A 60,948-nucleotide genomic window follows, 5' to 3' on the forward strand; every position below is an offset into this window, starting at 1 on the left:
GCCCTGACGTTCTTATCGGCAGGCCGAAAGTGAATTTCAAAATTAAATCGGGCAAAGAACAGAGACCACCTGGCCTGGCGAGGATTCAGCCGTTGGGCAGACTGGAGATAGGAGAGATTTTTGTGATCGGTGTAAATAATAACTGGAAATCTTGATCCCTCCAGCAGATGCCTCCATTCCTCAAGTGCTAATTTAATGGCTAGTAGCTCTCGATCCCCGATGGAGTAGTTCCTCTCCGCCGGAGAGAAGGTCCTAGAAAAAAAACCACAAGTAACAGCATGCCCGGAAGAATTTTTTTGTAGAAGGACCGCTCCCGCTCCTACTGAGGAGGCATCTACCTACAATAGGAAGGGTTTAGATGGGTCAGGTCTGGAGAGCACGGGAGCAGAAGAAAAGGCAGACTTGAGCTGTTTAAAGGCGTCTTCCGCTTGAGGAGGCCATGACTTAGGATTGGCATTCTTTTTGGTTAAAGCCACGATAGGAGCCACAATGGTGGAAAAATGTGGAATAAATTGTCTGTAATAATTGGCGAACCCCAAAAAACGTTGGATAGCACGGAGTCCGGAGGGGCGTGGCCAATCTAAGACGGCAGAGAATTTGTCTGGATGCATTTGTAGTCCCTGGCCAGAGACCAAGTATCCTAGGAAAGGAAGAGATTGACATTCAAACAGACATTTCTCCATCTTGGCATAAAGTTGATTGTCACGAAGTCTCTGAAGAACCATGCGGACATGCTGGCGGTGTTCTTCTAGGTTGGCAGAAAAAATCAGGATATCGTCCAGATACACAACAACACAGGAATATAGGAGATCACGAAAAATTTCATTAACAAAGTCTTGGAAGACGGCAGGGGCGTTGCACAGGCCAAAGGGCATGACCAGATACTCAAAGTGTCCATCTCTAGTGTTAAATGCCGTTTTCCATTCATCCCCCTCTCTGATGCGGATGAGATTATAAGCACCTCTTAAGTCCAGTTTGGTAAAGATGTGGGCACCTTGGAGGCGATCAAAGAGTTCAGAGATAAGAGGTAGAGGGTAGCGGTTCTTTACCGTGATTTTGTTAAGACCGCGGTAGTCAATGCAAGGGCGTAGGGAGCCATCTTTTTTGGACACAAAGAAAAATCCGGCTCCGGCAGGAGAGGAGGATTTGCGGATAAACCCTTTTTTTAAATTTTCCTGGATGTACTCAGACATAGCAAGAGTCTCTGGGGCGGACAGAGGATAAATTCTGCCCCGGGGTGGAGTAGTGCCCGGGAGGAGGTCAATAGGACAGTCATAAGGCCTGTGAGGAGGAAGAGTCTCAGCTTGTTTTTTGCAAAACACATCAGCAAAGTCCATATAGGCCTTAGGGAGACCGGTTACAGGGGGAACCACAGGGTCACGGCAGGGAGTACTGGTAACCGGTTTAAGGCAGTCCTTGAAACAAGAGGTACCCCAACTCTTGATCTCCCCTGTGGACCAATCCAGGGTTGGGGAATGGTGTTGAAGCCAGGGTAGTCCAAGGAGAATTTCGGAAGTGCAATTGGAGAGGACCAAAAACTCAATTTTTTCGTGATGAGGTCCGATGCACATTAGGAGGGGTTCCGTGCGGTAACGCACGGCACAGTCCAATCTTTCATTGTTAACGCAATTGATGTAGAGAGGTCTGGCGAGACTGGTCACTGGGATGTTGAACCTGTTGATGAGAGAGGCCAAAATAAAGTTTCCTGCAGATCCGGAATCCAAGAAGGCCTTAGTGGAGAAGGAGAAGGTAGAGGCAGATATCCGCACAGGCACAGTAAGACGTGGAGAAGCAGAGTTGACATCAAGGACTGTTTCACCTTTGTGCGGAGTCAGCGTACGTCTTTCCAGGCGGGGAGGACGGATAGGACAATCCTTCAGGAAGTGTTCGGTACCGGCACAGTACAGGCAGAGATTCTCCATGCGGCGTCGTGTCCTCTCTTGAGGTGTCAAGCGAGACCGGTCAACTTGCATAGCCTCCACGGCGGGAGGCACAGGAACGGATTGCAGAGGACCAGAGGAGAGAGGAGCCGGGGAGAAAAAACGCCTCGTGCGAACAAAGTCCATATCCTGGCGGAGCTCCTGACACCTTTCGGAAAAACGCATGTCAATGCGAGTGGCTAGATGAATGAGTTCATGTAGGTTAGCAGGAATTTCTCGTGCGGCCAGAACATCTTTAATGTTGCTGGATAGGCCTTTTTTAAAGGTCGCGCAGAGGGCCTCATTATTCCAGGAAAGTTCTGAAGCAAGAGTACGGAATTGCAAGGCGTACTCGCCAACGGAAGAATTACCCTGGACCAGGTTCAGTAGGGCAGTCTCAGCAGAAGAGGCTCGGGCAGGTTCCTCAAAGACACTTCGAATTTCCGAGAAGAAGGAGTGTACAGAGGCAGTGACGGGGTCATTGCGGTCCCAGAGCGGTGTGGCCCATGACAGAGCTTTTCCAGACAGAAGGCTGACTACGAAAGCCACCTTAGACCTTTCATTAGGAAACTGGTCCGACATCATCTCCAAGTGCAGGGAACATTGTGAAAGAAAGCCACGGCAAAACTTAGAGTCCCCATCAAATTTATCCGGCAAGGATAGTCGTAGGCCTGAGGCGGCCACTCGCTGCGGAGGTGCAGGAGCTGGCGGAGGAGATGATTGCTGAAGCTGAGGTAGTAGCTGCTGTAGCATCACGGTCAGTTGAGACAGCTGGTGGCCTTGTTGCGCTATCTGTTGTGACTGCTGGGCGACCACCGTGGTGAGGTCGGCGACAACTGGCAGAGGAACTTCAGCGGGATCCATGGCCGGATCTACTGTCACGATGCCGGCTGGCAGGAGGTGGATCCTCTGTGCCAGAGAGGGATTGGCGTGGACCGTGCTAGTGGACCGGTTCTAAGTCACTACTGGTGTTCACCAGAGCCCGCCGCAAAGCGGGATGGACTTGCTGCGGCGGTAGTGACCAGGTCGTATCCACTAGCAACGGCTCAATCTCTCTGACTGCTGAAGATAGGCGCGGTACAAGGGAGTAGACAGAAGCAAGGTCGGACGTAGCAGAAGGTCGGGGCAGGCAGCAAGGATCGTAGTCAGGGGCAACGGCAGGAGGTGTGGAACACAGGCTAGGAACACACAAGGGAACGCTTTCACTGGCACAATGGCAACAAGATCCGGCGAGGGAGTGCAGGGGAAGTGAGGTATACATAGGGAGTGCACAGGTGAACACACTGATTAGAACCACTGCGCCAATCAACGTCGCAGTGGCCCTTTAAATCACAGAGACCCGGCGCGCGCGCGCCCTAGGGAGCGGGGCCGCGCGCGCCGGGACAGGACCGACGGAGAGCGAGTCAGGTACGGGAGCCGGGGTGCGCATCGCGAGCGGGCGCCACCCGCATCGCGAATCGCATCCCGGCTGGAGGCAGTATCGCAGCGCACCCGGTCAGTGGATCTGACCGGGGCGCTGCGGGAGCGAGAGTGTAGCGAGCGCTCCGGGGAGGAGCGGGGACCCGGAGCGCTCGGCGTAACACCAACTAACCCGGCATTGAATTGTGAAAAGCCAAAAAAGGGGTGGGGTCTGTTGCAAAGGGGGTGTGGTTGGCCCAACAAGGGGCGTGGTTTCACAACCCGACCTATTTACTATTGAATTCACAGAAAATCCTGTGAATAAATGGCTGGAAATTTCCACCTAGAAAAAGTTGGTCAGAAAAATTGCCCGACTTGTAAATCTTTGATCCCCATAGTAAAACCAGAGGAATCCTGCAAGTCTAAAATAACATTTCCAACTAGTAAAAACCCTACACTCTTAGTAAATAAGGGCCATTATGTTTGACTATATTGCCCATATTTTTCTGTTCCTCCTGCATGATATCAAGTGTGAAATAGTTACTATGCTCATTGACTGCCAAGATGCATCAGATGCCCCATGAAGCACTACAGTAGTAATTGTGTCAATGCAGCACTATGCACACAGTACCTGGCAAGGAGTCCTATGGTACTCGTAAGTCTAGCATGCCCTGGCATACCTCATAGTGCTGAGAACTGGCACTGTGCGCATCAATTTTTTTAAATCTATATATTTTTTTATTTATTCTTATTGCTAATACCTTCCAATTTGTATGTAAAAATTGCAATAGATTTGTAGGGAGGGGACATAGTGTTGTCTTACATAAAATTGCCATCCCGAATACTGGATGATAAATCTCCCAGATAAACATACAAGCAGCTCCTGTAAATATATGGTATCAGGCTTAGTCAATCAGACTGCAGGAATGCATTATTGAATTACCAAACAAATCTGGGCTTCGTGGCTCAGACCTAATGGAAATACATTTAATGTAGAATTCTTTCTTTTTTTTCCTCCATTTCATTTTCATTTGTTTTTACTGGCAAAGTAACCTAATAAAAGATTTACAGTTTAACACAAGGAAGTTTGCTAGTTGTCTTTGGACAGAAAGAAGCTTTTCATTTATTACTGTTATTTCAAGAACATTGCAGCGTTAGTCCCCGGAGCTCGGTTATAAGTGGAAAAAAGTAGAGCCGAGCTATAAGTGCATCCTCATCATCCCTAAATTTATGTGCACCAACCATGATAGCAAGCTATTATTACTTGGTTCACTTGGACAGGAAAGTACGTCAGTGTAAATGCTTTTTATCTTAACACCAATATAAGGCTAAGCTTCCACTTGGTATTTTTTTTGTGCCTTCCCCCCCCCCCCTCCCCCCCAAAAAAGGCCAAAACGGTCCCCATGGGGCCAGATGTTAGCTGTAAATCAATGAGAAATCGCAATATTCTTTTCCCACTTTGGGTTTTTCAGTTTTGTTTTGTTTTTTATCCTTTTGGCGTTTTTTCGCTCTTTTTTGGCGTTTTTCAGCTCCTTGGCGGTTTTGCAAAGTCGCAGCATGTTAGGCCTATGGTGGTTTTTTTTTCTGAAATCGTGGCATTTTTCTCCCATAGAAGTCTATGGAAGTAATAAAAACGCCAAGAAAAACGACATGTGGGTTTTAACATTGGCGTTTTTGCATGCATTTTATTTATTCTTTTTTGGACTTTAGGGATCCACAAAAGTGATGGAGATACCTTTTTTTTAATAAAATTTCATAGGGTACCATTAAATAAAAAATTATAAAAAAAAGATACAGTAGCAAGGGAAAAAATTGTATTTAACGAAAATTTTCTTTTTTATAACAACATTTTTATACATTTTTAAAACAGAAATCAATTTATGTGGGCGGCAGGGCACAAAAAATTTAGCCGACAATAATAAAAATGTAGTGTGTATGTTTTTCACTTTTTTTTATTTTATTTTTTTTAGGTCCATGATGGGAGTAGTAGTGCCTGTACTAACTGACAGATCGCCCCGCGTGTCCTGTATAATCCTCCTGTATAATTTATAGATACAGCCGGCCACTCTTCTATGGTCCCCTGCACTGCCGTATATATACACATTCATATTTCCCGCAGAGAGCTGTGATTGGCCAGATGGTTCCAGCCAATCACAACTCTATGTGGGAAATATGAATAGGTGTATATATAAACGTCAGTGCAGTGGACCATAGAAAAGCGGCTGGCCGCATCTATACATTACACAGGAGGATCACACCGTGTGTCAGGAGTGACATCCACTGTGATCTGTCCTTAACTGCAGGTACTATTGCTCCCAACATGGCACCCACTGTGATCTTCCTTAATCCGTGAGATGCAGAGCAGCTTTCTCCTGCGCTCACATCTCTGCTCTGTACTCCGGCCGGCCACTCACTCAGTCAGATTTCCTGCTGGGAGCGGGGATTGGCTGCCGCCATCTGGCCAATCCCCACTCTAGTCGGAAAATATAAGGAAGATTCTAAAGAATTAATAGTTGGCCGTGGCGATCGCCGAATGTTGGCTACTAGTGATGGCCCTCAGCTACAAGAATTAGCAGGGGGCTGTCGGGTATGGTCAATAATGGACATCGGAGCAATCTCCAATGTCCGTCATTACATGCAGATGTCAACTGCTGATAGCAGCAGGCATCTCCCGTTTATGAAGCGGACCCGACCTGCGGGCCCGCGTCATGTCCTCACCCGACGCATGATGTACATGTACATGTACGTCATGAGTTGGGAAGGGGTTAAGCCATGCCCCCAGATTTTAGTGGAGGATAATTCACTTAGCGGAAAATGCCGAAAAGGGCATTTTTGGGCGATCATTTTCGGCGGATGAAATTTTGGTGCATCCCTAGTATATATTGGTAAGACAATTTCCCATGACAGACTTATGTGCCTCTAAATAAATCTTATAGGAGGACATTTATCAATGTTTGCTTATGCATTCCTTTTTTTAGTCATTTTTTTCTTACAATTTTTTTGCTAATGTATATTCTGCTTATATTTATCAACTGGTTTCAGCCTGTTCATAAATTTCTTTCACATAAGCAAATATTTTTTTTTTGCTTTGGTAGTGGCTTTTTCTGCTCCATGTCTGAGCTGGAGTAAATTTAGTAAGTTTTTTCATGCCATGCGACTTTTTTGCGACTTTCGCACTTGATAAATCTCTGACCACTGCAAGTCAAAAATCACTTTTTGCTTTGGTAAGCAAGATTTTTATTTTTTGCTTAGGACACTGCACAATCAAAAAGTCGCAGAAAAAAAGAGAGTAGTCGACTTTTTTTTTGACAATTTTAAGCAAAAAAATCTACTAAATGCTTTGATAAATCTCCCCCATAGTGACCACTATACAAGGAGGAATATTATCACCATACATATTACCATCATACTACTACTAAGTCCTGTATAATGAGACCAAAATTACCAATAATATTAGTATACAAGAAGGAAATATTATAACCATACATATTACCATCATACTGTTACTGACTAAGTCCTGTATAATGAGACCAAAATTACCAATAATACCAGTATACAAGAAGGAAATATTATAACCATACATATTACCATCATTGTGTTACTGACCATATCCTGTATACTGAGATTAATATCACCAATAATACCAGAATACATGGAGCAATATTATCACTATACAGTGACCATATCATATAGTGGTAGTTATCAGCTCTACAAACTATATAAGTGATTACAGTGCAGTTATATTGGGTGACTCACAGGTGACATTTTAGTCTCTGCACTTTTGCAGCACCTATTATGCCCCAAAAAGTAATTTAAAAAAAACCTTAGCATCCCACACAGTAGAGTGGGTAGATAAGTGGATTAGGAAAGAGTATATAGGTCCACCACATTAAGTAGAGATGTCACTCCAGTAGGTAGACAGGTCCCTGTACATGGTTTCCCCTATTAAAGAGAATCTGACACCTAGATCACCAGCACTAAACCCATTGGTGGGCTGGTTGAGCTTCCCAGTCTGGCTGGTTGAGCTTCCCAGTCTCCTCCATATTCCCCTGTCGGCCCGCCCCCTTCATTATTATGCTAGTGAATGCAAAAGGTGGGTGTTCTGTTCTCTGCATGCTCACCCCTGGCCTTAATTAGCATAAAAAATGAAGCTCAGTCAGCCAACTCCCCATTTCCAATGTGCGTTGGGGCGCATTAGGAATAAAAATATTTACAAGCATAACTCTGCGTCTAACCAACAGATTTCAGAGAGTAACCCCTCATTTTACAGCTTTTCACCCGCACTATAACCCAGTCTACTAGCTGTCAGATTCTCTTTAGGAAGTGGGTCCTGAGTAAGTCGGTGCCACCTGTAGGTAGTTTTACCTCTAGGTAGCTGCCCCCTGTAGATAATTACCCACTGTGGTTAGTTGCAGTATCAAGTCAATGTTTGGGCCCAAACTGAACAATTAAAGGGAACTACAGACTGGGAGGGTGGACTAGTCAGTATGGACACCAGTGCTGTAAGCATTACTGGTTAGCGCTTCAATGATTTCAGTGCAGTTCTATGAAGGTGACCACCAAGAAGGAGTTGCATGTGTTTAGCCATAGACATGACTGAACCTTACTCGCCTGAATCATGGGTATGGCTGCACAAGTCGATGTTCCTCATATCCAGTCAAATACAAACTTGCTCTTTCACACTGGCAATAATGCTAATAATTACATAATGCATAACATTGTAAGCCACAGTGCCGTTCCAACTGTGTTGCTATACCAATGTCAGCCTTATTCCTCCCTAAATTAATGCCCCTTATAGCAGTAGAAGCCACAGCACCTCTTTTAAAGTACCAGGCAAATGCTCCATCTTTTATCTGAAGTGCGATAACTGGGAAGTGTTTTTATGACATTGGTGGTAATGGGACTAGAACTTATCCTTTCCACCTAGAGACCAGCATGGGAGAATGCATATACATACATTGTCCATGTACAAGTAAGGCTGAGTTCACACTACATTTTTGCCATACTGTTTTCAATCCGTTTTTCTAAAGAAAACCGTATGGCAAAAAAACGGATGGAACAGTATGGAAAAAAGTAAACCGTATGCGTTTTTAAACAGTGTACTGTTATTAAAAGTGCATACAGTTCCGTCCGTTTTTATAGAAAAAAAAACGATAAGTTTTTGAAAATTTTGTCCATTTTTAATGGGAGGGGTCTTGGGATGGGACTTTAGGATTCAAATGCGCATGTGCAAAGTAAAAACGCATACGTTTTTCCCGTATGGAACCGTATACATGTGCGTTTCCCATTGACGTCCATGTTAAAAAAAATGTATGCGGTTGCAGTAAGGTTTTTAAACCGGAGTCAAAACCGTGGTTGACCACAATTTTGTCTCCGGTTTAAAAACCGTACTGCAACCGCATACGTTTTTTAACATGGACGTCAATGGGAAACGCACATGTATACGGTTCCATACGGGAAAAACGTATACGTTTTTACTTTGCACATGCGCATTTGCATCCTAAAGTCCCCACCCAAGACCCCTCCCATTAAAAATGGACAAAATTTTCAAAAACGTATGGGTTTTTTTTCTACAAAAACTGACGGAACTGTATGCACTTTTAAAAACAGTACACTGTTTAAAAACGCATACGGTTTACTTTTTTCTCATACTGTTTCATCCGTTTTTTTGCCATACGGTTTTCTTTAGAAAAACGGATTGAAAACAGTATGGCAAAAATGTAGTGTGAACCCAGCCTAAGAATATATCACCATGCAACAGTGGGTACAAATGCCAGTCCCTGCTGCCATCACTAAACCACCAATGCCACCATGACAACTTTTACCTTATCAAGTGACTTCCTGAAAATTCTGGGATTGCAGGAATCCTGCTTTAACTCACTGGAGCTTTGTTTAGCTTGTAGTGTCTTAATCTATATTATTTTATCTCTACCCTGCATACTAAAGAGTTAATATAGGGTAAGGAATGTAGGGCTTTATTGCCTATATCTACATTTGTTAGCACTAGTGTTGAGCGGCATAGGCCATATTCGAATTCGCGAATATTCGCGAATATATGGACGAATATTCGTCATATATTCGCGAATATTCGCATATTCATTATATTCTCGTTTTATTTTCGCGTATGCGAAAATACACGCATACGAAAATTAGCATATGTGGAAATTCGCATATGCGAAAATTAGCATATGCTAATTTTCGCATATGCGAATTTTCGCACGCCAGTCTCACACAGTAGTATTACAGCCTTCTTTACACCACACAAGCTGGAAGCAGAGAGGGGTGATCACTGTGATGTGTACTGTGAAGAAAAAAAAACAAAAAAAAAAACGAATATTCGTAATTACGAATATATAGCGCTATATTCGCGAAATTCGCGAATTCGCGAATATGCGATATTCGCGAATAATATTCGAATTGCGAATATTCGCGAGCAACACTAGTTAGCACATCATAACTATAGTGTGACCAGAACCAGGATAGGGTGTGGTGTTAAATAAAAGTAATAGAGGCAGGTTTTATAGACGTAAACAGGGCCATATTTTTTAAATTAGCATTGGCCTAATAGCAGGATTATTGTAGTTGGAATTAATCCAGAATAAAATATGGCTCCAGATTTATCGTGTACTGAGAAAATACTCTTAGAGGATATAGATAAATATGAAATGTTTTCATATAGAAGTGTTTATTCAGAAATGCAGGTTTTTCTTTCTCAGGTTTAAGGCACTTTTTCTACATTGCTTTTCTGTCACTGGAAAATGTTCTGACCATTTGATAGCTGGCGGTTTATGTACTGCTAAAAATCACTGTTTTTTCCACCTCAGTAAATTTTCATGAGTTAAAAAAATCTGCAGATTTTTAACCTGATAAGAAAATAGTAAAACTTTCCCTAGTGAACTTCTCATACAGGTGTGCTCAGTTCAGATGATCATGCACGTGTTCTCTAGGGGGAGAGGGGAGTACATTGCTACTAGGCAACTCTGGAGATGGTTGAGAACAAAGTATTGAGTAGTTTGAAGTTAAATATGACTGATCCTGCCCCTACATATGCTTAAAGGGGTATTCCAGGCCAAAACTTTTTTATATATATCAACTGGCTCCGGAAAGTTAAACAGATTTGTAAACTACTTCTATTAAAAAATCTTAATCCTTCCAATAGTTATTAGCTTCTGAAGTTCAGTTGCTGTTTTCTGTCTAACTGCTTTCTGATGACTCATGTCCCGGGAGTTGTGCATGATGGGAAAATATCCCCATAGGAGCTGCACAGCTCCCGGGACGTGACATCATCACTGAGCAGTTAGACAGAAAACTTCAGAAGCTAATAACTATTGGAAGGATTAAGATTTTTTAATAGAAGTAATTTACAAATCTGTTTAACTTTCCAGAGCCAGTTGATATATATAAAGAAAGTTTTTTTAAAGAAAGTTAGCCAAACAAGTTAGGCCGATGGATGGTTTAAAGGGGTACTCCCCCCCTAGACATATCGGATTGCAGGGCTCCCGCCGCTGGGATCCCCCCCCGCCGTGATCTCTGAGCAGCACCCAAGCGTTCTAAGCAGTATGAATAGAACACAGGGTTCCCGCAGCAGGGGTCGTTCATGTTATCATTCATGTTATCACGGCAATCATGCCCCCTCCCATAGACATGAATAGAGGGGGCATGGTGTGATATCATGTCCCCCGCAGCGTTTAGAACGCTGGGTGCTGCATGGAGATGTGAACAGACATTAAACCCCCTATAATTTCAATAGGGGATAAGATGACTAGGGGCAGAGTACCCCTTTAATAAAAAATTGGGAGTTCAGTTAACCTAAGTCTACTCGGTCTGGTATTTAAAAGAATTATTCCCAACTGCCTATCATGTGACAGGCTCAGTGCAGTTTTCTGGTTTTGGCCCTGAGATGTGTTGGCAGACTCACATAGTTCAGGCCAGTGGCATGAACACAGTCCCATACACACAAACCCACACAATAACAAAAATACACAGACTGCTATACATAAACACTCACATATACTGACAGACTGATACACTTTACACTTCATTTCACACTTTATTTAAATCACTTACTAGTTCTTATCTTGTTTACCCACACTTACTTTGACTTTTGATGACTTTTTGGTCACATGATCAAAGGTCCTATTCCTACTCTCACAGAGAATAAGACTGAAGTATACAAAGTATACAGGGCTGAGACAGCTGTCACTAGTATTGTAAACACACAGATGAGGCTAGGTTCAAATTGCCGTTTGCATCCAACCTATTCAGGGTCCGATTTTGTTTATTTTTTTTATGAGCCTAACGGAACCTGAAACCGGACGGGTGCAAACTGCCACTGACGGCTCGACAGCCCCCATTCACTTGCATGGGGTCTGTCGGCAATACAGTAATTTTACAGAAGTTTAGTGGAGAAAAAAAAATTGTGCAAGTGTGGTAACCCAGTACAGAAATCATGTGCTCTTCTGTACTCCTGCCCATCCTGTGGGGCCAATGCTGCTGTATGTCTGTCATGGGTCCCCCTCCTTAGAATCCTCTATATTGCACTAAATGATGTATTGTTTCATAAGGGTTAATGTATTGTATTTCTATGCACTGTTGCCTTTGTTGTTAAGGGAGTATGCGGTGAACAGGTGACTTATCTGGCCAATGGGACCTCTCTAAATTCCTCCCATATATAGTGAGGGCAGGGTTTAGCTCTCTCTCTTGACCTCTGACTCTTAGTGCTCTTGTAGGAACAGTGAAAAGAAGTCTGAGCAGTTTGTCTGGTGTACCTGAAGGAGGCTTGGGGCCTAGTCCAGCCATCACGCAACTGTTGCAAGTTAACCCCTGCACCGTGGGTGAAAGCTAAAGCGTGACGGTAGGAACTAAACCTATTCGGGATTCTATTTACAAGAGAGAATTGGGGCTCAGGGTAAAGGATGTATGGACACAACTGGCTTGTTATATTAAATGTTGATATTTATTAAATTATCAAAATCTATTTATTTCAATTATAAAACGTGGTAAGTACCATGACCCACAGGGCCCTTGTAGAGCCACGGCACTCCCTACAAATAATTAAGTAGTGGATAAAATAGATATACAATAATGATATATATATATATATATATATATATATATATATATATATATATATATATATATAATGTTAATAAAGCATGATAATCCTACTGAGACCAGTCATAATGTATAAAATAACTAAAAAAGTTCAATTAAAACAGATCATCCTCTTTAAAATTGAGACCCCTTTGTATGATGGTAACTAATAGCAACCAGTGGAGTTAATATGTATAGCAAATTGTCCAAAAATTGAATAAGTCTTTTAGTGAATAGCTTCATTGGTCAGTATCCGGTTCATAAAGTACATCAATGTCCTGCAGCGCTGTTGTGGATATATGTCACTTAGTGGAAAAGTTGCAAAATAGTTGCCGGCAATTATAACAATTGTAACAGTTAGTAGCAACAGTGTGAGTGGTTTGGCAGATAATGATTACACTTGTGAGCGGTAAAGTTAAACAATTATGCTCATCGCCCCGGGATTGATGTTTGTCAGGATGCTGTTGCTCTTTGGGGATGCTGCGATCCCTCCTGCAATCCCTCCTGCGGCTTTTGGGGATACTGAGATCCCTCCTGCAGTCTCCTGGATACTTGGCTGCAAAAAACACAGTTGAGTCTCTCACTGCGGGAGAGGACACTACTGGAAGACTCCGCCGTCTCCTCTGGTAGTATTGCCGTGGCTGGCGGTGGGCTCCAGGTATTGTAGCTCCAGGTATTTCTTCAGCAGCTATATAAATTTTAATAGCTTATATAGCTGCTGAAGAAAAGTCTGAGTATAGACTTGAAACGCGTCCAGCCCCCCAAAGACTATCATTGAGACCATCCTCACTAATCCTCTGTGAGCCCCACAAACATTGGTGTCCTACCTGGTCAGTTGCCAGTCACGTACGCGCTCCTTGAAGCCACGAGGACGCGGCCGCTATTCAGAACAGAAGCACTGGAGCTACAATAACTGGAGCCCACCGCCAGCCACGGCACTACTATCATAGGAGACGGCGGAGTCTTCCAGTAGTGTCCTCTCCCGCAGTGAGAGACTCAACAGTGTTTTTTGCAGCCAAGTATCCAGGAGAGACTGCAGGAGGGATCACAGTATCCCCAAAAGTCGCAGGAGGGATCGCAGCATCCCCAAAGAGCAACAGCATCCTGACAAACATCAATCCCGGGGCGATGAGCATAATTGTATCACTTTACCGCTCACAAGTGTAATCATTATCTGCCAAACCACTCACACTGTTGCTACTAACTATTACAATTGTTATAATTGCCGGCAACTATTTTGCAACTTTTCCACTAAGTGACATATATCCACAACAGCGCTGCAGCACATTGATGTACTTTATGAACTGGATACTGACCCATGAAGCTATTCACTAAAAGACTTATTCAATTTTGGACAATTTGCTATACATATTAACTCTACTGGTTGCTATTAGTTACCATCATACAAAGGGGTCTCAATTTTAAAGAGGACGATCTGTTTTAATTTAACTTTTTTAGTTATTTTATACATTTTGATTGGTCTCAGTAGGATTATCATGCTTTATTAACATTATATATAGCATTATTGTATATCTATTTTATCCACTACTTAATTATTTGTAGGGAGTGCCGTGGCTCTACAAGGGCCCTGTGGGTCACGGTACTTACCACGTTTTATAATTGAAATAAATAGATTTTTTTTATCATTTGATAATTTAATAAATACCAACATTTAATATAACAAGCCAGTTGTGTCCATACATCCTTTACTCTGAGTCCCAATTCTCTCTTGTAAATAGTACTATTTTTTATTTCACCTTGGGTATAGGTGTTACTATTGGGTAGCCCGGGTTGCTATTGGTTACAGGTCTGAACATAGAGCCAAGTCCTTCTTTCAAACTATTGGGGATTCTGCTGAAGTCCAGTCCAAGTAGTCAGTCAAGTCAGTCTGTTAATTGCTAAGTTCAAGCATGGGCTGCATCAGTCAACACAATTACGGTACAACTATAAGTCCCAGCAAGCCGATAAGCTTCCCTAAGTTCATCCTGCATTTCCTTGGTGCCAATCTGAGCTGTATGGACTTTAACACCTTGTCTATCTCAGTAAAGCAAGCAAGTTAACCGTAACCTTGCTTCGGAGTGACTATTTGCCCCGTGCCTGGCACAGGTAAAGCTGGCCTACCTCAGTTGGTGAATAGGTCAACCACGCCCTGGCGTTGCAAAGAGGTTAATACCCCGTCCGACACCACAAAAGCACTATTTTTTTTCTCAGCTAAACTTGAAGTGAATGGAGTCCCTCGGGACGTGGCAGTAGCTGTTTGCATCTGACCCATTTCAGGTTTTGATCAGCTAAAAAAAAAAAAGATGGTGCACCATAATAAGCGTCATTACATAAATACATTTCTACACATTTTTGGTGAGATTTTCCCTCACAGATCTTACTCCCATTTTTGATTATCTGGACACGGGAAGATCTACTTTTGAAAATGCACCTCAAAGGTGTCATACAGTTGCATTTTTGCATCAGTATTACAGCTGCATGTCTTGGCCTGACTGCAGGTCTGATGAGCTGTATAGTGTCAGTACCAGTCATCAAAACTAGGTGAGGGCTCGCGGCTTTATTAAAGAAAAATGCAACCATATTAGGATAGGAAAAAACACTGATAGATAATAGATACTGATAATGGGTATTGTCAGGATCCGGACTGGTATGCGGGGACGACACAGGTAGTGGATCCTCTGTGTCAGTGAGGTGATGGCGTGGGCCGTACCAGGGGAATGGATCGACTTGCTGCTGCAGGTAACCCCCAGGTCGTTCCACCCAATAGCGACTCAACCTCACTGACTGCTGAGTCAGGCGTGGTACACAAGGACTAGGCAAGAAGGAAGGTCAGATGTAGCAGAAGGTCAGGGCAGGCGGCAATGGTTCATAGTCAATGGCAACGGTCAGGAAACACAGGCAATGGACACACGGGAACGCTTTCTCTGGCACAAGGCAACAAGATCCGGCAGGGACAGGAAGGGGAAGTGGGTTTTTATAGTGTAGGGAGTGCTTGGAACTAATTGGGCCAGGCACCAATTAATGGTGCACTGGCCCTTTAAATCTGAGTGACTCGGCGCGCGCGCCCCCTAGAGGGGACTGAGCACGAGGACGGGGCAGGTGAGAGACACTGGATGCGACCCGCGGGCAGGCACGTTCTGCAACGGGGATCGCATCCCCGCCGAGAAACACAGAGCAGCGCTCCCGGTCAGCGAGTCTGACCGGGGCGCTGCAAGGAGGAGAAGAACGCCGCGAGCGCTCCAGGGGAGGAGCGGGACCCGGATCGCTCGGCGTTACAGGTATCTACAACACTGCTGGTACAGTTGCCCTTGGTAACCACTTAATCAGACCATAACAAATGAAAAAATACCAATAAGGCGTGATTAAATAATATAAAACTTAACTTTTACTTAGACCAATGATAAAATGATTTACATAATTGTAAACAAAAAGTTAAAGGGGTACTCCGGTGGAAAAAAAATTTCTCTTTTAATCAACTGGTGCAATAAAGTCTAGAAAATATTCTTACAAAAAAGAAGTGTTGACAGGATGGGTGAGAGGGTCTCTTATTTAGTTCAAAACTAATTTACACGTCATCTGCTTTTTGTGAAATTGTTGTCAGTGCTATAATTGGCACCTCCTTGTTCCCTGATGAACCCGTAGTATGAATAGGGAGTAACACGTTGGATAAAAGAGTGTATCCATTTTTAATATTTCTGTATTAGATTTGCTTTGGACTTGATAAAAGGGAGGAATCCCGAAAGCTTGTCTCTACAAAATGCTGTTAGTCCAATAAAAAAGGTATTACAAGATACTGCAACATTTTATGATTTGCATCACTGGACTAATACGGCTACTCAAATTTACTGTATTATTATTGTACATTTTTTATATTACGCTATCATTTGTGCCCTATACAGTAGAGTAGGAAGGGATAGATAAGGTTAGTAATTATGTTAGTGTAGGGTTGTCACTGGTACCGGCTTCCAATCCCGACCTTATTCTTATGTTCAAGGTCAGTACACACCTCTTAAAGGGGTACTCCGGTGAAAACTTTTTTTTTTTTTTAAATCAACTGGTGCCAGAAAGTTAAACAGATTTGTAAATTACTTCTATTAAAAAATCTTAATCCTTCCTGTACTTATTAGCTGCTGAATACTACAGGGGAAATTCTTTTCTTTTTGAAACCCAGAGCTCTCTGCTGACATCACAAGCACAGTGCTCTCTGCTGACATCTCTGTCCATTTTAGGAACTGCCAGAGTAAAAGGAAATCCCCATAGCAAACATATGCTGTTCTGGGCAGTTCCTAAAATGGACAGAGATGTCAGCAGAGAGCACTGTGCTCACGATGACAGCAGACAGCTCTGTGTTTCAAAAAGAAAAGAATTTCCCCTGTAGTATTCAGCAGCTAATAAGTACAGGAAGGATTAAGATTTTTTAATAGAAGTAATTTACAAATCTGTTTAACTTTCTGGCACCAGTTGATTTAAAAAAAAAAAAAAAAGTTTTCACCGGAGTACCCCTTTAAGAGGTGTGTACTGACCTTGAACATGAGAAAAAGGTCGGGATTGGAAGCCGGTACCAGTGACAACCCTACACTAACATAATTACTAACCTTATCTATCCCTTCCTACTCTACTGTATAGGGCACAAATGATAGCGTAATATCAAAAATGTACAATAATAATACAGTAAATTTGAGTAGCCGTATTAGTCCAGTGATGCAAATCATAAAATATTGCAGTATCTTGTAATACCTTTTTTATTGGACTAACAGCATTTTGTAGAGACAAGCTTTCGGGATTCCTCCCTTTATCAAGTCCAAAGCAAATCTAATACAGAAATATAAAAAATGGATACACTCTTTTATCCAACGTGTTACTCCCTATTCATACTACGGGTTCATCAGGGAACAAGGAGGTGCCAATTATAGCACTGACAACAATTTCACAAAAAGCAGATGACGTGTAAATTAGTTTTGAACTAAATAAGAGACCCTCTCACCCATCCTGTCAACACTTATTTTTTGTAAGAATATTTTCTAGACTTTATTATACAAATCTATCTATAATAAATGCAATTGTATGCATATAGGGAGAACATATCCCATTTCACTCCTCTGCTGCTGTATCTGTATTATTACTTATTTATTGCAGGATGTCTGACTTTTCTCCGTTTCTAGTAACAAGTATCGTAAGAACATCAGACCCCTATATTACAGAAGGACAACCTACACTACGCTGTATCACCATCTACCTTGCTGTCCTCCCATAGGATTATACCCACAGATATTCTTACAAGAAAAGCATGTGTATATATGTATTTAAAAATTGCCTTTAATCTATCATTTTTAATTGTTCTGTAAGGAAATAAGTTAATGTTATAGTCAGACCTGCACTGTAAATGTGTCAGGTTACCAACTGTTCTGCACAGAAGAACGTATACTGTATTCACGTGGGCTGTTATGTGGATGGTCCATGTTATGTTTTTCTTTGCTTACTATTTTTATAGGCGGTGGATACGGTTATGGGAATATATACACCCTGGATAGTTTGGTGATTAAGAAACTTAATTCCATAACTATGTACCTAAGTATCTGATTTTAGGGGCAACTTCCTCTCTACATGTTTAATAAGAAGAGCAGCTCTGGAGCACAAACTGCTGCTCACACAAGTGTTTAGACTAAGAAAACCCTAATATACTTTAACCCCTTAAGGACTCAGCCCATTTGGGCCTTACGGACTAGTTTTTTCCTCCTCGCCTAAAAAATCATAACTCCTTTATATTTTCTTCCACAGGCTAGTATGAGGGCTTGTTTTTTGTGCAACCAGTTGTCCGTTGTAATGCAATGACTCACTTTACCATAAAATGTATGGCGCAACCAAAAAAATACTATTTGTGTGGGGAAATTAAAAAGAAAACCGCAATTCAGTAAATTTTGGAAAGTTTCGTTTTCACGCTGTACAATTTACGGTAAAAATGACATGTGTTATTTATTCTTTGGGTCAATACAATTAAAATAATACCCATGATAACTTACGTTTCTATTACTGTTGCGCTTAAAAAAAATCGCAAACTTTTAAACCAAATTAGTACATTTAAAATACCCCTATTTTGAAGACATATAACTTTCTAATTTTTCCGTATAAGCGGCGGTATGAGGGCTAAAATTTTGCACCATGATCTGTACTTATTATTGATACCATATTTGCTTATATAAAACTTTTAATACATTTTGTATACATTTTTTGGGGAATAAAATGCTATAAAAAAAAGCAGCTATATTGGACTTTTTTCTTTTCTTTTTTTTTTTTTTTACGTTCACACCGTTCTGTATCTTTAACATTTTATTTTAATAGTTCAGATATTTACGCACGTGGCGATACCAAATATGTACATAAAATATTTTTTAACAGTTTTTGGGGGTGAAATAGAGAAAATGGGACAATTTACGTTTTTATTGGGGGAGGGGGTTTTTCACATTTAAAAAAAAAACTTTTATAACTTTTATTTTCACACTTAAATAGTCCCCATAGGGGACTATTTATAACAATCATTCGATTGCCAATACTGTTCAGTGCTATACATAGGACATAGCACTGATCAGTATTATCGGTCATCTTCTGCTCTGATCTGCTCGGTAGCAGACCAGAGCTGAAGACCCGTGAAAAGCAGTGGAGGCAGGTGAGGGGACCTCAGTCTTCCGTTCTGGATGATCGGATAGCCGGGGCAGCGCTGCGGGCAATCCAATCATCCATTTTAGTGACCGCAATGCTGCAGATGCCGTGATCTGTATTGATCACGGAATTTGAGGGGTTATTGGCAGACATCTGCACGATCGCGGATGTCCGCCATTACTGGCGGGTCCCTGGCTGCTATTAGCAGTCGGGACTTGCCGGGCATGACCCGAGCATCGCTCATATGCTCGCGGTTATGCATAGGACGTAAATTTACATCCTGGTGCGTTAAGTACCAGCTCCCCAAGACATACATTTACATCCGGCGTTGTTAAGGGGTTTAAGGGGTAATTCAGGATTAGAAAAAAACAGAGCTGATTTCTTCCTAAAACAGCACCAAACCTGTTCGCAGTTGTGTGTGGTACTGAAGCTTAGTTCCATTGAAGTGAGTGAAGCCAATTTGTAATACCACAAACAACCTGAGGAAAGATTTGGTGCTGTTTTTTGGAAGAAATTAGCTCTGTTTTTCTATTCATGAATAAACCCTTTAACCTCTTAAGGATAAAGGGCATACCTGTACGCCCTTGTCCGGCTCCCCTTCTATGATGCGCACTCAGGAGCTGAGTGCGGGTCATAGCAGGATGGTCTTGGCGGCTATCCGGAATCGTGGCTAATGCCAGGCATCACCAATCCCCATGATGCCCATGATCCCCATGATGTATTAATCCCTTAGACACCTAGATCAAATTGATGCTGGCTTTTAAAATGTTAAAACAAACTTCCTGTCTGCTCAGTGGTGCTGATCGGGACCACCTCGGTAAAACCGCAATGTCCCGATGAGTTGAGAGGACGGCGGGAGGGTCCTAACCTGCCTCCTTGATGTCAGATCAGTAATCCAATATACTACAAAACTCCTTGGGGATCGCAATCCCCTCAGGGATAACCCGGACTAAAGACTCCCAAATAAAACTTAACTTTTATTCATAATCCTATTTAAATGAATATGTGCTCAGTGGCCACTAGGTAGCAGTGGTGTATTTAAACTACAGCACTGTGCTTATACTTTCTGGTGATTAATTCTAATCCTGCTTGGCTTGTATACGGTTAGCTGGATATGTTTTAATTGCCAGCTGACTCATGAGTACCAGCATTCCATATACTGTTATGTCACCCAGTATCACCATGCTGCGCTAAAATCTCAATCCTCCTTCCTTAACGTTTCTCCATTAAATGGCTCTCAAAAGGCGCGAGGATAGGTAATCCAAAGCTCCAGTCAGCCATGGCCGGCTGGAGCAATGGAGCACCGATAACACTGATCAGTACTATGCTATGGCATAGCATTGAACAGTGTATGCAATCTGAAGATTGCATGTAATAGGCCCCTATGGGACTATAAAATAGAGTAAAATAAAAGAGTTAATAAAAGCGATTTAACACTTTCGAGTTTGAATCACCCCCCTTTTTCCATTAAAAAAAATATGCAAACAAAAATAAACATATGTGGTATCGCATTGTGCGTAAATGTCCAAACCATAAAAATATAACATTTCTTTAACTGCACGTATGGCGTATACGTAAAACATACCAAAGTCCAGAATTGTGTATTTTTGGTCACTTTGTATACCCTAAACAAATGTATAAAAGGTGATCAAAAAGTCTCATCACAACAAAAATGGTAGCGCAAAAAATAAATCCTCATATGGGTCTGTAAGTGGAAAATTTAAAGCATTTTCATTTTAAGAAGGGGAGGAGGAAAAAATGAAAGTGCAAAAATGAAGAATCACCTGGGTTAAAATATTAGCATTTTATATTTATGAGAGTTTAACTTAATATAAAATAGATTTGTAATCAACACAATAGTGATATATATTTTGACTTTATGTTTTATATAGATTATTGTTTGGGTTAGTTCAGTTAGTAACAGCTGGAAGCACACTATAGGTTGGGTCCAAGGCGGATCCGTAACGTGCGACCCTACCCTAAATGCTTAATTCGGTCACTGACCTCATACTCAGAGCAGCCTTGCCTACATTCTGCACTCCTGCTATTGCTCCACCGTCAGCCAATAAAGAGCAGCCAACAGATTTTCAGCTTTTTGAACACTTGAATCACCAAGCAAGAAATAGCAAGGAATATGTGTCACATGACAAACTAGATGATATGCTACCCCATTTCACATTCATCTTTATTGATCATGGCATAAAATGGAGACCATGTAGGTCTGCAGTCATAACTGGAACTAGTATTTATTACAGAAGTTATTGAGATATATAATATGATATGATATGATATGCAGAAACATACTGTACACTGCACCCTGAGGATTTTGGACCAGCGGCTGGCCCCCTGTGATCAGACATCTTATCCCCTATTCTTTCGTTAGGGGATAAGATGTTTTTGCCCAGAATACCCCTTTAAAGGGGTAGTCCAGTGATGAAAAACTTATCCCCTATCCTAAGGATAGGGGATAAGTTTGAGATCGCAGGGGGTCCGACCGCTGGGGCCCCCTGCGATCTCTCTGTACGGGGCCCCGGCTCTCTGGCCAGATAGCGGGTGTCGACCCCCGCACGAAGCGGCGGCCGACATGCCCCCTTAATACATCTCTATGGCAGAGCCGGAGATTGCCGAAGGCAGCGCTTCGGCTCTGCCATAGAGTTGTATTGAGGGGGCGTGTCGGCCGCCGCTTCGTGCGGAGGTCGACACGCCCCCTTCCTGTGGGCTGTCGGTGCTCCGTACAGGAGATCGCGGGGGGGCCCAGCGGTCGGACCCCCCGCGATCTGCAACTTATCCCCTATACTTAGGATAGGGGATAAGTTGTTAACCACTGAGTCACCACTGGACTACTCCTTTAAGTCCCCTCAGGAAGAGTCCCTAAGGTCCACAGGGCTCTCCTGCAGGGTTACCCCTAGGTTATATGGTGTTTAATGCATTGTATATTCACTATGTACATTTATTGTATGTGTTCTGCTGAGAATGTCATTATGTATAAAGTTGTACAGATTGTATAAAATGTAGGGATGTCCCGATACTAGTATCGGTATCGGGGCCGATACTAGCCATTTACATGGTATCGGGGACTCGTTTAATGTCCCTGATACCATATCCGATACCTGCTGACCCTCTGCTGCCCGGTTCTTCGGTCCTCCCGTCCGCTTAATAGTGTTCCATGGAGGAGCATGTGACACACGTCACTCCGCCTCCTCCCCCGCGCCCAGCGTAACGCTACGGAGGAAGCGGAGTGACGTATATGTCACATGCTAATCCATAGGACGCCATGATGCAGACCGGGAGGACGGAAAAACGGGGCAGTGGAGCGGTAGCACCCGACGGAGGACAACCGCAGGTGAGCTGTGTGCTGCTGCAAATGTCTACAGGGGGGCTTGCTGTCTAAAGGGGGGCCCTGCTCACCATGTGGTCATCGGTCTCACCGCCAATGCAAATTCCCTGTTCTGTCCAATGGAGAAGAGAGAAATCTTGGCTCATATTACAGCACCCACCTCCATTGTACACAACAAGGACCCACATATCATACGGTAAACAGCGCCAGAAACCGCGTCACCCTGCTGTCAGATTCCCTTTAAAATAAAAGTACTCGTACTTGGTATTGGCGAGTACTAGAATTAAAGTATCGGTACCCGTACTCGGTCTTAAAAAAATGGTGACCTGCAGTCACATGATATACCCAGAGTTCCAAGTTCACAGGTACCCCAGCCAACCAGCTACCAATGGGCTTTAGTCCAGCCCCCTAGTATATAAGGGGCTGTAGTCTCTAGTCTCTCTCTTGTTCCTGCACTCTCTTATTTCCTGGACCTAAAAGCAAGCACAAGTCCTGTACAAGCCAAGTCCAGCATATCTAGGCCAAAACCTATAAACCTGCAGCTACATTAAATCTGTGAGTACAAGTCAAGTCCCTACAAAGTGATAACAGTAGTACAGTGGCCTGCATCAGCATTATAATAACTACAAGTCCAAGCAAGCCCGAGAGGTTCCCTGTGTCCCCGTCACCTCTGTGGAAGTTGGCTGTTTGTAAAGACTGTTTTATGCCTTCTTCAAGTAAAAGTCCAAGTTGCATCAAATCCCTCCTTTGGACTCTCATTCATCACATGCAGTTTTTAAGCTGGTTGTCGGCATTGCCCTACACCAACCAACCATATCCTGGCATCACGAACACTAGGGGTTAACAACATCTTGCCCCAGGGGTTAATACCATCCGACCCCACCACTCACTGCAACACCCCGTGGTCACCACACAACCTAAACTAGGAAGCCATCAGAGTAAGCTCTTAGGTCACATATAATTCCACAGACATAATTCTTAACGTTATGAGACAATTCTCTATTTCACCTGATTTTATGACTAGATGAAATGGTTGCAGTTAAGTTATTGACAGTTACCAAACAACTTCTTGTACTACCACAGTAGATGTTAATCTTAATGACTAAGGTTCCAATACTTTACCCTTCCTTTCCTTTTTAATTTAATTTTACTTCATTTAGCTAAAGTAGAACATAGAGTTTTGCATTTTATCTATGTATAAGTTGACAAGGCATAATTCCCCTTACATGGATGATAGTTTGTTGTTTAAGGGTGCGTTCCCACAGGGCGTAAAATTGACGCTGCGCAAAATTTATGGCAGCAGCGGGAAATTCGCTGCGTATCCCTTGGTCACTATACACACAGAGCTTTCCGGCGGCAGCCCTATGTGTGTAGTGAGTTTTGGAGGCGGAGCCGCGTGTCACAGACACGCCGGCATATGGCTCCGCCTCCAAAACTCACTACACACATAGGGCTGCCGCCGGAAAGCCCTGTGTGTATAGTGACCAAGGGATACGCAGCGTATTTCCCGCTGCTGCCATAAATTTTGCGCAGCGTCAAATACGCTGCGTATACGCCCTGTGGGAACGCACCCTTAGGGGTATTCCAGGATTTTTTTTATTTTTTATTTGACTATTCTACAGGGGCTGTAAAGTTAGTGTAGTTAATAATATAGTGTCTGTACCTGTGTGTGATGGTTTTCTCACAATTCTTATGTGATTTTTTTCCCCCAATATTTATTTTTAACAGCATACAAAATTAAATGTTAAAAATATGGTCTAAAGCCAAACAGGTTGGTGGTTTGAATGGCTGTACTGTATGGACCCCAATATGACATTATCAAAATTTGACAGAACTAAACAAATTGAAGGGGTTTGAGTATTTGGGCGATTGGAAATCCAAATTTATATATCAAATTTCCCTCAATGCCAAAGGATTTTAACCAATTAGGCACAGAATATGCTCCCACCTGTTATAATACCTGTAAAAAATCTGATGTATCTAATAAAAATGCCCAGGTCTGTTTAATCAGAGGAGTAAGTGTTTTTTCTAAAAGAATAGATGGTGGTGACAAAATCGAATCTATCTGGCCTCGCAAAAGCCGCTGCAGTTCATTCATTTAAACCGCCCGCATTATCGGCAAGGTAATTGCCGATACTGATAACTTAGAAATCTTGAATATCGGCCAAACCGATAATCGGTCGATCCCTACTTTTAACCCTATAGATTCTGACAGGATACAAGAAATATAATTATAACTACTTGCTAATATATGTGTTTTGACATGCACTACAAGGATAAATCTTTAACCGGTTGGGTACCTTTATGCCCACTCCCTTTCTATAACGCGGGGCCACGCTGTTAAAGTGAAACTAAACTCCTGCCGGTTAGCTCAGAAGGCTGTTCAGGATCGCCGCGGCAAAATCGTGACATCCTGAACAGCTGTAGGACACGAGGAGGGTCCCCCTACCTGCCTCCTGGTGTCTGATCACCGAATGACTGCTCAGTGCCTGAGATCAGGGCATGAGCAGTCAAGCGGTAGAATCACTGATCTATGTTATCCTATTGGATAACAAAGATCAATGTAAAAGATCAGTGTGTGCAGTGTTATAGCCCCCTATGGGGGCTATAATATTGCAAAAAAAAAGTGAAAAAAAAAAGTTTATAAAGGTCATTTAACCCCTTCCCTAGTTTCAATCAATCGCCCCCCTTTTCCCATAAAAAAAACAAAACAAAAAAACAAAAACTGTGTAAATAAAAATAAGAATAAACGTATGGTATCGCCGCATGCCGGGCGCCAAAAAAATTTCCAAAGTCCAAAATAGCGTCTTTTTGGTCACTTTTTAAATAATGAACAAAGTAATAAAAAAAAGTGATCAAAAAGCTCGATCAATACAAATGGTACCGCCTAAAACTTCGAATAATGACGCAAAAAATTAGCCCTAAGACTGCCCCATACGAGGAAAAATAAAGTTACAGGGGTCAGAAGATGACAATTTTAAACGTATACATTTTCCTGCATGATTTGTTATGATTTTTTCCAGAAGTACGACAAAATCAAACCTATATACCGTATATACTCGAGTATAAGCCGACCCGAGTATAAGCCGAGGCCCCTAATTTCACCCCAAAATCCCAGGAAAAGGTATTGACTCGAGTATAAGCCTAGGGTGGGAAATACATCATCCCCCCCTGTCATCATCCAGACCCCCGTCATTAACATCCTCATCATTATCACCCTGTCATCATCCAGACCCTCATCATCATCACCTGTCTTCATCCCCTTGTCATCATCCCACACCCCCCTTCATCATCCCCTTGTCATCATCCCCACCCCCCTTCATCATCCCCTTGTCATCATCCCCACCCCCCCCCCTTCATCATGCCCTTGTCATCATCCCCTTGTCATCATCCCCCACCCCCTTTCATCATCCCCTTGTCATCATCCCACACCCCCCCCTTCATCATCCTCTTGTCATCATCCTCTTGTGAACTATCCGCCCTCAGTGGTCTTCAACCTGCGGACCTCCAGAGGTTTCAAAACTACAACTCCCAGCAAGCCCGGGCAGCCATCGGCAGTCCGGGCTTGCTGGGAGTTGTAGTTTTGAAACCTCTGGAGGTCCGCAGGTTGAAGACCACTGCGGCCTTCAACATCATCCAGCCCCCTCTCACCCCCTTTAGTTCTGTACAGTACTCGCCTCCGCTCGGCGCTGGTCCGGTGCTGCAGGACTGTCAGGTGGGATAGTGGTTCCGGGCTGCCATCTTCACCGGGAGCGCCTCTTCTCCGCGCTTCGGCCCCAGAATAGAGGCGTTGCCTTGACAATGACACAGAAGGACGTTGGTAATGAACGTACCTCTGCGTTGTTGTCAAGGCAACGTGACTATTCTGGGGCCGGGCCCGAAGCGCTTGGAAGAGGCCTCCCCGGTGAAGATAGCAGCCCGGAACCACTATCCCACCGGACGACCTCCTCACCGGACAGTCCTGCAGCACCGGACCAGCGCCGAGCGGAGGCGAGTACTGTACAGAACTAAAGGGGGTGAGAGGGGGCTGGATGATGTCGAAGGCCGCAGTGGTCTTCAACCTGCGGACCTACAGAGGTTCAAAACTACAACTCCCAGCAAGCCCGGACAGCCGGTGGCTGCCCGGGCTTGCTGGGAGTTGTAGTTTTGAAACCTCTGGAGGTCCGCAGGTTGAAGACCACTGCGGGTGGAGAGTTCACTCGAGTATAAGCCGAGGGGGGTGTTTTCAGCATGAAAAATCATGCTGAAAAACTCGGCTTATACTCGAGTATATACGGTAAGTAGGGTGTCATTTTAATCACATGGACCTACAGAATAAAGATAAGGTGTAAAAACAGAAGCCCTCAAAAGTTACAAAATGGCGTTTTTTCTTCAATTTTATCACACAATTATTTTTTTCTGTTTCGCTGTAGATTTTTGGGTGATATGACTGATGTCATTACAAAGTAGAATTGCAAAAAATAAGCCATCATGTGGATTTTTAGGTGCAAAATTGAAAGGGTTATGATTTTTAAAAAGGTATGGAGGAAAAAACGAAAGTGCAAAAACAGAAAAACGCTCCGTCCCCAAGTGGTTAAGGTCAGGATCTTTAAGATGGAAATACGCCTTTTAGCGATGATAAAGATGCCATGCTGTCATACCATGATGCAATAGGTTAAAAGCACATAAGAACATTGCGTAAGGTAGCATGCTTCTAGTAACATATTGCATTGGTTAAAAAAGAAAGAAGAGAAAACATTCACAATTAAAATGGAATATTTATTTAAAAAAAATAATGAGGTAGTAATTGGAAAAAAACTACTTTACTGATGTGACAAATTAAAAGTACTAAATGCAAACACACAGCTGCTCCCTGACAGTGTCTACTGAGGATAATAGCTAGTGTGTACAGGGAAGAGCACGGGTGTAAACGAGGAAAGCTGTGAGTGATGTTTAAAGCGCTATGGACGTAGCAGAGTTGGGAATGGGCAGGTCTACACCAGGTACATAGAAGGCTGGCAGGTTCTGTTGGATCACCTCCAACAGAACCTTATCACCTCTCCAACAGATTTGAAGCCCTGAAGAGTCTAGGGGTGTTCTGGATTTATAAATTCCATTCCTTGGCCCCTTTAGGGCTCTATGAAATATCGGTGACTATCCTGGTCTGAATCCTATTCATCAACAACCACCAGCTCCTTTTATATACTAGTTACCTCATTACATATATACAAGAACTGACATCCAGATACTATTCATATTAATTACCGTATAAACTCGAGTATAAGCCGAGTTTTTCAGCACGATTTTTCGTGCTGAAAACGCCCCCCTCGGCTTATACTCGAGTGAACTCTCCGCCTGTCAATCCCTTCTCAGTGGTCTTCAACCTGCGGACTTCCAGATGTTGCAAAACTACAACTCGCAGCATGCTGGGAGTTGTAGTATCGAAACCTCTGGAGGTCCGCAGGTTGAAGACCACTGCGGCCGTTGTCATCATCCAGACCCCCCTTTTGTTTTCTACTCACTTCCCCTCGGTGGGAAGGAAGGGTGAGCTGGTCCGGGCCATCTATGCTGCAGGGACCGTCCGGTGGGAAGGGTTAGTTGTTCCGGGTTGTCCATTTTCACCGGGTGGGCCCTGTGCGTCGTCGTCAAGGCAACGTCACTAGTCCGGGGCAGGCCCGGAGCGCGGAGAAGAGGTCCCCCCCGGTGAGTGGACAGCCTGGAAAGACTAACCCTCCCCACCGGACGGTCCCTGCAGCATAGATGGCCTGGACCAGCTCACCCTTCCTTCCCACCGAGGGGAGGTGAGTAGAAAACAAAAGGGGGGGGGGGCTGGATGATGACGAAGGCCGCAGTGGTCTTCAACCTGCGGACCTCCAGAAGTTTCAAAACTACAACTCCCAGCATGCCCGGACAGCCGATGGCTGTCCGGGCATTCTGGGAGTTGTAGTTTTGCAACATCTGGAGATCTGCAGGTTGAAGACCACTGATGAAGGGATTGACAGACGGTGATGATGAAGGGGGGGGGGATGATGACGGGGGTTTGGATGATGACATGGGGGGATGATGTATTTCCCACCCTAGGCTTATAGTCGAGTCAATAACTTTTCCTGGGTTTTTGGGGTGAAATTAGGGGCCTCGGCTTATATTCGGGTTGGCTTATACTCGAGTATATACAGTATATTTACATCCCCTAAAAACACATATTTATAAAAATGTATGTCACGACTTATATTACCCAACCCTGTAGTACTGTGAATATCATCATAATTGAGGCCCCGAACATAATTTATTGTCCAAACTGAATTTATTTATTCTATTAGTGTTTCTGACTTTTACAGTAGTGACAACACTTTCTCCCTTTTTAAAATTCTCATAGTTTTTTTTAGAGCTTTGATAAGCTATTAATTGTTGTTATTTGCAAAAAACTACTGCGGTTATTTTTTCTTAAACATAATGCATTCCTATGTTTACCAAGTGTTGCGATCTCAGTAAATTTTACCTCCACTTGTTTTACCTTGTTAATACCATAGCGCTCTGCTATCAGCCTGTTGTTTTTTTTTTTTTTGCTCTTAACGATGTAGCTCCGCCGAGCTCAAACACCGCTATTCTTATAGCGCTCCCACACTGACTATCGTTCACATCCCTCACATTCAGGGTAGCTCCGCCCATTCCAAACCCCACCACCACTACTATAGCGCTCAGTGCAAATAGCAGGCATTCCAGCCAGCCTTCTACGTACCTGGTGTAGCTCCGCCCATTCCTAACTCCGCTACGTCCATAGCGCTTTAAACATCACTCACAGCTTTCCCCGTACACACTAGCTATTATCCGGATTAGAAACCGGCGGGGAGCAGCTGTGTGTTTGCGTTTAGTACTTTTAATATGTCATGTCATTAAAGTAGTTTTTTCCAATTACTACCTCATAATTACTAATTTTTTTTTTAATTCATATTTAATTTTAATTGTGAATGTTTTCTCTTTGTCTTTTTTAACCAATGCAATATGTTACTAGAAGCATGCTACCTTAGACAATGTTCTTATGTGCTGTCCCGTGAGAACCTTGGTGAATTGCCTAATTTATATGACCTTACTATGTACACATGGAGTCCCTATAAAAACCTGTTTGATTTCATTATGTAACATGCACTGTCCTGATGAAGGGCCTTGTCCACGCCGGAAACGTGTTGTATATGCTACAATAAAACTTTATTTTACCTACTTATTAGAGCTTAGTCTCTTCTGAACTATATGGTCCAGAGCTGCAGAAAATATTTTTCTCACCTATTGCGTCATATTTCACTACCGATCAACTGAGACCAGTGATCGGAAGGATTGCGAACTTCAGGGCCTTTGATATCCACTCTACATGCGAATATAGGTGTTGTGCTCTGAGCGCAATACTATAGGGTGAGTGGATTCTTTTCTTCTTTTAACTGACTATATCGAACAATACTTCACCAGGGGCGCATTTCTTTCTTTTTTCCTTTGCTTCCTTACATACAGTCATACCAGACACAGCCCATTGACAATTTTACGCCCGGAAGAAGCAAACTGAGCGAAACGTTGGGTGGTGCTGGAGGTCCTGTTGTGCTCCCACTAGGTGAAACGTGTCTATACCCTTCTTTGCCGCATTATTTGTACTATAAATGAATCTATTCACTTGCAGTATCTCAGGGAACATCTTGTATATATACCCCTTGGCACGTCGTTTCTAGCCTCTACATTATCTTTGTGGACCTCTTGCTCTGTACTTGTCAGACTGGTCTCGGTTTACAACTCACCTGACACTTTTTAGTGATTTCCTTGATGCAGTTATGTTTAATAAAATACTTTTTTTTTTTTATTTGATCTATGTACGCCCTTTTTTTTCTCCTGTTTTAATATTTTTAGAAAGAAAAAAAACACACATTGTAGTGCACCATAACAAGCCTCACTACATAATATAATTTCTACACATTTTATCTATCATACTAAAATAAGCTTTTGAGATGTCACAGTAACATGTCAAAGTTTTAGGTAGCAAGAATCCAGGTGCCCAGACTCTCACCAATTGCTAAAACAAAGGAGTGCTTAGGAGTGAGTCTGTGCAGTAACACGCACGTGACTCTTAGTAGAGACAGTTGTAGAAACATGGCCAAGAAAACATGCATATGGCCTGTACGGCAGCACATAGACCATCGGGTCTGAAACTATAGAGCCTTTAGGTCCAGAATGTGCCAGCATGCTTAAAATAATATTCTACCATTTACTAAATGTTCCTTATCACTTCTATCCATGAAATAATTGACCATTACAATTTTGTCCAAAAAACTGAAGCTATTTAGAAAAAGGTGGACTGCCTAGTGTATGTACACAATATAAATATGTTCTGGCAAGGCACATAACCCAATTTAAGTTTGGCCTCTTGTCAGCAAAGGTAATTCCACTCCATTAAAGTGTTTCCTGAATAGATCATGAATGATAGACTACATTTTTCATATATATATATATATTTATATATGCGTCATCATCATGAAACACTGCCACACTGTGGTTACATTAGTGAATTGCTACACTAAGGACAAAACTTGGATTTTAAAAGTTACTCTACTTCAAAAACACAATCTCCCGCATCTCTTAACAGCACAACATATAAGGGCGTTTTCGGCACTGCAAGCTGACAGGACAGGCAGAAATTTTAATAGATACCTGAACAATACATAAGGTGCCCCATACTCCAACCTTTGTGATTTTCCTGTCCAACCATGCGTAAGCAGACTGACTATCTTACTTAAAAAGCTTACTTTAAAGCTCTTATTGGAAGTTTATATGTACCTGGTTTATATGTTATTAATCCAGGGTATTTCTTAATAGCTCCCCAAAAAAACTCAAATAATAAATATTTACTATTCTTCAGTCCTCCAGTGACGTGTCCTTGAGCTAAGTATGTATAACTAGAAGTCATCAGTTTTGCCATAAGGGGCAATTTCTGGAAACCTGAAGAGTAGAACTGATTGAAGTTACAGTAATTCGACTCGTCACGAACTTCTCGGCTCGGTAGGTGATGACTTTATCCTGCATAAATTCGTTCAGCTTTCAGGTTCTCCGGTGGGCTGGAGACTCTCCTAGGACTGTATCCACCTTTTCCAGCCCACCGGAGCACCGGAAAACTGAACTCATTTATGCAGGTTAAAGTCAGCAACAGCCAAGCTGAGAAGTTTGTGACGAATCAAATCACTAACTTCAATCATCTCTACTGAAGAGCCTAGATTAGTTCCACCATAGAATGGTAGAAAATATCCAACAAGATATATTTTTTCTGATCAAAATTAAAGTATAGCTTACAAAAGTGAAAACATTTTGTTAATTTTCTTTAACAATCCTCCAGTAACTGTGTCTTCTAACTTCCAGGATTTAAAGTCATTTTTATTTTAATTTATGCCTTCTTATCCCTTTCTTCCTACAATTCCATTGAGGATGAAATATTTTGTGGTTGTCCTGTAGGCCATTAGCTAACCGTCTGCAAGAGATCAATTGACCTTCACATCCAGCCTGTTACCTCTTCTGAAGATCGAAAACTCCACTGAGAATTAAAAGGGGCATTTCAGGATATTTTTCCTTTTACCGTTTTGTCCTGTTTTCATAAATGTGACCACACCCATAAGCATTTGTCTTTTTTATTTTATTGTTGTTTCTGACCTTTACCAGAATTAAGTCACATGGTCTCTAGGGAAGTGTGACTATTTTGTAGTGGGTGGTTGGATAACATTACGTAAAAAAATGCTGGGAAACTTCAGAGATAACAGTAAAATAAAAAGACTTTCAATACAGCGCTTCCAGGTGTGGATCCCTTGAATGAAAACGGCACAAAGCATCACCCAGAGGTATTAAAAGCAAAGCACACAGTATTATAACTTGGCATCGTGGGATCAAAGGCATAATGGAAAAAAATACTGGAAATCCTTTTAAGATGCGGTGTGATACCTGTGTCTCTAAACTTCTAGCTTGGATATAAATGTATAAATTTCAACCATTATAGCTTTGTAGGTCTAGAGCCATACTCCACCTACAGATGAGATCATAGAGAAGATCTACAGATGAGATTGCCTTTTGCAGTCAATTTTGAGATCTTTGCAGAAGGTCCCTTCCTAGTGTTTTCATTGGTACACCCCCATATAGTGTGCTGCTGAGGGATGGAAGGGAAGTTCAGATTTTAATGTAAATCTGGACTTCCTCAGTCATGTCAGCAGCACAAGGCTCCCTCCCTATAATGTCAGTATGCTAAAAAAATATTAAACTTCAAAAGGGGGAGGAGTTTGGGGCACCTTATTTAATGTTCCAGTATTCAAATTTCCATCTCATGTGATAACAGTTAACCGTGCCACCCTGTCACACCCACGGGTGTTTAGGGTGCTGAGATGCAATTAGTTATGTGGTCCCATTATTTTCAGACGCAATATGCACACAGAACTATGACACATTTTTGTTAACATTCAATTTTTATACATTACAAAAGCAATACTAACATATGAAGACCAACCAGAAACACCACATTTTATAAATGCATATTTCAAATACATGTAAGTGTCATCAATAATTCACCACATATTTTTGTCTATGCAGAAAATGCATTGGAAAGTGGAGATGTGGGTTAATCCCATTGGAAAGGTCTAATACAGATATTTTTTTTTTTTTTTTTTTTTTATATATTTTTATTAAATTTTACAACAAACATTACACTATACAATAAACAATACATTTTTAGATTAAACATTAAAGTAAAAGGTGAATAATATATCAAGCTCAAGGAAACTATGAAGTATAATATGTTATACAATAGAATAAAATAAGTAAATTTTCATTCTGATAAAATACAACAGCATATATATATATATATATATATATATATATATAAATAATAACAAATTAACTATAACAAGTCATAACATTTGCAGCGAAGGATATCAGATGTGATTAAATTAAAGGTATAGTAGTTATTGTTTTAATGGTCGGATTGCCTTCACACCCCTCCCCTTACAATAAGAGTAAACTAGACACTAAAATTAAATAAATAAATAAATAAATAAAAGATCTAAAAATAATTCTGATAATGTATAATGGTTTTGGTATAAAAAAAAGAAACAATTGGAATGCATGGTTACATAAATTCCCTAATGTCACATAATACAGATATTTTGAGGTATATTTTTCCAAAAGGTTGTGTGAACCCAGCTTTAACCTTACTTACGGTAGATCTTGTTAAATTTGACATGTAGTCCTATTATGGAGGTCTCAAATGCACGCCTTGACTTCATCAAAACATTCTGAAGCTAATATGTACTAATACAGAATGACGTATATGCACCACCTGCTGGCTGTGTATCAGAATACATAAACTACTATGGTTCAGTAATCTACAATAAAAAAAAAATAAAAAAAATGGTTGTATGTAGCACAATCACTTTGTTCCCATACTTTCCATTGTAGTATATATATTCCAGAGTGTCTGTTATTGAAGGATACAGCTATTTACAGCTGGCGACATGGGCATGTCATCTGCAAATTGCGCAACTTCTAACCTCTGGACCTTTTAGACACAATTTCAGAAATTTGTATAGTCACACCTAGTATTATCTGGTCCTCATCTTTGTCAGTATTTTTGGCCAAAACTAGGAGAGGACACAGAGCATAAAAATGGGTACACATTTCTTGATTGTAGTTTTAGGGTATGTTCATATACCAAATCTGCTGCAGAAATTATTTGAGAAGCATAATCCGATTATATTGGTGTGAATAGGGATGTTCCAATACCTTTTCCTTTTTAAGACAGAGTATGAGTACCGATACTTTTTTTCCTTCTCTTTAGTACTCATCGATACCAATTACCGATCCTTTTTTTTAAATGTCATGCGAAAGGTTTTTTTTAAATGTATTTTTTAGGGAAAAAAGGCAGAGTGTTTTCAGTTTTTTATATCAACCCCTTCCCACTATGGGACGTATGCATACGTCCCAGCACCCGTCCCAGCAGCCGGAGACACGATCGCACTGGTCCCAGCAGCATTAACCCCATAGATGCCGAGATCAATCCTGATCATGGCATCTATGATGTTGATAGGGGGAGTGCGCTCCTCCTGTTCATCAACGCCTGCGCCGCGATAAGATGGCGAGTCGCCGTTGGTTGCTATGGCAGCAGGAGGCCAGATCATGACCTAATGTCTGCCTGCTACGGAAGCCTGTGCGATCCAGCCAGAGGCTGGATTGCACAGGCTGTACGGTGTGCAGCTGATCAGGTCATACTGTGCTGCAGTAGAAATGTATTGCAGCATAGCATAACCTGCAAAAAGTGTAAAAAAAATAAAATAAAAAAGGTTCTTCAATAAAAGTATGAAGTGTAAAAAAATTTTTTTAAATGCCCCTTTCCCAATAAAAGCCCTGTATTATCACCAAAAAAAAAAAAAACACAAATCATATACATAATAGGTATTTCCATGTCCGCAATGAAGTGTACTATAAAACTATAATGTAAGTTATCCCGCACAGTGAACGGCGTAAATTTTTTTTAAATAACGCAAAATTTGCCAATTTTTGGTACAAATAGCGGAATAAAAAAAATCAAAAAGGTAGCACGTATCGCAAAAATGATACCAATAAAAAGTACAGCTCATCCCACAAAAAAAAAATAAGCCCTTACTCAATGGCGTCGGATGAAAAATAAAAAAGTAACGGCTGTTGGAAAATGAATGGCAGAAAAATTATTTTGCTCAGAAAAAGAACATAGAAAGTTATATAGATGGGTATCGCCATAATCGTATTGGCCCACAGAATATATATAACATCACTTTTACCGCACAGTGTACACTATAAAAAAAAAAGAAAATGCCAGAAGTTTTCCAGTTTTTCACAATATTTTGTAGTTTCTCAAAAAATGCTGCATGTGCCACTTTATATAAAGTACAATATGTCACGAAAAAACTCACAGAATCGCTCCGCTCAGAAAAAGCGTTCTAAAGTTATTACCATTTAAAGAGATACATGTCAAATAAAAAAAATAAAAAAGAGCATGGTCATTAAGGTAAAAAAATGGGTCAGTCCTTAAGGGGTTAAAAAAAAATTTGATCACGGCATTATATTGATCACGGCATCTGAGGGGTTAATGGCGGACATCAGCGCGTTCACTGTTGTCCGCCATTACCGGCGGGTCCCCAGCTGCTGATAGCAGCCGGGACCTGCAGTGCATGACTCGAGCATCGCTCCGATGCTCGCGGTCATATACAGGACGTAAATGTACGTCCTGGTGCGCGAAGTACCTCCGCATCAGGACGTACATTTATGTCCGTGGTGGTTAAGGGGTAAAACTTATAGAAGCGATCTGGTTGGTTGCCACTGGCTACTGCCCCGCTCTCCCTTTACACAGGTCCTCTCTGCACATGTCAAAGAGAATGCTAACACTCATATGTTTTACGTGTTTAGGTTTCTGTTGAAAAGTAAATAATTTGAAAGAGAAGTTATCCATTTTATATCCCCTTCATGACCCAGCAAATTTAGATTTCTGGCTCATGTTTTTTTTTTCCTCCTTATATTCTAAGACCCATGACTTTTTTGTTTTTCAACTGACAAAACTGTATTAGGGCTTATTTTCTGCATGACGAGGTTCACTTTTTCCTTTCATACAAAGTATTAAAAAGCCAGGAAAAAAAAATTATACGCAGGGCAAAATTGAAAAAAAAAAAATGGAATTGCACAATTTTGTAGGGCAATCATTTTTTTGGGGTTCAAAATACGGTAAATTCGACATTCTATATTTATTCTATTGGTCAGTATGATTCTAATGATACCAAACTTGAATAATTTTTCTTCCGTTGTATTGTAAAAAAAAAAAAAAAAAAAAAAAAAAAACATTTTTAAAATTATATATATATATATATATATATATATATATATATATATACACATACATACACATATATACACACACACACACACACACACACACACACACATATCTACCGTATATACTCGAGTATAAGCCGACCCGAGTATAAGCCGAGACCCCTAATTTCAACCCAAAATCCCAGGAAAAGTTATTGACTCGAGTATAAGCCTAGGGTGGGAAATACCTCATCCCCCCCTGTCATCATCCAGACCCGTCATTAACATCCTCATCATCCCACACATCCCCCCCTTCATCATCCCCTTGTCATCATCCCACACATCCCCTTATCATCCCACACATCCCCCCTTCATCATCCCCTTGTCATCATCCCACACATCCCCTTATCATCCCACACATCCCCCCTTCATCATCCCCTTGTCATCATCCCACACATCCCCCCTTCATCATCCCCTTGTCATCATCCCACACATCCCCTTATCCCACACATCCCCCCTTCATCATCCCCTTGTCATCATCCCACACATCCCCTTATCCCACACATCCCCCCTTCATCATCCCCTTGTCATCATCCCACACATGCCCCCTTCATCATCCCCTTGTCATCATCCCACACATGCCCCCTTCATCATCCCCTTGTCATCATCCCACACATCCCCTTATCATCCCACACATCCCCCCTTCATCATCCCCTTGTCATCATCCCACACATCCCCTTATCATCCCACACATCCCCCCTTCATCATCCCCTTGTAATCATCCCACACCCCCCCCCCTTCATCATCCCACACACCCCCCTTCATCATCCCACACACCCCCCTTCATCATCCTCTTCTCATCATTCGCCCTCAGTGGTCTTCAACCTGCGGACCTCCAGAGGTTTCAAAACTACAACTCCCAGCAAGCCCGGGCAGCCATCGGCTGTCCGGGCTTGCTGGGAGTTGTAGTTTTGAAACCTCCGGAGGTCCGCAGGTTGAAGACCACTGCGGCCTTCAACATCATCCAGCCCCCTCTCACCCCCTTTAGTTCTGAGTACTCACCTCCGCTCGGCGCTGGTCCGGTCCTGCAGGGCTGTCCGGTAAGGAGGTGGTCCGGGCTGCTATCTTCACCGGGGGCGCCTCTTCTCCGCGCTTCCGGCCCGGAATAGAGCCGTTGCCTAGACAACGACGCATCTGCGTCGTTGTCAAGGCAACGTGACTATTCTGAGGCCGGGCCCGAAGCGCTTAGAAGAGGCGCCCCCGGTGAAGATAGCAGCCCGGAACCACTATCCCACCGGACCACCTCATCACCGGACAGCCCTGCAGGACCGGACCAGCGCCGAGCGGAGGTGAGTACTCAGAACTAAAGGGGGTGAGAGGGGGCTGGATGATGTTGAAGGCCGCAGTGGTCTTCAACCTGCGGACCTCCGGAGGTTTCAAAACTACAACTCCCAGCAAGCCCGGACAGCCGATGGCTGCCCTGGCTTGCTGGGAGTTGTAGTTTTGAAACCTCTGGAAGTCCGCAGGTTGAAGACCACTGCGGGTGGGGGAGTTCACTCGAGTATAAGCCGAGGGGGGTGTTTTCAGCATGAAAAATCGTGCTGAAAAACTCGGCTTATACTCGAGTATATACGGTATCTATCTATCTCACTTTTTTTTTTAAGGCTAAAATTATTTTTTTTTCTTTTACAATAAAACGGAAAAAAAATTATATTATATATATATATTTATTAGGGCTGCAACGATTAATCAATGTAATCGATTAAAATCGATAACTGGATTCGTTGTCGACGAATCCAGTTATCGAATAATCGCCCAATTCGCTGTCTGCCGTCAGTGGCGGCAGTGAATGAATGAAGCAGACATGTCTCCGCCGCTGCCCTGCTCCTAGTGCAATCAGCGCACCGCCGGTGTGAGGTGAGATTTCCGAATGCGCTAGGAGCAAGGCAGCAGTGGGGACATGTCGGGCGGCGGCAGCAGGGCCCCCTTTAGACCGCAGCCCCCCACCCTTGTAAACAGCTCACCTACAGCTGTCCTCTGTCGGGTTCTGCCGCTGCTGTCTACAACGGGGGGGGGGTGGCCCGCTGTCTACAAGGGGGGGGGGGGGCTGCTGTCTAAAGGGGTCTGTAAAAGCAATGGTCTGCAGTCTGCGCGCGCGCGCACACACACGCGCACACACACACACACGTATAGGAGTGCTATATAAAAAAAAGAAAAATGTAAATTTACTGCTCCCCCAGTAAAAATTAGCTCCCCCTTTTCCTATTGCTATACAAAAAAAGTAAAACAACTTTTTCTTTTACATATTTGATACTACCGCATGGGTAACTGTCTGAACTATTAAAATATTAGTAAATCATTAACATTTTATTTGAATAGTTCAGACAGTTATCCATGCGGCATTATCAGATTTACACTGGTTTCTGTAAAGGATCATTAAAAATGACAGCAACCGGTGTAAAAGTAAGAAGAAGAAAAAATAAAATTGCTGTTTGGTCACATCGCATGCTAGAAACTTAACATGGCCTTTGTACATAGTTTAAGTAGAATCAGCTGAAACCCCTTTTTTTGGCATTTTGACATTTTTTCCCGATTAAAATCGATAAAATAATTGACACCTAATCGATTATTAAAATAATCGTTAGCTGCAGCCCTTATATAGCTTGAGAAAGACTGCAATTGGGCAGTTGAAACGTTGTTCCTGATGTTGGATCAATAAATCCTATTCACCTTGTACTTTGGAGTGCCGTGGCTTTTGTTTCTTGGAGTACATTATATATATATATATATATATATATATATATATATATATATATATAATTTGTTCATTACCTTGTTTTCACCCCTATAACTTATTTTTCCACCTACAGAGCTGTTTCAGGGTTTGCTTTTTGCGCCATGAGCTGTAGTTTTTAATGGTACCACTTTTGTGTAGTTCTGGATTTTTGATCACTTTTTATTACATTGTTTTGGGATGTAATGTAACCAAAAATCAGCAATTTTTGGCATTTGGAATTTTTTAGCATTTACGCCATTCACCGTGCAGGATCAGAAACATAATTTAGTAGTTCGGACAATTACGCACGCGGTGATACCAAATATGTGTAATTTTTTTGTTTGTACTGTGTTTTATTTTAAAAAAATTGGAAAAAGGGGGGAGATTTGAATTTTTATTAGGGGAAGGATTTTTTTTATATTTAAATTTTTTTTTTTACTTTTTTATACACATATGTTGGCCCCTCTAGGGGCCTATCATAAGCCATCATCAGATGGTTTACATAGAACAATCTAATGCTATTGCATTACATTGATCTATGAAATCTGTGCTCTATTGCTAAGCGCTGCCTAAGTGAGCCCTAAGCAATCTCAGAGCCAGGGAAGACGCCGAGGAGCAGGTAAGGCCTCGGGCTTCCCTAGCAACCAATAGCCCCCACGCGATTACATCGCGGGTGGGCTATGGGACCACTAGACACCAGGGAATAGCGACATTTAGTGTTTAAATGCCATGATCTGTATAGATCACGGTATTTAACCAGTTAAAGACGGACCTCGGAGCGATCGCCGAAGTCAGTCATTTCCAGATGTCAGCTGCTGATAGCAGCGGACATCTCCCGGTCATGACGCGGACCCGACCTGCGGGTTCCAGTCATGTCCGCCCACCTGACCCATGATGTACATGTATGCCATGGGTCAGGAAGGGGATATATGCTGTGCATCACTTTCTCACAGTTTTCAGTATCTTTGTACGTAGGCCTAGAATAGGAACTTTTATTAAAATTTACTTCCAGAAAATGAACATCCTTGGTCACATGGGGGGGGATTTATCACAACCTGGAAAGTTGCCTAGTTGCCCATAGCAACCAATCAGATGCCTTCTTATATGTTTGACAAGGCCTCTGTAAAGAAGCAATCTGATTGGTTGCTATGGGCAACTAGGCAATTTTTCCTCTGCACAGGTATTGATATCTCCCCCATGATGCTTACCCAAGTGCCTAGCCCTTTACACTTAATGCATGGTGTCAGAATTGTGTGACCAATGAACAATGAAGGTTTCCATTCAAGGACCATGAAGAACCATATCACAAAGTACATTAATAAGAGTTTGTAACTTCTCATCCCACAGTGAATAACCTTTCATTGGAGAAAACCAGAATAGCCATTTGCATCACTCCACATTACATACTTTTATCGAAATACGTAAAAAAATACAACAAAACCAAGTGTGGCTAAAGTGCATAGCTTTAACTCTTTATTGAACATGTTTCTGCACATATGTTAAAGAATTCATATTTTGGGATACATTAACAGAACATTCGGTATTCTTTTCCTATGAATAAGTAGATAATAACCAGACTAAGGTGATCCTGGCTGAGGTCAGGGCAGGTCGGAAGCCACATGATTCTTTGGTACGGGAGTTGCAGAAGACTCTTTGCTCTCAGTAAGCGCTCGAGGTTGGTGAATAAACACACTGAATTTAACACCCTGGTTATTGGCCGCTCTTACAAAGCCACTATTAGCAGTCATGGTAATTGCCCTTAAGGAGTCCCCAGTCCCAAATATGGAGACTGAACGGCTATTGATTTTGGAGCTAGCGGCAAGTTTTAAGGCACGCTCAGAAGGTTGATCGGGCACTACATTAATTCTCTGTAGGAGCAACGCAGCCCGTTCTCTCTCATGGACTCCTCCTAAAGTCTCCAATATTGACTGGAAGTCCCTTACCGCACTTTCACATGCAAAGAGTTCCTTGCCCTCCATAAAGGAGTCTAGCAAAGGTAATACTTTTTCTCGCCTTTCTTGTGCTGCCTGCTCTGTCAAAACCTTCTCTTTAAAGATAAAATGGTAGCCCCCATGACTAAGAGCAGATACATACGTTATTAGAGTTGTGATGTCCAAGTTTACCCGGTTGCAGACTTCAACCTTAATTTCTCTTGGAAAAGCCACAGTGGCAACTACATTTTCCCTATCTACCTTGTCAATATGCAGAAGCTCTGAGCCATCATCGTCCTCATCAGATTCACTACAGCTTAAGTAGTTTTCTTCTGGAACAATCCCCACAGATGAATTAACAGCGACTATATCGCCCCGTACAGATATCCCCATCTCTTTTAGCTTCTCAGCCATAGGCTTGGAGACACTATTGTAAAAGGCAAATACAATGTGAGGACTGCTGTACTGCACAGGTTGCTGGCGGCTTGCTTGCAGGTAATCCTCCGCTTGTTCAATGATGCTTTTGTCACCATATTGGCCACGTCCAATCCATATATTATGAAGAGCTTCTGCCTTTCTCCCTATGGCTTTAACCCATGTGTGGCCACCATTGGCAACCACATCGACCACCAGTGTTTGCTTCTCACCAAACTGGTCACTGTAGCTGAAGACATGGAGAACACTGACCACATCTTCTAGGCTCTCGGCAGATTCAATAATGGCTTGTAGGTGGGTGAGATTAGTGCTTTTCAAATGGGACTCTTTAATGGCTACTTTCCCAGCCTCCACTTTCTGTAAGAACTTTAGTTCTGCCCTCAGTTTGCTGCATAGTTTTGCTCCACCTTCGACCCCTCCAGCGCGAGATTTTGAGAGGACTTCTGCTCTCTTTATTAGTTCTTTAGCAATTGTTATACGATCAAAGAGCATAGAATCCACAGACATGATGGCAGCATTATTCCTAAAAATAAAAGAAAGAGTAAAAACAGAGAATGCAGCCTGTGCTATAATAAACAAACGGTGTCCCGATTATTTCCCCTCCCCTCAATGTCACATCTGCCACCCCTTCCCCCATTTTCATGTGAGTATCAGGTTTTTTATGTTTTCTCTGCAGCCCTATTATTACTTAGGACAGTGTTTCCCAGCCAGTGGGCCTCCAGCTGTTGCAAAACTACAACTACATTTTGGCGGCTGCCGAGCCCAAGACCCTGTGTGTGCGTGATATAGTGCAGGGCCGGCGCAGGTAATTGCAAGTCTTCCGGGGGGGCCATATTGCAATTCGCAAACATTGCGCTTCATCGTGCAGCCCTAATATATAACCCAAGTATGATACAACAGGTTTAGTTCTTCTGTGCAGAATTGTTGCAAAAACATATTTTACCCCCAAAATGCCAAGAGAAACTGAAGCTGTGTATTTAGACTTTTCAATATTGTGTTCTAGACTACAGTCCCTTTATGGCATTTGACATACATGGCAGGTTGCTGGCTGTTTACATGGGCTGACAACAGGAACTGTATAACAGGATCACAGCAATCACAACCCACTAGGGGTCAAGTATCTTACAAGGGCTTAAATAATGAAAATTTTTTTTGCATTGTCATATTGTGACCCCTATTTATTTTTCCACAGACCCCTATTTATTTTTCTACAGAGCCGAAGACAGATTTTCTGAAAGCCCCATAGGCTTATAAGGGAATTCTGGCAAATGCATCTCCAGAGCGTGCTAGTCTTGTTGAGAGTCATGGGATCAGAAGTTGCTTGGAAATGTAAACCGAAATCCTTGTGCAAGGACAGTCATTACAGATATAAGGCTATGTTTACAGACATAAAGGGGTACTCCGCCCCTGGCATCTTATCCCCTATCGCTCTGTGCGTAATGATTGGCGATACAGGGGCCGGAGCAGCGTGATGTCATGGCTCCGCCCCTAATGACATCACGGCCAGTCCCCTTAAAGCAACTTTGGATAGGGGATAAGATGTCTAGGGGCGGAGTACCCCTTTAAAAGAGCATTAACAAACAAGTCTCCTTCCTGTATTTTGGTGTGCACATGGGGTGTTTTACACGTGCATTTTGGTATGAAATACATGCAAAAAATATTTATATATTTAAAAAAACAAAGCCCTTTAAGCCCTTGGGGACGGAGCCCATTATGACCCTAAGAACGGGAGAATTTTTTTTCCCAAATCTGACCTCTATCACTTTAAGCATTAATAACTCTGGGATGCTTTTACTTTTTGTGACATATTCTACTTTATGTTAGTGGTAAATTTTCGTCAATACTTGCATAATTTCTTGGTGAAAAACTCCAAAATTTCAGGAAAAATCTGAAAATGTTGCATTTTTCGAAATTTGAAGCTCTCTGCTTGTAAGGAAAAAAGGGACATGTCTAATAAATGACATATTGATTCAAATATACAATATGTTAACTTTATGTTTGCATCATAAAGTTGAAGTGTTTTCACTTTTTGAAGACATCAGAGGGCTTCAAAGTATAGCAGCAATTTTCCACAAAAATTTCAAAATCTGAATTTTCAGGGACCAGTTAAGTTTAGAAGTGAATTTGAGGGTCTTTATGTTGGAAATCCCCTATGATGGACCCCATTATGAAAACTGCACCCCTCATAGTGTTCAAAATGACATGCAAAAAAAGTTTGTCAACCCTTTGGCTGGAACTCCACTGAGGTTTTTTTTGCACAAACGCCAATTTTCCCGCACTGCGTTTTTTCAGTGGAAAAACGCCGCGTCCAGATGTTCGCTGCAAGTCAATAGTAAACTGCAAAATGCCAGATTCACTTGCCGTTTTTCAGTTTGGCTTTTTTTTTTTTTTTTTTTTTTTTAATCCTTTTGGCATTTTTCAGCAATTTCGGGCTCAGAGGCTGGATTTTCAAAACGCCCGACAAAACCTAGTTTGGCGTTTTTTGCCCTGAAAACGTGGCGTTTTCCTCCCATAGAAGTCTATAGCAGAGCAAAAACGCCAAGGAAAACGCCATGTTGGTTTTACATTTTGCGTTTTTGCAGGCGGTTTATTATTTTTTGGACTCCAAAAAAATTAAGGAGATACCTTTTTTTTTAATAAAAATTTCGTAGGGTACCATAAAAAAATTTATAAAAAAGATACAGTAGTGATGGAAAAAATTGTATCTAACGAAAATTATATTTTTTATTACGAAATGTTTATTAATTTTTAAACAGGGATCAATTTATGTGGGCAGGTAAAGCACTAAAAATGTAGCCGGCAATAATAAAAATATAGTGTGTACATGTTTTTCAAATTTTTTTTAGGTAGTACTACTCCTCCCAGCATGGAACACACTGTTCCATGATGGGAGTAGCAGTACCTGTACTAATTAACAGATCGCCTGTTGCAATCCTCCTGTATAATGTATAGATGCGGCGGCCGCTCTTCTATGGTCCCCTGCACTGACGTATTTATACACATATTCATATTTCCCACAGAGAGCTGTGATTGGCCAGATGGTTCCAGCCTATCACAGCTCTCTGTGAGAAATCGGAATGTGTATATATACGGCGTACAGGGGACCATAGGAGAGCACCGGCCGCATCCATACATTATACCGGAGGATCACAGCGGGTGTCAGGAGTGATACCCGCTGTGATCTTTCCTACTACTACTCCCAACATGGAGCACACTCTGCTCCATGCTGGGAGCTGTAGTACCTGCATTAATAGACAGATCGCAGCAGGTGTCAGAAATTACACTCGCTGCGATCTGTCTATTAATGCAGGTACTACAGCTCCCAGCATGGAGCAGAGTGTGCTCCATGTTGGGAGTAGTAGTACCTGCAGTTAAGGACACATCACAGCGGGTGTCACTGACACCCGCTGCGATCGTCCTGTCTATAGCAGAGATGGAGCGGCTGTATACATCGCTCACATCCCTGCTCTGCTCTGTACTCCGGGCCGGCCACTCATTCATTCATTCATATTTTCCTCAGAGCTGTGATTGGCTGCAACCATCCAGCCAATCACAGCTCTGGGCGGAAAATATGAACGGCCAGTGATGTGAATAAAGCAGAGATCTGAGTGCTGTATAGAGCCGCTCCGCTTCTCTGCTATATAATGGACGATCACATTGGGTGTCAGAGTGACACCCGGGGCAAAATGTTTATAGTACAGGTACTACTACTCCCAGCATGGAACAGTGTGTTCCATGCTGGGAGTAGTAGTACTACATAAAAAAAGTTAAACACACACATGCTATAAAAAAAAAATTATTCACATTTTGTGATAAAAAATAAACATTTAGTTAAATACATGTTTACATCCCTACTGCATCTTTTTTTTTTTTTTTTTTTGGTACCCAACTATTTTGTAAAAAAAAAAAAACAGGGGGCCAAAAAAGGCAAATTCCACAAAAAGGTAAAAACGCCAGAAAAAAACAAAACGCAGGGAAAAACTGGCAGTTTTTCTGGCGTTTTTATGTTTCACAGGAATTGCAGCAAAATGGAGGAGAAAAATCAAAATCTCAATTTTTTTTACACTAACATGTAATTGTAGCCCCATTGTTTTCATTTTTACAAGGGGTAAAAAGATAAAAAGGCCCCCCAAAACTTTTATTTCCTTACTTGAGAGAAAATGAATTACCTTATATGTGGATGTAAAGTGCTCTGCGGGCGAACTACAATGTTTAGAAGAGAAGAAGCTCCATTGGGCTTTTGAAGAGAGAATTAGGTGGTAATGAAAGTCAGGGGCCATGTGCATTTACAAAGCCCCCCCCCCGTGGTGCCAGAACAGTGGACCCCCCATGTGACCCCCATTTTGGAAACTACACCCCTCACAGAATTTAATAAGGGGTGCAGTGAGCATTTACACCCCACTGGCGTTTGACAGATCTTTGGAACAGTGGGCTGTGCAAATGAAAAATAACATTTTTCATTTTCACGGACCACTGTTCCATAAATCTGTCAGACACCAGTGGGGTGTAAATATTCACTGCACCCTTTATTACATTACATGAGGGGTGTAGTTTCCAAAATGGGGACACTTTTGGGGGGGGGGGTCTACTGTTCTGGCAGCATGGGTGGGCTTTGTAAACACACATGGCCTTCAATTCCAGCCTAATTCTCTCTCCAAATGCCCAATGGCGCTTCTCCTCTTCTGAGCATTGTAGTTCGCCTGCAGAGCACTTTACATCCACATATGGGGTATTTCCATACTCCGAAGAAATGGAGTTAAAAATTTTGGGAGGCTTTCTTCCTATTACTCATATTTGGGGTAACACCCGCATTTCAGGGGAAAAAACAGACACACACATTTTTTATTTTTAACGAAAATTCGTCAAAGACCTGTGGGGTGTTAATGCTCACTGTACCCCTTGTTAAGTATCGTGAGGGGTGTAGTTTCCAAAATGGGGTCACACATGGGTATTTATTTTTTTGCATTCATGTCAGAACTGCTGTAACCATCAGCTACACCTGTGCAAATCTGTGCCAATTTAGGCCTCAAATATACATCGTGCGCTCTCACTCCTGAGCCTTGTTGTGCATCCACAGAGCATTTTACGGGGTATTTCCGTACTCGGGAGAAAGTGCGCTACAAATTTTGGGGGTCTTTTTCCTTTTACCTCTTGTGAAAATGAAAAGTATGGGGCAACACCAGCATGTTAGTGTAAACATTTTTTTTTTTTACACCAACATGCTGGTGTACACCCCAACCTTTCCTTTTCATAAGGGGTAAAAGGAGAAAAATCCCCCCAAAATATGTAACAATTTCCCCCGAGTACGGAAATACCCCATGTGTGGCCCTAAACTGTTGCCTTGAAATACAACAGGGCTCTGAAGTGAGAGAGCTCCATGCGCATTTGAGGCCTAAATTAGGACTTTGCAATAGGGTCGGACCCGGATACAAGGATGGCGCTTGTCTCCACCTATACCCTACGACAGTGTTTCTCAAACAGGGTGCCTCCAGCTGTTGCAAAACTCCCAGCCTGCCAGGACAGTGAATGGCTGTCTGGCAGTACTGGGAGTTGTGGTTTTGCAACAGCTGGAGGATCCATTTTAGAAACACTGCCGTATCATTTTCATTGGGGGGGGGGGGGTTGTAACTGTGTAGGAGTATGTGTGTATGTAGTGTTTTACTTTTTATTTTGTGTCAGTGTACTGTAGTGTAGTGCTTTTAGGGTACATTCACACGGGCGGGGGTTCACAGTGAATTTTCCGCTGGGAGTTTGAGCTGCGGCAGAAAATTTGCCGTAGCTCAAACTTGTAGAAGGAAATTCACTGTAAACTCCCACCCATGTGAATGTACCCTGTATATTCACACCCCAAACCTTCAGCTGTTGCAAAACTACAACTCCCAGAATGCACTGACAGACCGTACATGCTGGGAGTTGTACTTTTGCAACAGCTGTAGGTACACTGGTGGGGAACCACTGAGTTAGGAAACAGACTCTAGCTCAGTAATTCCAACCCGTGTACCTCCAGCTGTTGCAAAACTACAACTCCTAGCATGTACGGTCTGTCAGTGCATTCTGGGAGTTGTAGTTTTGCAACAGCTGTAGGCACACTGGTTGGGAAACAATGAGTTAGGAAACAGACTCTAGCTCAGTGTTTCCCAACCAGTGTGCCTACAGCTGTTGCAAAACTACAATTCCCAGCATGCCCAGACAGTCAGGGATGCTGGGCGGTATAGTTCTGCAATATCTGGCACTTCATATGTTGCAGAACTACAACTCCCAGCATGCCTGGACAGTCTGGGCATGCTTGGAGTTGTAGTTTTGCAACAACTGGGAAAGAACAGTTTGGAGACCGCTAAGTAGTGGTCTCCCAACAGTAGCCCTCCAGATTTTGCAAAACTACAACTCCAAACATGCCCAGACTGTCCAGGCATGCTGAAGGTTGTAGTTCTGCAACATATGAAGTGCCAGAAATTGCATAACTACACTGCCCAGCATCCCTGACTGTCTGGGCATGCTGGGAATTGTAGTTTTGCAACATCTGGGGGGCTACAGTTTGGGGACCACCGTATAGTGGTCTCCAAACTGTGCCACTTCAGATGTTGCAAAACTACAACTCCCAGCATGCCCAGTCGGTGCATGCTGAAAGTTGTAGTTTTGCAACATCTGGAGGACCAGTTTGTAGACCACTACACAGTGGTCCCCAAACTGTGGCCCTCCAGATGTTGCAAAAATACAACTCCCAGCATGCCCAGACAGCCCCCCCCCCCCCTTGTTTCTCCCCCCACTCTGCCCGAACTTCGATCGGTGGGCAGAGCGGGGGAAATTAACTTTAATCCTCCCGCCCCCAACTGCCATTGGTCGTCAGCCTGATCGACCAATGGCAGGGGATAGGAGGTGGCAGCACTGCCACCTTGCTCCTATATTTTAGAATGGTCGGAGCTGTCTGTGACAGCAATGATCACTGTTATTTTCCCAGCGATCGGGTCACCAGTGACCCGATTAGCCCAGAATCGCTGGTCTGGACCCCCCTAGGCATTGCCACAGGATGCCTGCTGATAGATATTCCCACGGGCGTACAGTTACGCCCTCCGTCCCCAACAGGTTAAATCCTAAAGACACAATGGCAAATCCTATCTAGTGGAGATCTGGCCATTGCCTTGGCCATGACAGCCATATAGTGCCCACAAATATGTGATTTATCTATAGTGGATCATCTGCTTATTCAGATTTTTTCTTGTGATCACAGGGTGCCAATGAGTATCCATAGCAGCTTGGGGCCTAACAGGCCTATCTATAGATTAAATTCTACGCAGTGCACTTTCTGATAAAACTAATGCTCTCTTTTAATTGTCCATTAATACAATTAAACCAATACCAGCTTTTCTATTATTGCACTGCTTTTAAAATCTTTGGGGGAGATTTATCAAAACCTGTCCAGAGGAAAAGTTGCCCAGTTTCCCATAGCAACCAATCAGATCACTTCTTTCATTTTGCAGAGGCCTTGTTAAAAATGAAAGAAGTGATCTGATTGGTTGCTATGGGCAACTTGTCCTCTGGACAGGTTTTGATAAATCTCCCCCTTTGTGTTTAAAATTGCTCTATCCTGACCCCTACAACTCCTATTTTTCAATATATGGGGCTGTACGAGAGTCAAACTTTGTGCCGTGATCTGTAGTTTTTATCTGTACCACTTTAGCGTATATATTTGACTTTTTGATCAATTTTAATTCCTTTTTTTCTGTGATGTGACAGAAAATCAGCAATTTTGGACTTTGTATATTTAAGAGCATCATTAGAGCAGGAGTTGGTAAGTGTAGCTTCGTCCGCCATCTTGACTCAATGGACACCAGTGATTGCGCTGAGGATGATCTGTAAGCCCCCTAGTACTTCAGATACCGTGATCAGTATTGCCGATGTCTGTAATTACTGGTGAATCCCCAGTTGGTGATAGCAGCCTAGACCAGCAGTCTATGAAGCAAGCGCAGCTCCTGTGCTCACTTCATTGTCCGGACAGGACTCGGGATGTACGCCCTGCATCCTCAAGGGGTTAAACCTTTATTAGGGAAGAGGTTATTCATAAGTATTTTTTTTTACACTTCACTTGCTACTTTTTTAGTCCCCATAGGGGACTATTACACACACTCTTTCAATTGCATAACCTGAACAAGGCTATGCCTTAGCACAACATTGATCAGCTTTATCGAGCTCTATTACTGCAGAAGCTGTCTGCAGTGACGGAGCATTGACTTGACCGCACAGGGGCAGGTAGAGACCCTCCACGTGTCCTCTAAGCTGATCGGGACCCCAAGTAGCATCCCTGAGGAACCGGCATTTGAATTTTAGCACTTTTAGATGCCGCAGTCAACCCTGAATGCAGCGTCTAAAGGGTTAACATTTTGGCTAAGATCAAGTGTAGAACCTTTCCTGTTGGTTGGTTAGCTAGCTGTAGGAGATCACCAAGGCAGGATGGGTAACCATACAGTGGGGCAGGTGTACCAGGGACGGCTGTAAGGAGCAGCAGCGGTCCCTGTAGCAACTCATCCTGCTGGATCTAGTCCTAAGGTCCTGGTAGAGTAAGAGCAGAGGTGCAGAAGTGCCCTGGGAGTAGTAACCCCAAATTGCCAGAGTTCTTTGCCCCACTTGAAGGATGGCATACAGCATGCACTTTTTCTTTTACTCTTCTGGCCCTCACCACTAGCGTTCCGGCATTCTGGCTGATGATCTGTTAAGGATATCGGGCTTAGATTTATACCCTTGATGTCCAGGACTTAACCAACCAGGGTGTAAATGTACACTTTGGAAGCTTTAAGTGACTCTGAAGCGAGAGCAAGAGGTGCTCTTGCTTTATCGCAATGAGTGTCATCTACTATCAGTAGCTGGACACTTACACTAATGACGGGGAGAGGCGATGATCACAACATCTAAAGGAATAAATCATAGATGCTGGCTAGATCAGAGGGCTCATTAGACCCCTGCAACATGATCACTGAGGTCTGATGAGCTAAAAAAGCAGTGGAAAGTCCCCTGGCTTGCCTCCGATTCACTGATACAGGCTGGCTTAGCCAGGCTGTATCAGTGGAGCGCCTGTCACTTTGTATGATGCAATATGTACAGCATCATAGCGTGAATGCAACCTAATGATTGCATATAAAAGTCCCGACGGATGTGTAAAATAAAAGATAAAATATTTTCAAAATTACATAAAAGCCTCTCCCCTAATAAAAAATAAATAAAAAAAACGAAAAGGAAATAAAAATAATGAACATATTTTATATCACTGCATGCATTGTTGGCCAAACTATTAGAAAAGTATTAAAAATACCAAACGCCAAAAGTGCTGATTTCTGGTCAAATCATAGATCAGAGTAAATGAAAAGTCATCAAAAAGTCCCATCAAAGCAAAAATGGTACTGATAAAAACGCAAAAAAAATTAGCCATTATACCCCCTTAAAAAAATTTAAGGGTAACAATAATTGTCTGTTTTTTTCCCACAGCAACCAATCACAGCTCAACTTTCATATCTTAAAGGGGTACTCCGCCCCTAGACATCTTATCCCCTATCCAAAAGTATAGGGGATAAGATGTCAGATCATGGGGGTCCCACTGCTGGGGACCCCCGGGATCTACCATGCAGCACCCACCTTTAGCGGCTTCCGGAACCGCTGGAGGTCCTCAGGCTGAGTCCATCTCGACCACGAGGACGGAGCATAGTGACGTCCCGCTCCGCCCCCGCAATGCAAGCAGCTGTCACGCCTTCTCCCATAGGCTTGCATTGAGGGGCGGAGCGTGACATCACACGGGGGCAGAGCCGTGACATCACTATGCTCCGTCCCTGTGATCGCCAGTAATCAGACCTGTAGCGAACACGCTCCGGGGACTGAATCTAACAGGGTGCGGCATGGAACATCACGGGGTCCCCAGCGGCGGGACCCCCGCGATCAGGCCTCTTATCCCCTATCCTTTGGATAGGGGATAAGATGTCTTATGGCCGGAGTACCCCTTTAAGCTCTTGTAAAGTGAAAGTTGAGCTGTGATTGGTTGTTATGGGCAAAACCAGACAATTAGGGTTTCAGGCTGTTTGATAAATATATGGGTCATTGATTTTATTTTAAAAAATAAAAATAGAAGTTTAAACTACAATAATGGAAAAACTATATAAATTGGGTATTGTTTTAATTGTATTGACTCACAGTATAAAAAGAATATAACTTTTTTATTTTATTTTTTTTACCATAAAGCGCACTGCATTAAAACAAAAAAAAAAGTTGCAAAATTCAGAGGTTAAATTACGGTAATTTCCCCTCACAAATAATTTTTTTTTGTTCCACTATACATTTTATGGTAAAATTAAAAATACAACTGGTTGTGCAAAAAAAGAACAAGCCCTAATATGAGTCTGTGGATGGAAAAGTAAGAGTTGTGTCTCTTAAAAGGCGAGGAGGAAGAAACAAAAATGCAAAAAAAAAAAAAATTTGAAAAATTGGCCGTGTCCTCATAGGGTTAAGGAAGTGAGCCAATAAATGTTCTGCAACATGACATGAAATAAATAAACACTAACTTGTCCCCAAAGGCGCACCTTTACACAGCTTTGTTACAGCTCTTGCGATGAAAAGAAGAAGAAAAAAAAATTTAAGGGAAACTAAATGGTGTTTACCCTCTTTTTAACCCCTTAATGACCAAGCCCATTTTCACCTTAAGGACCAGGCCAATGTTTGCGTTTTTCGTTTTTTCCTCCTCGCCTTCTAAAATCCATAACTCTTTTATATTTCCTTCTACAGACCCATATAAGGGCTTGTTTTTTGCGTGACCAATTGTACTTTGTAATGAAACCTCTCATTTTACCATAAAATGTACGGCGAACCCAAAAAAAATAAAAAAATTTAGGGAGGAAATTTAAATGAAAACCAAAATGTTGTACATTTTGGAGGGTTTTGTTTTCGCACTGTACACTTTACGGTAAAAATAACATGTTTTTTTTATTCTGTGGGTCAATACGATTAAAATGATACCCATGGCTAGATACTTTTATATTGCTTTAAAAAAAAATCTAAAACTTTTCCGTATATAGGGCGGTATGAGGGCTCATGTTTTGCGCCGTCATCTGTACTTTTTTTTTTTTTTAGAAACCACATTTGCATATATAAAACTTTTAGATCATTTTTTTTGAATAAAATGTGACAAACAAGCAGCATTTTTGGACTTTTTACATTTTTTATGTTTACGCCATTCACCGTACAGGATCATTAACATTATATTTTGATAGTTCGGACATTTACGCACGCGGCGATACAAAATATGTTTATAAAAAAAAAATATTACGCTTTTTGGGGGTAAAATGGAAAAAACTGACAATTTTCATTTTTATTAGGGGAAGGGGATTTTTCACTTTTTATTTTTACATTTTTCAACTTTTTACACTTTTTATGTCCCCATAGGGGACTATCTATAGCAATCATTTGATTGCTAATACTGTGCAGTGCTATGCATAGGACATAGCACTGATCAGTATTATCAGTGATCTTCTGCTCTGGTCTGCTCGATCTCAGACCAGAGCAGAAGACCCCGGGAGACCTCCGGCTGTCATGCTGGAAGATCAGATCCCCGCAGTAGCGCTGCGGGTGATCTGATCATCCAATCAAAGTGCCGCAATGCCGTGATCTGTATTGATCACGGCATCGGAGGGGTTAATGGCAGACATACGCGCGATCGCGGATGTCGGCCATTACGGGCAGGTCCCCGGCTGCTGCTAGCAGCCGGAACCTGCCGTGTATGACGCGAGCACCCTTCCGATGCTTGAGGTGATACACAGGACGTAAATGTACGTCCTGGTGCGGGAAGTCCCACCAAACCAGGACCTACATTTACGTTCGTGGTCGTTAAGGGGTACTCCGGTGGAAAACTTTTTTAATTTTTTTTTTTTAAATCAACTGGTGCAAGAAAGTTAAACAGATTTGTAAATTACTTCTATTAAAAAAATTAGTACTTAATAAGTACTTATTAGCTGCTGAATACTACAGAGCAAATTATTTTCTTCTTTTTGGAACACAGTGCTCTCTGCTGACATCACGAGCACAGTGCTCTCTGCTGACATCTCTGTCCATTTTAGGAACTGCCAAAGCAGCATATGTTTGCTATGGGGATTTTCTCCTAGTCTGGACAATTCTTAAAATGGACAGAGATGTCAGCAGAGAGCACTGTGCTCGTGATGTCAGCAGAGAGCTCTGTGTTCCAAAAAGAAAATAATTTCCTCTGTAGTATTCAGCAGCTAATAAGTACTGGAAGGATTAAGATTTTTTTAATAAAAGTAATTTACAAATCCGGCACCAGTTGATTTAAAAAAAAAAAAAAAAAGTTTTCCACTGGAGTATCCCTTTAACCCCTTAACGGCGTAGGACGTAAATGTACGTCCTGGTGAGCTGGTACTTAAAGGAAATCTGTCATCAGAATCACCCGCATTAAACAGGCTTGTAGTGCAGGTGATCCTGATTAAAACGCTTCTTACCTCATTAAAAACTGTGCAGCGGTTCGCCAGATATCTTCATTTTTAGTTATATGGTATTCCCAGGCTTGGGACACAGTGGGAGGTCCGCAGCATCAGCATGGACTCGGTTACGTCTGCCCGGTTCATGAATATTCATGGCTGCCTCATCACAGTCTTCCTCCTGGTGTAGGTCACGTGGGTAGCGCCGCGCGCTGTACACCCGGAAAAAGCATTCTCCTGCATATCTATCTAGCGTGGCGCATGCACGGCACTACCCACGTGACCTACACCAGGAGGAAGACTGCAATGAAGCAGCCATGAATATTCATGAACCGGGCAGCCGCTCCACCCGGGGAAAATGACGTAAGCGAGTCCGTGCTGATGCTGCGGACCTCCCACTGTGTCCCAAGCCTGGGAATACCATATAACTAAAAATGAAGATATCTGGCGAACCGCTGCACAGTTTTTAATGAGGTATGACGTGTTTTAATCAGTATCACCAGCACTACAAGCCTGTTTAATGCGGGTGATTCTGATGACAGATTTCCTTTAACGCACCAGGACGTACATTTACTTCCTATGCATCACTTCGATGCTCGCGTCATGCGCGGCAGGTCACGGCTGCCGATAGCAGTCAGGGACCCGCCCGTAATGGCGGACATCCGCGTTCGGGCGGATGTCTGCCATTAACCCCTCAGATGCCGTGATCAATACAGATCATGGCATCTGCAGCATCATGGTCACTAAAATGGATGATCGGATCGCCGATGAACAGCACGAGCGTAAAAAAAAAGAAAAAAAAAGTCCAATATAGCTGCTTTTTTATAACATTTTAGTCCCAAAAATTTTTTTATTAAAAAAGTATTAAAAGTTTTTATATAAGCAAATATGGTATCAATAAAAAAGGTACAGATCACGGCGCAAAAAATGAGCCCTCATACCGCCGCTTATATGGAAAAATGAAAAAGTTATAGGTCTTCAAAATAGAGGGATTTTAAACGTAGTAATTTGGTTAAATAGTTTGCGATTTTTTTAAGCGCAACAGTAATAGAAAAGTATATTATCATGGGTACCATTTTAATCGTATTGACCCAAAGAATAAAGAACACGTCATTTTTACCGTAAATTGCAACCTTCCAAAATTTGCAAAATTGCGGTTTTCTTTTTAATTTCCCCACACAAATAGTATTTTTTGGGCTGCGCCATACATTTTATGGTAAAGTGAGTGATGGCATTACAACGGACAACTGGTCGCGCAAAAAACAAGCCCCCATACTAGTCTGTGAATGAAAATATAAAAGAGTTATGATTTTTTTTAAGGCGAGGAGGAAAAAACGATAACGTAAAAATAAAATTGTCTGAGTCCTTAAGGCCCAAATGGGCTGCGTCCTTAAAGGGGTACTCCGCCCCTAGACATCTTATCCCCTATCCAAAGGATAGGGGATAAGATGTCAGATCGCCGGGGTCCCGCTGCTGGGGACCCCCGGGATCTCCGCTGCGGCACCCACCTGTAGCGGCTTCCGGAACCGCTGGAGGTCCTCACGCTAAGTCCATACTGACCACGGGGGCTGAATATCGTGACATCACGACTCCGCTCGGTCTGACTTCAGACACCGCCCCCTCAATGCAAGTCTATGGGAGGGGGCGTGAAAGCTATATATCGGTGGCCGACACAGATATATCGTTGGCAGAAATGTTTAGCCGAAATTGCTTTTATTGCATTTGCTAGTAGAAGAAAAAAATTGCCCAAAATAAGCCCCCTTCCCTGGCTGTCCACAGTGTCGTTATAAAGCTCTGTGCCCACCCAGTGTTTTGCTGTGATGCTGCCATAACTTCACCCCGACTTGACTAAAAGCTGCCAAACCTGACGCTTTTCCAGCCAGCAATCTGCAGGTGGGATTATGCTGTCCAAATGCTGGAACGGTGGAAATAATATTTGAAAATACGAAGTGGGTGCTGACTCTATCCACCAGATGGCAGTATATGATAGGGTTATTTCCTATGGTAAATGATTATCTTAATGTTAGGATATCATCTAGTAATACTTATACTGCCATCTGGTGGACAGAGACAGAAAATCAGCAGCAGCACCTAGAAAAAAAATAATCAGCATCACATCACCTACAGTACCAGAAGGTTATAATATATGAGCTGTGTAAAAAAAAAATAAAAAAAAAATAAAACAATTGTAAACCACACCAAAGTCCTGTCCCATCTCTGGCTGAGCAGGCACTTCCTATAGAACACAGGGGGCATTAATAGAACAAGAAGAAAGTTTAGCGTGGCAGTATAGCATAAAACTTGTAGATTTATACACAACAGGATGGAAGAACAGGAAAGATGCATTTCAGGTGTAGTCTTGGTACGACCACATCGCACAGCCTTAAAGGGTTTATCTGGCCAACGACCAGCACCCGCATTCTATGTGGGGCTGCGTCTCCAGTCTCAGAAAGCTCTTTGTTTCTGGGACTGGGGACGTGACATACGTCACGTCCCCAGTCCCAAAAACAAAAGCTTTTCAACACTGGAGACGCAGCCCCGCATAGAATGCAGGTCCCGCACAGAGATCGCGGGGGGGGGGGGGGTCCCAGCGGCAGGCCCCTCGCGATCAGACATCTTATCCCCTATCCTCTGGCTGGATAACGTTCACACGTTAGGAAAATGTGCGGAATGTCTGCACGGAAAACAGGACAGACATTCCGCATGTTAGAATAAACTGGATCGTTCGGCAAAATCTGCAGGAAAAAATATATATAGACATGTCTTTCTGTGGACGCCATAATCAGTATTATATGTCTGTCAAAAAAATTCCACCCCGCTTCTCTCCCCCTGCCCGTCCTGGGGTCCTCCTGAGTCCTATCACCAGCACCGCACCGCGCCCCCCACTGCACCGCCCTGGCCAGAGACCCCCACCACCGCTGCCCCATTGCCTCCCCCATCCCCAGTTTTATAATTCCCTTTTCCCAGGGTCCGCGCTACTTCTGGCTCCGGCGGCATCCTCCTGAGCTGTCACTTTGCACACTGACGGTGACGTCGCGTTGAGGATGTCACTCGTCATTGCGCAGCGCACAGCTTAACACAGGATGCCGCAGGATCCAGAAGTAGCGCGGACCGCGGTAATTATAAAACCGGGGATGGGGGAGGCAATGGGGCAGCAGCGGTCTCTGGCCGGGGCGTTGTGGTGCAGGCCGCCTGGTGCATTAAATTATCGGCACCAATAACGTCCAAAATCGTGAATATCGGCCGATAAAAGGTCGATCCCTACCTGAAACGCATCGTTTCCAGTTCTACTATCCTGTTGTGTAGGTCATTTATGGAATAATACGTTTTTAGGCTACACTGCCGCGCTGGACTTTCTTCTTGTTCTTTTGCTTTGAGGTGAAGTCCTACACTATCCATGCTGAAATAGGTGAGCTGTCCTTGCTTGTGTATACAGCTGGAATAACATAATGTAGCAGAGCTAAGGTTGCCACATGGCAGTTTGAATCCCCATGAAACCAGAGATAGTGTTATTCGTGCACTAATACAGATCGAATCTAGATGGCGCTGTGGGATCACCCCCTACTACTACCTGCTACACTACACAATAAGCTATAGGAAAAGCCTGCCCCTCACAAGTACCCCACTAGAGGGCCTTACACCCCGGCACACCATGACACACAGTGTACACTGTCCACGTACAGGGAGGCTGAACAGTCAGGGCGATAGAAAACCATACTACAGTCCGCGGTGCCGCCACCTATCTGTACAGTTACCAGCCTCCGGGGGACGATTCTCACCTTTAGTACAGACTGCAGTATAGGAGTGGCAGCATGAACACTACCGGCATCTGGAACCCTGCTGCGCATGCGTAACTGCAACCGCTCTGCCTGACGGAAGTGCTATATCTGGGCGGAGTTTATCGCACAGTATACTGGACGTCTGGAGGGGTTACTGCGCCCCCTGCCTGTGTGATGTGGTATAAGGGGCGCGGTTATTGTCAGTGTGAACAGTCCACGCTCTGCTGTGTTCATGGCGTTATATAGAGTAATAGGAAATGCTACTACAGAGAGCAAATCCCGGCCTGAGAACGGGGCATGATGGGAGATGTAGTTTTGAATCAGCTGGAGGCACGCTGCTTAGAAAACACTGCCTTGTATAGTATAGGTCAGGCATAGGCAACCTGTGGCCCTGCAGATGTTTTGGACTACATCTCCCATGATGCTTTGGTAGTATTTTGGTTGTAAGAGAATCATGGGAGATGTAGTTCAAAACATCTGCTGTGCCAAAGGTTGCTTTGCCTGGCATAGGTGTACCACGTGACACACAGAGCACTTACAGCTCCATTGGTTACAGTAGTAATCCAATGCAATCTATGTCAGCGTTTGTATAATAAAGAAATAAATAAAAGTCAGCAAATACCATGGCGCACTGCAGCAGGCCCCATTCACTTTACTGGCGCCAACATGGTCACTATCTGACTAGATTCAAACCATTAATATACTGCCTACGCCGCGGTATATGTAGGCATTCCTTTCTTCTGCTGCCATATAGTTAATACAGCTGAGAATGCTGCCCCAAAAACTGTCTGAAACCTGAGCAGATTTGAAATTCAGACCCTGATTTTGATGCTGAAGCAGAATACTTAGGGTCTATTCACACGGCAGAATTTCCGCCTCAAATTAAAGCCCATAGACTTCTATGGGATTCCGCACTCCCATTCACACTTCTGAATTTCAGCAAGCGGAATGGGAGTGCGGAATCCCATAGAAGTCTATAAGTAGGCAGATGGACCATAATGGTAGGAGATATCGGCACTGGATGAAGGAGCCAGGAGGAGTAGCAGCATAAAATCGCATGCGCAGCGAAACGCGTTGCATCTAATAAACCTACCTTGATTTTATGCTGCTACTCCTCCTGGCTCCTTCATCTAGCGCCGATATCTCCTACCATTACGGTCCATCTGCCTACTTATCGTTCTCAAGGAGAGCTGCGGATGAGGACATACATACATTCAGGCGCTTCCCATTGTGTTTGCGCACACAACCAACTCTGGTAAGCGGCGTGGGACAGATCTTTTCCCTCTCCCTATGGCCCTGACCTGCTGATCCCGCACACGGAGCGCCTTCTGTTTGCCATTTAGATTACATAGAAGTCTATAGGCTTTAATTTGAGGCAGAAATTCTGCTGTGTGTGAATAGACCCTGGGACAAATCGGCACCAAATCTGTGCTTAAATGCTCTGAAAATAGGCTCATCATATGTCCTGTTGTGACAAGTGTTGCCCCTGACAACGCGACCAGAGTAGCGGGACCTGAATGGTAAGTAAATGACCACCCCCTTCAGCTTTAGTGCTCAACTGCTCCTCCGTTCTGTGGACCATAGCAGTAAGTCCCTATCCGGGTCCAGAGGAGAGATGAGGAATTATTTCTTGGGGCCACCTATCTACTACTAGAAATGGGGGCAGAGAGGAGAGGGGTCTACAACTATATATAACCCCATCCCAGTTTAGCAATTCCAATGTCACGTTTTTGTCTCAAGGAAATATAGTCAGCTTATCCAAAAAGCTACCGATCTTTTATTTTTGGCACTTCATAAAACAGTACGCATATTTATTTTTTATATTGTTTCTTCAGAAGTCAATGGGTTTTCATATGGCAAAGACACTAATTTGGGTGCTTAATGGGCACAAATTAGGCACTGAACTTTGCCGTGTGAGTGCGGCCTAAATGTTCATTAAGAATAGTTTCTGTGTGAACCCAGCCCACACCCCACTAGCATGAACCTGGGCATCCTGATAAAGTAGGGAAGTTCTGTAATACCTGGATGTAAATAATGAACAGAGCCAGAAGGCTCGGTGCCGTACACTGAAGCTGCCGCACAAGGTAACTGCAGCTCAGCACCAACTGAAGTGAATGAGAGCTAAGTTTCAGTATCCAGCCGCCGCCGCCGCCCCTATCCGAAGGATAGGGGATAAGTTATAGATCGTGGGGGGTCTGAGCGCTGGGGCCCCCAGAGATCTCCTGGACGGGGCCGCAGCAGTATGCTGGAAAGGGGGCATTCCATCCCTGCATGACGCGGCGGCCGTCACACCCCCTCTACGTACCCCATAGAGATACACGGAGGGGGCATGTACTTTGACCCCCCGCGATCTATAACTTAAACCCTATCCTTTGGATAGGGGATAAATTATTTTGCGCTGGAATACTCCTTAAGAGTACGTTCCCACCTGGCGTATTTTGCTGCATATTTTCTAACCCATTGACTTCAATGGGAAATAAAATACGCAGCAGCAAAATACGCCAGGTGGGAATGCACCCTTAATGGGTGAGCAGAAAATCTGCAACAAAATACACGTGTGATCATACCCTAAAGCAGATAGCGCTGTTTCTATATTTGCTGTTTTAAAATGGGAACATCTACAGTATAAATGCAGGTCCGCCAGTTCTCCCCAAGGGATCCTCCATGATCAGCTGTGATTGGTGGAGGAAGCTTCTTGCCCCTTTACAGGGTGTACGTTGAAATCAATAGGCAACACTGTCATAAACCAAGGATATTTCTACATGCAAGGTACTTCTATTGGGAAGACATTGGTGGGGGGGAAAATTGCTCTAAAAATTTGTCTTTTTTTTACGGACGATAGATCTAGAACGCCTTTGGTCTTCACCCTGCACAAACAATCCCAATCATAGACTGTAATACATACTAAAGTTGGCCATACATAAGAGCTATAAAGCAAACTTGGCACTTATAGTGAATGGTGAATAGAGATGAGCAAAGTTACAGCGATTTGATTCGTCATGAACCTCGTGGCTCGGCGTTTGCTGACTTTAGCCAGTATAAATTAGTTCAGCTTTCAGGTGCTCTCTCCTAGGACTGTATCCACCTTTTCCAGCCCATCGGAGCACCTGAAAGCTGAACTAATTTATGCAGGAAAAGTCAGCAACTGCCGAGCCGAGAAGTTCGTGATGAATCGCATCACTGTAACTTCGCTCATCCCGAATGGTGAATTAGAAGGTATTTATTGTGGCAGTCCATTGAATAACTGACATTTTGGTCCTATCTGGACCTTCCTCAGAATTGTACAGGGCTGGTGTGGCAGGGAAACGGCCAGGTGCTGTGTCAGTGGAGCG

General features: G+C 42.9%; 1 protein-coding gene across 4 annotated transcripts; it reads right to left on the reverse strand.

Annotated features, from left to right (window-relative positions):
* Positions 1–40,436: 40,436 nt before the first annotated feature.
* C5H7orf25 (chromosome 5 C7orf25 homolog) lies at positions 40,437–57,771 on the reverse strand. Of its 4 annotated transcripts, none has more exons than XM_056520519.1 (2): positions 57,617–57,771; positions 40,437–41,896 (listed from the first exon to the last, which is right to left on the reverse strand). In XM_056520519.1, the coding sequence occupies exon 2, from the start codon at positions 41,878–41,880 to the stop codon at positions 40,606–40,608; it is 1,275 nt and encodes a 424-aa protein (XP_056376494.1). In that variant the 5' UTR covers positions 41,881–41,896; positions 57,617–57,771; the 3' UTR covers positions 40,437–40,605. The 4 variants fall into 4 exon arrangements, with proteins under 4 accessions (XP_056376494.1, XP_056376492.1, XP_056376493.1 ...); XM_056520517.1 differs by having other exon boundaries at positions 57,519–57,645; XM_056520518.1 differs by lacking the exon at positions 57,617–57,771 and adding an exon at positions 57,103–57,391.
* Between the last annotated feature and the right edge of the window lie 3,177 nt (positions 57,772–60,948).

This window comes from Hyla sarda, chromosome 5 (genome assembly GCF_029499605.1).
Source record: "Hyla sarda isolate aHylSar1 chromosome 5, aHylSar1.hap1, whole genome shotgun sequence".
Classification (NCBI taxonomy): domain Eukaryota; kingdom Metazoa; phylum Chordata; class Amphibia; order Anura; family Hylidae; genus Hyla; species Hyla sarda.

Excerpts from the sequence above, each read along its gene's own strand:
- C5H7orf25 (XM_056520518.1), bottom strand. The coding sequence starts at position 57,236 with ATGGATAGTGTAGGACTTCACCTCAAAGCAAAAGAACAAGAAGAAAGT. Across the intron at positions 41,897-57,102 it reads CTGGAAACGATGCGTTTCAG|GAATAATGCTGCCATCATGT; the intron begins GTAGGGATCGAC and ends TTTTATTTTTAG.